Source organism: Desmodus rotundus, chromosome 2, assembly GCF_022682495.2.
Source record: "Desmodus rotundus isolate HL8 chromosome 2, HLdesRot8A.1, whole genome shotgun sequence".
In the NCBI taxonomy this organism is placed as follows: Eukaryota; Metazoa; Chordata; class Mammalia; order Chiroptera; family Phyllostomidae; genus Desmodus; species Desmodus rotundus.
The window spans coordinates 136,749,777-136,821,865 of NC_071388.1; the positions used below are offsets into that span (position 1 = coordinate 136,749,777).

The window sequence follows — 72,089 nt, forward strand, 5'->3', positions numbered from 1 at the left end:
AGAATTCAAAAAAAATGAGAAGAGGCTTAGGAAATTCTGGGACAACTTTAAACACTCTAACATCTGAATCATAGGGGTTCCAGAAGGAGGAGAACAAGGAGTTAAATACTTATTTGAACAAATAATGAAGGAAAACTTCCCCAATCTGGTGAAGGAAATAGACTTCCAGGAAGTCCAGGAAGCCTGGAGAGTCCCAAAGAAATTGGACCCAAGGAGGAACACACCAAGGCACATCATCAAGATTAAACATAAAGAGAGAAACTTAAAAGCAGCAAGAGGAAAGGAGAGAGTTGCCTACAAAGGAGTTCTCATAAGACAATCATCTGATTTCTCAAAAGAAACTTTACATGCAAGAAAGTGCTGGAAAGAATTATTCCAAGTCATGAAAGGCAAGGAACTACATCCAAGATTACTCTATCCAACAAAGCTATCATTTAGAATGGAAGGGCAGAGAAAGTGCTTCCCAGATAAGGTCAAGTTAAAGGACTTCATCATTATCTAGCTGTTATTATATGAAATGTTAAAGGGACTTATCTAATAAATAGAAGATCAAAAACTATGAACATTAAAATGACAATAAACTCACAATTATCAACAACCAAACCTAAAGAAAATGAAAATAAAAATTAAGCAAACAACCAGAACAGGAACAGAAACAGAGAAATGGATATCACATGGAAGGTTTTCACACAGGGAGGGGGAGGGGGAGAATGGCAGGGAAAGGTACCGGGAATAAGAAGCATAATTGATAGGCATAAAATAGACAGAGAGAGGTATAGAATGGTATAGGAAAAAGAGAAGTCAAAGCACTTATATGTACAACCCATAGACATGAACTAGGGGGGTGCTTATAATTGAGGGTTGGGAGGTTCAGGGCAGAAGGGAGATAAAGGGGGAAAACTGTAATAGCATAATCAATAAAATATACTTTAGAAAAAAGAAATAGAGATCACATGGAGGGTTATCATCATGGAGGAGGAGGGGAGAATGGGGGAAAAGGTAGAAGAAATAAAAACATAAATGGTAGGTACAAAATAGACAGGGAGAGGTTAAGAATAGTATAGGGAATGGAGGAGACAAAGAGCTTATATGTACAACCCACAGACACGAACTAAGGTGGCAGGGGGAAGATAATGGAGGGTAGGGAGGTGCAGGGAAGAAGTGGATAAAAGAGAGAAAATAATTGGGACAACTGTAATAGTATAATCAATACAATATACTTAAAAATGTTAAACAAATATAAATTTAAAGTTGGTTAACAAGATTTTTCTCTTTAAACTAGAATCATCCAAAAAAAAAACCCACCAAAAACAAAAAAGCAACAATAACCTAGGAAGAAGTATCCTGGTTAGAAGTCTAAATATAGCTTGGATTTGCAAAAGGAGAGCTTTAGAAGTGGTAATAATACGTCAGTTACTGGCATGCACATTTCAGTCGGGTATTTTCACTTTCACATGCATCCTGACTTCCCGCATATCCAATATGCGCTGCCAACCTGTTGTTTCTACCTCTTTAATTATAAATCTTTGTAATTAAAAATTAATTTTATAATGATTAATTTAAATACATTTATTTTAATCAGTGCTCCAAAAAACAAATTCTTCATACTACTTTTAATAGTGGTATTATAATAATTAGTGCTTATAAATTACACTTTTCCACCTCAATATTTCAAAGAATTTAATATATCTTGCAGTAGTTGCTCTTTCTGTTAAATAGTGTGCTGTTATTCACCCTTGACTTAGCTTCATCATCTAGATAAACTGTATCTCCGGTATATTATTAAATTGTTTTCCTTCCAGAAGAATATCACAGATGACCTGAAAACTGCATAAATTTACTTTTAAAAATAGCGTATTTGGGATTAAGTTCCCTTTGTTCAAGTCTTTTCATTTGTAAAATAGTAATACTAATCCACACATTACCATATTATCAGAGTTTCATGAGGATTAAATAAGAATACATACATAAATATGTATATGTGCTTATGTACTCACATCTTTTCCTATTTTTAACTGATAGCTATACACTTTATTTAACTTTTTCCTTTCAAGAAGCTTCATTAAGACCAACAATTCAGCAATAACATAGGGAAACTTCAATTCAGTTTTCATTTTTCCTTTTATCAAAGAGTAAAACATTAATGTTTTGCCAAGCTACCATAAGTTAGACCTTAATTAAATGGAACCCAGCTAACCAAAATTTGTAAAAAGGAACGTTTATGTCCTTCATTTTTAATGTTATGAGAAAGATACACATTGAGATACAAAATGCCTAGCCTCTTTTATATAGTGCATAATTACCTGAATCATTGTACCTTCTTCATATTTTATGTTGAACATTACAGAAGTTCAATTATATTTAGTATAAGTAGTTATTATGTTAGGAAAATATACATATAATACAATGACAGAGGTCATTCTTAGATAGATTTCCTACCTGAAAATTCAATTAATCACACTTTACTTCTTCCTTCTGTGGTTAATAGCTTGTTTTTTGGTCTTAGACATGTGTTTTTTTAGCTGTTTTAGAAGTGAATTTTTACCACACTAAAATAAGCAAATAGATTTCCTGTGCCTTGAAGTCCCTGTTTGGTCACATTAGTATAAAAACAGTTACAGCCATCTACCACATTCCATTTCCTTGGTAAATTTATGCTTTTCTTACAATCAATAATTATATAAATAGAATTTTTATATTTTTATTCCAACTTTAATTTAAAAGTATTCCCAACTGTATAAAAAATTACTCTTTACCCAGGTTCATCAACTATTAACATTTTAAAACATTTGTTGAAATATTGGAGATAAACTTAAAGGCATGATGATATTTTACTTCTCAAAATTTAAGTATCTATCTCCTAAAAACAATAGTATTATCCTAAAGGAACAAAGTAAAATGTTCACAGGAAGGAAAGTTAACTAATGCATATTAATTTCTAATATATAGTCAATATTCAAATTTTTATAATTTTTCCAATAATGCTATTAATACCTGGGTTTTTTTTCCTTATTCGTTTTAAGTCAAACATCTGAGTTTCATTTTTCTTAACCCAGTTGTCATTTCTTTTATGTTAGAAACTGAAGTCATCAAAAACCAATCAGTCATGGAAGGGATATAGAAGCCACCCAGAAGAGACTTTCCTTCATCAGCCAAATTAGACACAATTTGCTGTTAAACAAGCATTAACAAACGTGAATTATAAGATATTTGTTTAGTAAAGGATTAATGAGTTCTTACTAATATTAAAAACAAAACAGTAAAATGGGTGACTTGAGGTGGAGGGGCTTTTCCCAACAGATTACTAATGTATATAGAGGGAATAATAGAGATAGAAAATCATTACCTTACTATGAATATAAAAATGATTACTTTAAGTGAAAATTGCCAATAGGTGTTAAAATTGTTGGGAAATAACTTGGAGAATAGGACACAGTCTCAGCATATATCCCCACAGATTACATGTTAATACAAAGAGAAAAAAAGAATTAGTAAATGAAAAAAGCTGTGGATTACCTGAGCAAAATGATTAAATTTAGTATCTCCAATAATGGGACATCATAAACTGACATCATACGCCTTCTCATATGAAAGGACATAACATCAATTTAATAGCAGGTTCAAGAAAGAACTGCAACCTATTTTGTATAAGAGCCCAAGAATTGGAACTCTCATCAGAATTGGAACAACTGGCTGATTTACTTTTTATGCTTCTTTTGTTTTGATGGAAGTATATGTTGTCTAATTCACAGTTAAAAAGAACAGCCTAGCTAGACTGCTCAGTAGGTTGGAGTGTCACCCTGTGCACAAAAAGGTTGTGGGTGATATTTCCGGTCACAACACATGCCTAGGTTGCAGGTTCCATCCCTGGTTGGGATGCATACTAGAGGCAATCTCTCTCTCTCTCTCTCTCTCTCTCTCTCTCTCTCTAATTAAATCAATAAACATGTCCTGGGGTGAGAATTTAAAAAGACAGAGAGAGAGAACTAAAATTCCCCTCTAGTTAAATATCTGGATGGAAAAAACAAAACAAAACAAAACAGGATTCAATGGACAATAACCTCACAGGATGATCTGATCATAAATTCATTCCTAACTGAGCAGGTTATGATGGGTAATCATGCTCCAGGGCTATAACTTCTTTAGTGAAAGATTTTAAGCCAGCCTTGTCCATTTTTCTTGTGCTTCTAGGTGAACACACCTTTGAAATACAGGAAGCAATACCTCTTCAAAGAGGTATTAACTCTCCAGAGAGCCCATAATCTTGTTAACTATTTTGTAATCCAATCTCCACCCCACCTTGCTTTCCCCCACCTCCATCTGATCATCCTTACTTTACTTTCTCAATTTCAAATGCAAAAAAGAAGCTGTAAAACTGTTACTTTACTAAGAATTTGAGATCTTGTTCCCTGGCATATGTTCTCAGTCTGTCTTAGATAAACTCTTATAAGAATTCTCTACAGGTTTGGATGTTTCCTACATTTGACCCTCTGACTGAAAGGTTTAGTAAACATTTAGATATTTCCAAATTTGGAGACATTCTTATGAGAGATCAATACAGTTATAACTCAAATTTTCAATTTTACTGGATTGTTATTTTTTCAAATAAGCCTTAAATATATAATAAAGATACCAGGTTATGTTAATTTTGAAATCAGCTTTTTCCTCACATGAAGGTATATTCAAATCAAAGCAATGGATGGGTGACAGAATGCTTACCAATTTGTTTTATCATATGCAGGCCATTTGCATACTAACTTGTATTAAGATACATGAAAATAAATTGGCATTACATACAGATATGTCTCCTTGCTTTTAAAATGTATTAACTAGAGACAACTGTATGGCATAATACATATTTACTGCACATGGTTTCAGAACAGTCAAGACATCTAAATTTCAGCTTCATCTACTTTTTAAAAACCTATTTTGTAGATACTCTTTTTTAATTGGAAAAAAAGTCTTTTTCCCAGGCTTCCTCAATATTTTGGTAATACAGAAGGAATTCGTTTTCATAGTGAAAAGACCACATAACACCATGAAAACCAAGGTTTACGATGGCCTTCAGCAACAGTACTTTGCATGGCGCCTCTATAATTTTATTTGATCCAGAAAAGAAAAAACAGTTTAAGTTATATAACAAACATTCCCTTCAAATTTCCTTTCTTTACAGGCTTGCACATGTATTGTTTTATATATGCCAATGTCAGCTTTTGTGATATAATACTGCCAAAAATACTCTTTGATGAATGCTAATAAATTCAAATGCTTTATATTGCCCTGTAGTTTTTAAGGTTAGGGGTGGGAAAGAACAAAAGCTGAGTCTGAATAAATTATAGCCTACATTTGACATTGAAAACTGGGCCAAATACTCAAGGCTTCAAAAGATGGAATCTGTCCAGTCAGAATACCTCCTTCTCCCCCATCCATATTAATCAATGGGACCGCTTAATATAAAAGTCTTTATAGTGCATACCAGCAAATACGGGATCTCACATTACAACACAATAATCTATAGTTAATGGACATAGAGAGTTTCCCAAAATTCCATGACATGTTGGAATGCATATTATAGCTATGTTACTTACAAATGAAACTTGTAGCACATGATCTTGATTCTAAAATATTCATCTATTCCAGCAATAGAACTCTAACAAGGCTTTGTTCTTGATGAAGAGGGTAGAGTTTTCCACTGTTTACTATCAATTAATTATATATTATTATAAATCATTTTCCAAGTGAAAAAATCTTATACTGTATCACTAGTAATATAGTGAGTACCTATTGTGACTATTCTTGGAGCATTTCATTTCAAAATTGTTTGGCCTTTTTTTCTGATTAATTCAAGTATTCCATTTGAGGATGTTATATATATTGTTATAATATATAACAATATATATTGTAATATATATTGATATATATTATAACTATATATATAGTTAATGATATATATAACAATATATATTGTTATAATATATAACCTATATATTAGTTTTTAAAATCTATAAACCCTTCTGAGAACATGGCGTGGAAAGACTGAAAGTGTGTTGACTTATAAGTCAGTATAAGTTTTCATTCAAAATGGACACATAGGCAAAGGGAGACACTCACTATCCAGACAGGGTGCAGGCAACTGTGATTATCCTGTGAGAAAATGAGCTCTATAGCACCTGAGTTAAAACAACTCTGAGTACAATGGAATCAATCAGAACTCAACTCTGTCAATTGCCAGACCTGAGCCTTCAAAGACTTTTGCTCTATATTTTCTTACATATTATGACATGCACCCAAACTTAAAATGTCAAACATGACAATGACGATCTACAAATTTGACTTCTTTCCTGAATTCCCTATTTTGTCAGTTTACTTCATTCTCCCAACCACTGATTTTTCTGTAGAAAAAAAATCTAGTCTGGCATTGGTATTCCTCCTTGGCCCTGCTGTAAATTACATATCATTTTTTTCACAGCATTTACATATATAATGTTCCTTATATGACAAATATTATAAGCATTTCCTAATGTCATATTTGATATTGTTAGATTTCTAAATTTTCCAACTAACTCTATTTGTATGAATTCTTTTTCTATTTTAGGTACTAACAATGTTTAGTTATATTATTACACGTGATTACATCCCTTTACTTTTTCTTGATTTTTATTGTTGACACTGTTACAGATGTCCCCATCTCTCCTGCTTGGCCCAAGTCTATGCAGTCCCCACTCCGCTTTCCTTCTGGCCAATACCACAGTGTTATCTGTATCTAAGAGTTAAGCATAAATGTCCTTTGGCTAATCTCTTCACCCTGTCTCATCTAGTCCCCCCTCCCCCTCCTTCCTGACAGCTCTGTCTCTTTGTATTTTCACTTTATTCATGATGACTCTGGTTTGACAGCAGTTATTAAAAATATCAAATCCATTAATCATATTTTGTAGTTATATCTATTTAGATGTGGTATTTACTGTCCTGAAGTAACAGAAAAATTCACCTACACTTTCTGCTTAAGTTTAAAATATGTATATTTAACACTTATTTATAGTTCATTTTCAATCCATGTGTAAATATATATATATCACCGTGGGAAACATTCATATATTTGCTATATTGAAATCTGTCCATTAACTTCATTTATTACTCTATTTATTTGACCTTTTTAGTATGTGCATATATATACATATGTGTGTGTGTGTATATATATGTTTAAACTGTATACCTTTATTGATTTTTAAATGGCAAATCTAGATGTTATCGTATAGTGTCATGAATAAATAATATTTAATGTACTTGTATTGCAGTAGTAGAAAACATTCAGAAAGTTTCTAATAGCCACTTTAAATTTGTTCCTTCCAAATTATTGTTTTATTGTTGTTCAAGTACAGTTGTCTCCACTTTCCCCTCCACCCGACCCCACCCTCAATCCTATCCCCTTTGGCTTTGTCCATGTGTCCTTTATACATGTTCCTTGATGACCCTTCCCCTATTTTCCCCTGTTATCCCTCTCCCTTCTCCCCTCTGGTTACTGTGATTTTGTTCTTTATTTCAATGTCTCTGGTTATAGTTGCTTACTTGTTTGTTTGGTTGACTAGGTTCCACATATAGGTGAGATAATATGGTATTTTTTGATCCATTCATTTACTGATGGGCACTTAAGTTGCTTTCAGCAGTTGGCTATTGTAAATTAGCTGCTATGAACATTTGGGTGCATGGATTCTTTTGAATTGGTGTTTCCAGATTCTTAGGATATAATCCCAGCAGTGGAATTGCTAGATCAAAAGGCAGTTCAATTTTTAGTTTTCTGAGGAAGTTCCATACTGTTTTCCACAGTGGCTGCATCAGTCTGCATTCCCACCAACAGGGCACTAGGGTTCCCTTCTCTCCACACGCTCTCCAACACTTGTTGTTTGTTGATTTGTTTGTGGTGGCCATTCTGACTGGTGTGAAGTGGTATCTCATTGTGGTTTTAATTTGCGTCTCTCTGATGGCTAGTGATGCTGAAGCATCCTTTCATATGTTTCTGGACCCTCTGTATGTCCTCCTTGGAGAAGTCTCTGTTCAGGTCCTCTGCCCATTTTTTAATTTGATTGTCTTCTTGGAGTGGAGTCATATGAGTTCTTTGTATATTTTGGAGATCAAACCCTTGTCTGAGGTATTATTTGCAAATATATTTTCCCATACAGTTGGTTCCCTTTTCATTTTGCTGATGTTTTCTTTAGGCATGCACAAACTTTTAATTTTGATGAATCCTATTTGTTTACTCTTTCCTTTATATCCCTTGATCTAAGGGACATATCACTGAAAATATTGCTGCGTAGAATATCTGAAATTTTCCTGCCTATGTTCTCCTCTAGGACATTTATGGTGTCATGACTTTTATTTAAGTCTTTTATCCACTTTGAGTTTATTTTTGTGTATGGTATGAGGTTATTTTTGTGTATGGTAATGGTTGGTCGAGAATGGTGATCGAGTTTCATTTTTTTGCATGTAGCTGTCCAGATCTCCCAACACCGTTTGTCAAAGAGGCTATTTTTACTCCATTGTATGCTTCTGCTGCCTTTGTCAAATATTAATTGACCATAGAGACTTGGGTTTACTTCTGGGCTCTCTGCTCTGTTCCATTGATCTATGTGTCTGTTCTTATGCCTGTACCAGACTCTTTTGATGACCGTGGCCTTATAATATAGTTTGATATCAGGTATAGTGATCCCTCCTACTTTGTTCTTCTTTCTCAGAATTGCTGCAGCTATTTGGGGTCATTTATGGTTGTATATAAATTTTTGAAATCTTTGTTCTATACCTGTGAAATATGCCATTGGTATTGTAATAGGAATTGCATGGAACCTATAAATTGCTTTGGGTAGTATGGGCATTTTGAGGTTATTAATTCTTCTAATCTGTGAACACAGTATAAGCTTCCATTTGTTTGTGTCTTCCTTAATTTCTTTCTTCAGTGCTGTGTAGTTTTCTGAGTACAGGTCTTTTACCTCTTTGGTTAAGTTTATTCCTAGGTACTTTATTTTTCTTGTTGCTACAGCAAATGAGTTTTTTTCCTGATTTCTGTTTCTGATATATCATTTTTGCTGTACAAAATTGCTTTCAATTTCTGAATATTGACTTTGTACCCCTCTGTTTTGTCAAATTCATTTATTAGGCTGAGTAGTTTTATGGTGGAGTGTACAGGGTTTTCTATGTACACTATCATGTTATCTGCAAACAGTGACAGCTTTACTACCTCCTTTCTAATTTGGATGCCTTTTATTTATTTTTCTTGTCTGATAGCAGTATTGGCCAGGACTTCCAATACTATGTTGAATAGAATTCGTGAAAGCAGACATCCTTGTCTTGTTCCTTCAAAGTTATTTTTGTGAATTTCTAGAAATGTATGATCATTAAGCAAATTCTAACATCAGAAAAGAACATGTTGCCTTAACTTCTTTTAATCATGGACCCACCTCCTATACTATATTTATTACTGTTGGCAGTATTACTAAGTAGGATGTTTCCTGGATTACAATATATTTTTAAATGACTTGTTTTAATTTTATTATGAAACTGATTTAAATTGCTAACCTAAATTGCTTATACAATTTTTTATAATTATAAATTGTACTTATTTATTATTTATTGGGTTTATTTTTTCAGTTTTGGTTTTTAGTATTCTTTTTTGGTATATTTTATTGATTATTTTACTATAGTTGTCCCATTTCTTTCCCTCCCCTCTATCCCCTTTTGCCCTGCATCCCCTCCCCTCCAGCATCCTCTACCCCCTTAGTTCATGTCCATGGGTCATACATATAAGTTCTTTGGCTTCTCCATTTCCTATACTATTCTTAACTCACCCCTTCTATTTTGTGCCTACCAATTATGCTCCTTATTCCCCATGCCTTTTCACCCAATTCCCCATCCTCTCTTTCCCTGCTGATAATCCTCCATGTGATCTCCATTTTGGTGATTCTGTTCCTGTTCTAGTTGTTTACTTAGTTTGCTTTTGTTTTTGTCATTGTTTCAGGTTCAGTTGTTGATAGTTGTGAGGTTTTTGTCATTTTATTGTTCATAGTTCTGATCGTCTTCTTTTTCTAAGCCAAGTCCCTTAAACATTTCATATAATAAGGGCTTGGGGATGATGAACTTCTTTAACTTGACTTTATCTGGAAAGCACTTTATCTGCCCATCCATTCTACATGTTAGCTTTGCTGGATAGAATAATCTTTCATGACTTTGAATACTTCTTTCCAGCCCCTTCTTGCCTGTAAGATTTCTTTTGAGATAGTCTTATGGGAACAACTTTGTAGGTAACTGCCTCCTTTTCTCTTTCTGCTTTTAAAATTCTCTCTTTATCTTCAGTCTTGGATAATTCAATTATTTATCTTAGTGTGTTCCTCCTTGGATCCAACTTCTTTGGATCCCTGAATTTCCTGGACTTGCATTTCTAGTTATTTTGCCAGGTTGGGAAAGTTTTCCTTTATTATTTTTTCAAATCAGATTTCAATTTCTTGCTCTTCCTCTTCTATTCTTGCACTGCTATGGTTTGAATGTTAAAATGTCTAAAGTCATCCCAGAGGTTCCTAAGCCTGTCCTCATTTTTTTCTTTTTTAAATGTTTCTTCATTCCGTTCTGGTTGAATGTTTATTTCTCCTTTTGTTTCAAATCTTCGATCTGAGTCCTTGTTTCTTTCCTTTCACTTTTGATTCAATATATATTTTTCTTTATTTCACTTTGTATAGTCTTTACTTCTGGCCCAAATGAAAGAACAGATCAAAACTCCACAAAAAGAACTAAGCAGTGAGGAGACAGCCAACTGATCAGATGCAGAGTTCAAAACACTGGTAATCAGGATGCTCACAGAAATGACTGAGTACAGTCACAAAATAAACTGTATTTATTTTAATGATATTTTTGTTAGTTACTATTGAATAGAAATTCCTTAGATTTTTGTATGTTTATCTTAAGAATATTTAAAATTTCTTATTACTAATAATTTGACTAAATATTCTTAGGTTTTACATATAAACAACCATAGCATTTATCATGTGTTTCTTATGTTGTAATCACTTGCATGAACTGATTTCATTCATTTACTTTTTTATTTAAAAATTATTTTAAGCCCTGGCTGTTGTAGCTCAGTGAATTGAGCACAGGCTGTGAACTAAAGGGTTGCTAGTTTGATTCCCAGTCAGGGCACATACATGGGTTGTGGGCCAGGTCCCCAGGGAGGGCCACTGGAGAGGCAACTACACACTGATGATTCTCTCCCTCTCTTTATTCCTCCCTTTCCCTCTCTCTAAAAAAAAAAATTAATAAAAAATTTTTAAAAATAAAATAAAAATTATTTTATATTATTTTTGGTTTAGTTTGCAGTTTTATTTGAAAGCAATTTATAAATTTGTTTTGCTTTCATAAGCACTATAAATATAATGACATTAAACTTGGTTTTATAGTTGCATATATTTAGGAAAAATTACAATGAAATCACTTAAGTCAAATTTGGGAAAGTTTGCATAATTTTTTACCAAAAGATAAAGTTGGAAGTTTTCATAAAACACTCAAGTTGAAAATATGGATCTGAACTCCTTCATGTTGCCTCTATGGGTCTTTGTGGTCTAGTCCCAGCTAACGAGTCCAACCTCCCTCTCATGTTGCTTCCAAGAGAGAGAAGTGTTCAGAAAATTGTTATGTAATATATAAACTGACTAGACCCTGTTGCCTTCCATTGGGAAAGGGATCTCCATTATTTGTAAAATATGGAATTAGACATTTGTTTACTCTATCTCACTTACAAATATTAAGGCTAGAAAGAAAATGAAAAGATTGCAATTTCAAATCCTCTATTATGCCTTTCACTATTTATACAGGGTGAAGCTCAGCCTACAGCCCATTTGTTTAAGCTCAGTTAAAATGGGTTTCTGTAACAGGCTTCTTCCCTTAAGGGGGAGTTGACATAGCAGTAACAATAGGAATAGGGAGAAATAGACCCAATAACAATCTGGAGGTTGAGGGTTTTATTTTATTTTTTTAAGAACATTTTTAGAATTCTTTCTTTTCTTTTATTATTGTTGTTCAGTTACAGTTGTCCTGCCTGTTTCCCCATTGCTCTTCCTGCCCCATTCCCCCACTACTACAGTCAATCCCCCCAAATTGCCTGTAACCATGAGTTCTCTATTAGTGTTCCTTGGCTTGCCCCTGCCCCTTCTCTCCCTTGTTGTCCCCTTCCCCCCTCTCCTCTGGTCACTGTCAGTTTGTTCTTTATTTCTATATCTCTGGTTCTATTTTGGACATTGAGTTTTTAAACTGTCCAAGGAGCATGACAGACAAGGCCAGTGCAAGGCACTGAGTTGGAACAGAGACCCATAAGACCCAAGGTCATCTAAATGTTGCAGGCACAGTGAGAAGAAAAAACAAGCACTAGTGTGTAGGAGAACAAGGAAGCTTGTTTCTGCCATTTTTCTTTAATTTTCTTTTTTCTGTGCTGGCTAAAAAAATTAGTACACAATTGCATAAAAGTGGTGATAATGGATATCTTTATTTGCTATATCTTATTTTAGAAGAAATCCTTCAAATATTTTCAGTTGAGCATTGTGTTTTTTTGGGGGGGTAGATATCTTTAACGGGTTACTTGGCTAAGAGATTTAATGATAAATAGTCTTCGAATATTATCAAATACATTTTCCTGCTTCTTTGAATTTATCATATGGTGATTATCATAGCTTTATTCTCCTTTAATCTATGTGGTATATTAACATTATAACATTTTTTAATATTAATCCAATCTTTAAGTTCTGTGATAAAACTTGGTCATGATTGATAATCATCTTTTGTTTTTTTTTTTTTACTGTAGGATTTGATTTCTGAATACAAAGACTTTTTGACTTTCATGCACAGCAAGATTGGCCTGTACATTATTTTTCTCATGCTATCATTGACTGGTTTGGAATTTAAGACTATACTGGTTTAATCAAAATGACTGAAGTATTCTACCTTGTTTGTTGCATATAATTGAAGTTATCTGTTCATTGAAATTATGGAATTTGCCTGTACAACCATCTCAAGCAGAGATTTTCTCACAAGGTCTTTAAATGACTACTTCTATTTCTTAACTAGTTGTAAGGACATTGATTTTTTAAAAATATAATTTAGTTTTAGTAAATATTAACTTTCCATGTATTTTCCCATTTTATTGGTGTTCAGAATAAAATAAATTTATTAATAATGTTCTCTACTGGTTTATACTATTTATGTTCCCATATTTTGATATTACTATTATTTCTGTCTTTTTTTCTTTGTTAATCTTGTAATGGTTTGCTTAATTCACTAGATCTTTCACAGTACAAATTTTATCTTTCTTGGCCCTCCATGTGGTCATTTTTTCTATTTTACTTTCTAATGCTACCCTTACTTTATCTTATTTTTCCTTAAATGTTTAAGTTTAACTTTCTGTGTTCTACTTTTTCTCTCTGCTCAAGTAGGACATTATTTCATTTAATTTTCATCCTTATTTATTTTCTAATCAATGTATCTAATACTATAAATTTCAATTTTATATCCCCTTTGCTCAATTACCCAAGATATGATATATATAGCAATTATATAAAAATTTGTGCTAAGCATTAATGTTAAATGTAGTCCTATGTATTTCTTAGGAAATACTTATGATATTATTACATAATATCATAACAGACTTGCTCTCTAATTCATTTTCCAATTGTTCACTGTTAGCATTAAGAAAACAGTTAATTTTTGGTTTTGACTTTATAAACTATTATCAAAATCTTTTAAATTCTTTTTATGATTTTCTTATTTTTGCACGTGAGTTATTTGGAAATATTTATTTATATTACCACATGCATGAAGATTTTTAAATTTAAACTTTCATGACTTCCATCTTAATTGGATTTTATATTCTTTATGTTTGTAGGCATTACTGAAGACTGCTTAGTGGCCATTTTATATAAATATTCTAAACATATTTGAGAAGAATTTGTGCTCATCATCTGTTGCACACATTATTATTTTTGTAATTTCACTTTTCATTTGTTCATTGATAATATAGACAGGTAGGTAAATAGGTATATAGATAAGACACATATCCTAATGCTTAAACATGGAATATGTTTGAATCATATATTTAATTGCTAGATTGAATAAATATACAAACTATCTACATATGTACATATATATACATGTATATACTCATACATTTGTGTTCATTCAATTTAGGTTATTAAATATGTTGTTCAAATATTATCCTACAACTGTGTTCATTATTTTATGTTTTGTTGGGGGGCTCCGCCCACAGAACACCCCCATCCACGGTGGATGAGAATAAGTCTACCAAGACATAATCTGCTTGGGGAAGAAAAGTGGCTGATCTCTCTAAGGTGAAGGGCCAGGAGCCTCTTCCTCAATGGGTTTTTATTGGGTTTAATTTGCATAGGAATACAGGGCATATACGTAATGTTTTCAATCATTGTCAGGCAGTAATGATCAAACAATAGATAACATTCAAAGAACTAGGAGGGCTTATTCTGAGTCAGGGTCAGATGGCTAAACGGCCATAAAACTTTGGGGAACAAACTCATTTCATGCTTGGACCTTTATCATTTAAACTGAGGGTATTAGCAAAGTAGGTTTCATAGGATTTTATTCATTCTTTCTTAGGTCTGATCACTCCAGGGAACTCACACTTTCTAGTACAGGGCCACACCCATCTCTGGCATTGTTTCAGGATTAAATTGGGTAAAGGAAGTAAGGCAGCCAAGAGATTAGGAGACTTCTTGCAGACAGAATCAGGACTCATGCTATGTCAAAGCCAAGGGGTGAGGGTCCATCACCCCCTTTCTCTATAGTCACCCAAGTCCTTCCCTGAGGGCACTTTCGTGACCATGCCTGTCTTTGGTCATCCCTCCCTTGAAGAATCTTACCCATCATTGGTTAATCAGTCATCCACACAGGTCCAAGCAGGGTGAAGTAAAAGGGGACAGAGGCAGTGCCCCTACAGGGAAGATAAGCTTTGTCTCCTTAATGGCTTATGGTCCCAAGGTGTTTTTACTCAGCCTTAGCCACGAGTGGTTACAGTTTCTGAAATCAGGCAGGGCGGTTCCCAAGAATGAATGATAACCTATCAATGATTGAAAGAGGTCTCTTGAACCCTCAAAATATGATTTAAAACTTCATAATTTATCTTTGTAATTAAATCAATTGATTTATATTTTTGATTCTATAAGGATAATATTCAAGTTTAAAATTTGTGTACTTTCTAAATATTTTTTATCACTATGTAGTGACTCTATCCCTTATAATGTTTTTATTTTAAAGTCCATTTTGACTAATATTAATATGGCTACCTCAGGGTTTTTAAAATCGTATTCATGTTATACATTTTAAATAATTTTAACTCATCAATATATACATTCTAAATAGCATGCATCTCGATTTTAATACATTATAATGTGGAAACCACTGTCTCATAAATGGCAAATTTAGTACATTTATGTTTATTGAAATAATTCATATGTTTGATTTTGTTTCTAATATTACTCTTTCAATTCAACACTTCTACATTCCTTTATAATGCGTTATTTTTTTAAATTTTCCCTTTATTGATATTTCCTTGTGTTACTTTTTTTTTTCTTTCCACTTTCTTCTCCCCATGGGCCCACAGGATCCGAGGGTTGTGGTTTCAATGGACAAATTCACATGGACTACTGAGTCCTGTGGAGGAAAAGAGATGGCACGGCCACTCTCCCAAGGGGAGAGTGCCTCAGCCACTCTCTCAAGAGGAGAGCGCCCCGACCCTTGCCTTGACAGGCTTTTATTGCTTTTCTGGGCACATTACATTGAGGATGGTCCTCATTTACTATGTACAAATTCGCTTTTGGCGGTTACAGAAAACAAAGGAGAGGATGTTGCTAATTACATCAAAAAGGAAGGATATTTGCAAATGTAAAGGGAAAACTGGTTGAACTGGTTCCACTCATCCTTGGAAGGTTTAGCATAGATTTTCGGAAGTTACTTTAAAGATATGCAGTAAATGTTTGCTGCCTCAATTCAGGGTGAGGGAGTTTTAGCAAAAAGCAAGTCTCAAAGTGGCCTAGGTACAATGCAGGCCTGGTTCCCCACAGGAGAACCTATCTGTGGGTGTTGGTCCTGTGTGCCAGACCTTGCTCCCCACTGGCTTTTCTGAGTGGGAGCAGGGCCCACGCCATGCAGACAGACCGGTCTCCTATAGAAAGTAACAAACTATTATTTTTAGCCCTAGAATGGTTACCCTTAAAATTTGGCCACATCTTATAAATAAGTTATCCCATTTCTGAGAATATAGTCTAAGAATCCTGAAACACTAATCGGAAAGAATATAAGCACCCCTAGGACCCCTAGGTTCATAACACCAATAATTATAACAGCCAAGGTCTGGAAACAGCTGAAGTGCCCATCAAGTAGATGAGTGGATAAAAAAGCTGTGGTACATTTACGCAATGGAATTCTACACAGCTGTAAAAATAAATAAATAAATAAAAAGAGAAAAGAAAAAAAAAGAAACTCTTACCTTTCCTAGCAGTATGGATAGACCTGGAGAATATTATGCTAAACAAAATAAGCCAGTCAGAGAAAGACAAATACCATATGATCTTACTCATATGTGGAACCTAATGAACAAAATGAACTGTTGAACAAAGTTAAAAGCAGAGGTGTGGAACCATGGAACAGACTGATAGATCTCAGAATGAAAGAGGGTGGGTGAGACTGGAGTGGGTCTTCGTGGAGGTGGGGAAATGGGAGACATCTGTAATAGTGTTACAGAGCAAGGGGGGAGGGGTGGTGGTTCACAATAAATTATTACAGAAAGGATTCCCCCTTTCTGTCTCTGGAGGTTCCTTCCCCCACGCCCACCTGCTAGGTTCGAAATGCCCGCCGCCAGAGGAAAGACGTCTCTCAATGCCAGAGACTGGTGAAAAGGAAAGGAATTGTTTATTTAAAAGTTACACAAACTTAGAATAATGACCTAATGTCTTCAATAAGATACTAAAGTCCTCTAGAACACCCACAGATGCACAGTCCTTCCCTCTCCCGGTGCCCAGTCCGGGGTACCGTGTCTCAGGAAAAGAAGTAGAAGTCCGTGATTCAGGCTCCCGGCACCATCAGCTGTGTGGCTGCTGCAATCTCCAGTTAATCCAAAGCCATGTGGCACCTTCTCATGGCCCAGCAGCAAGAGTCCTTCCTCCCCTTTTCTTCCCGGCAAAGTCTCTCCTGCTGCCTAAGCCGCGTGGCAAGAAGAAGCACTCCAAAACCTCGTGGTCCTCTCTACTCTCCTTCAGAACCGCGTGGTCCTTTTCCCCACTTCAGAACCACATGAACCTCTATCTATCTACTTGCTTCAGAGCCTCGTGGTTCTCCCATTTACTTCAGAGCCGCGTGGTCTACTCCTTTCTCCCCCAAAACCTTGTAGTCCTCCCCACTACTATGGAGCCGCGTGGTCTCTCCTTTACTTCAGAGCCGCATGGTCTCTTCCTTCTATGGCTGCGGGGCCTAGGTTTAAATCCTAGTTCCCATCTTCCTTTGCAGCCCTATTTCTGACTCCTCCTACAGTCAGCTACATCTGCCAGCATCCCCGTATTCTTCCAGCTTTACTGGGCTGCCATAGTAAGTCTGGGCAGGTGTGGCCCCATGGCGTGGAGCCAATCATCTCCAAGCTCTCACGCAGGCCCTGTAACCAGGGGGAGTTGCTTCCCAGACCCATCTTGGGTGGAAGCCACTCCCATCTCCCTGGCTCAAAGCAGGGCCACAGCTACTTAACATATCTATGAAACCAGTTAAAGGTTATAGATATGTTAAATGACTGTGCCAGGGGTTAGCTGCAAAGCTCTTGCTACCCAAAACAGCTCTGAATGGCCCTGTTCCATGTGTCCCATCCCCCTTGGCTCAGGCCTGTGGGGGTGAGGACATCCTATACATATTTTTCTAATATTTCCTGGACACCCCGAGTCCTGGACCCTATTACAAATCCCTTCTTGGGGCCCTCCTCTTGGCTGCACCCTGCTTCAATAGCGTTAAAAATTAAAAAAGCAATATACTTTTATTTCTTAATAACACAATGATATAGCTCAGAGTACCCCCATTCCATGTTGTATGCTGTTTCATACCCAGTATTTGAGTTTTGTCTCTTAAAATATGTAAATATGCTAATACTACATTAGAGGACATTTTTATTATCATTATTAAAAATATTTTCTATTTATATATTTGCTTACCAACTTATTCTCTTCTTGCATCTAATACCGTTCTTTTAAGATTATTTTTATTTTCTTTGAATAAATTCTGTAGAACTTTCTTCAGGGCAAATTTCTTTTTTTTTTTTCTAATTTTATTGCTGTTCATATTCAGTTCTCTGCTTTTTCCCCCCATCCTAGCCTAACTCCCAGCCTTCCCAACCTCCCTCCCATTTCCACCCCCCTCCCCTCGTTATTGTCCATGTGTCCTTTATAATTGTTCCTACAGACCCTTCCCCTGAAATTCCCTCCCCTCTACCCTCTCCCCTCTGGTCCCTGTCAGCCTGTTCTCAATTTCAGTGTCTTTGGTTATATTTCTTGATAGTAACCTCTCTATTTTTATTTTATCTAAAAATTTCTTCATAAACACTTCATATCTTAAAAGATGGAATTACTAGGTAAACAGTTATCATTATTATTATTTGTGGTACTTGAAGTAGTTTTATCTCTCCTTTATTTTTATTGAGAAGTATACTTTAATAATAAGTATTTCTTCTTCTATGTAATTTTCTATTCTAATCTAGTTGCTTTTAAATTATTTTCTGCTTTTAGTTTCTTCAGTTTCGCTACAAAGTCTGTTGTTTCAATTTTTAAAAATTTATCCAGCTTGAAATGAGTCACATTTCTGAAATCTAGAATATGCTGCTCCAATGCTTTGTAATGGTGATGGAGAACCACTCTTTGTTTTTACAACAGCATCTTCTTATATTTGTTATTCTGTAACTATTTGTTTAATAGCTTCAGTCTATTACTGTATTCTATTATGGAATAAGACTGTAAAAATCTCTTTCTAGTAAAGCATTCCAATTTAAATAAACTAATCTGTTACAGAGTAGGAAAAATCATTTATGTCTCATAGGAAAGCTCATTAAATGTAGATGATTTTATTAATTGGCTTATTCTCTAAGTCAACACAATGCTGTTGCATAGGAGTCATTTAGTAAATTTTTACTGAATTTATATGAATACATACAGTTGGAAAAGCAGGAGGAAGGAAGAAAGGAAGGAAGGAGAGGAAAGGAAGACAGGTAAAGAAGGTAGGAAGGCAGGTTGTGGAATAGTATTCAAATGAATAAAAGTCCTTAGTTCATACAATATGATTACCTAGTAAAGTGTTTAATATTGATTTTCAAGTCAATTGCTCAGATAGAAAATGTATAGCTACAAGAGAATAATAACTTCTCTATTGCCCATGTATTAATTCTATCATATAATAATACATATTCCTCTACATAATGGACTGTGTTGGTTGTACATAGGTTAAAATGTTTAATAAATGAAAGTATAAAGAAAGACTCAAAAATTTCTCATTAAAAAGTGCTATGTCCTTTGCCTATTATATTAAATCCACATGGTATGATGTGATGGTGTTAGGAAAAGTAGTAGATGGCCAGGGCTCTATTTTTTTGTTTATCTACTACCTATCAGTGGTCATTATATTCTCCTATTCTCCTTAATTGTTCATCAATAGTCATAGTTCATAAATAATAATTGATGACTTGGCTGATAAAGCAAGGCCCCTGGTTAGGATGTAGCCTATTTAGAGTCACTTCTATTTAGTTTAATAATAAACACATTCTCAATCTAACATTTGATCTTAAAATTCTAGAGATATTCTGGAGACTCTTATATGGTTCACACACATCTGTGATTTACTAGGCTGTCTGTGGCCTGTTTTTTAAGGAATTGACTCCTATAAATTATATACAAGTCTGTAGAGTGAGGCGAATCTTCAAGATATATATATATGTATATATATAATAATGCACACCAATAACATACTTAGTCCATGTCTGTTGAACTTAAAACAGAATTCTATCACTGTCAAAAGTCAACCGAATAATTTTTTGGGGGGTGATATGTGCTTATTCCAATGTTTATAAGATTATTCTACCATGTATCAAGTCAGATTCTATGATTATACGTTGGAATGTGTCCTGATATACTATTAGTTTCTCTGGGTTGACAATTCTGTACACACAGCTGGAATCCACCTTACTTTAAATAGAAACAAATTTTGTCAGTGGATTAAGAAATTTCAGATTTTTAAGTACCCAGATAAAAAAAAGTTGATGAAAGGGAGAGTGAATAAATAAAATTCTGACATTTCATTTTTTTGCTGTCTGTGGTGACTTTGACTGTAAGTTCTTACTCTAAGTTATATGCTTATTGATGACAGATACAATTTGTAGTTCAATAATAAGCAATAATGACTATTCCAATTTTAACTCAGTTCAAGCATAATTTACTAACTTTATTCCATTGAGTCAATTAAGAACCTAGTAAATTAACTTTTAAGATAACATTTTACACTTATACTTCCCAAAAATTTAACCGTAAATTTCTGCTCATTAGTCTTAATATGTTTCAAGATTATTTTAAAAATAGAAATTCTTCTTAAAAAACTAATAATAATGATCATTTATAAACTATTTTCTAGTATTTATTAATTTTATTTGTTTCTTATTTTAGTTCTGTGAGGTGGACTGATATCATCAAATTTTTTTTTTTGCTAAAGTTAGTGATATTTATAAAAGTTCGATAATGTGTCCAAAGTCATACGTCCCTCACAAAGAAAGAGGACTTTAATTCAGGCCTTATGATTCTAAATCCATAGTACCATCTGCAACATGCTCATTATATTTCTCTAATAAACTTCAATTGTTTATATTTCTCTAATAAATTTCAGTATGATTCAACTTTGCATCATACTGTTCATTATAATGTTTGTCTGGGAGAATGCAATCAAAATACATATGTCCCATGGTTAGAAAATCATTATTTAATTTTTTTCAAAAAATACATTTTTTAACAATTTGTAAACCCATGCATTTATAGATAGATCTTTGTTAATTGTGCCTACTATGTTTATTATTACAATAGGGGATTTCATTTTTTATGATTCTATTATCTATTATAAGTGTTTCAATGTTTATAATAGGCATTTATAACATTTAAAAATTCTTTATTTTTCTTTCTCCTTATAAGAAAAACCTGAGTGTTTTCTTCACTGGATTACAAAGACTGGGAAAAAATTGTTCTCCATCCTGTCCCTTTTTTTCCCCCAAGCATTTGGCATGAGAAGCTTTCTGGAGTTTTCTTTCTATGGAAGCACTTTGGATCATAATTTATGAGGTAGGCTGAATCAGATAATAATGTATGCCATTTATACTTTATCATACTCACATAGCTTTATGGGTGTGTACCTTAGAGGCACAGAGGCAAATTTTTATTAACACATGTTTATACATAATTGACCAATTGGGAAGTGGTAAGAAGTAATGGCAGTGATTTACATAGACTAAGAAATGTCTTAGAGCACCTTACCCTGTCTGGAGCCCCCACTGTGACAGATGAGCCAGTGCCTGTGGGGGATGACAGCATGCTATTTATGGCATTTCCTTCTGAGACAATTAAGTAACATATGCCAAGACCATGGGGATTATCTCTGAGCTACACAATATGTAACTCTATCTAAAGAGAAATATAATATTTTACAAATTTGACAAACCATAAGAAAGCTTAAATTGATTCACCCATTTTAATAAATGCAATAACTTTCTTGTGCCTTAATAAGATTTATTTTCTGATAAGGGTATGTTATAAAAGATTAACATATTATATGCATGTATTATTCAGAAAATATGGCATATTTATTTTGTTGGAGTATGATGTTTATAATGAACTCTTACACAGGCTACTTATTTTAACAGCTGCTTTCCCTTCATGTATTCAAACCAAACCAAATGGAAGAGCTGGCTCACTGTAGAAATAAAAGGTAATTTCTTATGGTAGAACTGTGCTATTACTCAGCATGCTACAGTTTGGAAAAGACAGTGGGTTGACTGGGGCTAACAAGGGGTAAGAAAGGGAGGATTTCGATACCACTGTTGTAACTGTCTTGGGTGACGTAGTTGAAGTTGAGCAGTGCTGGGGTTATTGCAAGCATCGATATTGCCCAAGCTCCAGCCTCCAGGCACTTTAGATTTAGCATTCCCATTCTATTATTGAAGTCACTGAGGCCTAGAGAGATTCATCTAAAAATTAAAGTTTCAGGAAGAAGTTAATTATAAATTAGAGAAAATACATTAGAAAATGATAGGAATAGAAGGCCTATTAAGAATAAGAAGACGTGCCTGGCCAGTGTGGCTCAGTTGGTTGGAGCATCGTCCCACAGACCAAAAGTTGTAGGTTGATTCCCAGTCAGGGGACATATCCAGGCTGTGAGTTCCATCCCCGGCTGGGGTGTGGTGCATACAAGAAGGCGACCAATAGATGTTCCTCTTTCACGTCAGTCTCTCTCTGTTCCCTTCCTCTCCCTCTAAAAGCAATGAAAACTTGTCCTCAAGTGATGATGACACAAACAGATAAGTAATGTAACTGAAGAGAAAGAAGAGGTGGATGCTAACAAAAAGGATAGAACCTGTTAAAAGGTGAATAATTTGAAACGATAGTAAGCGTAATAATTTATAGAGCAACTGAGAGAGATAGATGGCGTAACTGTGGAAGGTAGCAGAGATCACAGGTTGTTAAGACTTCGTGGAGGGCCAATTCACAGTGTCTCTGAGGTGGAGAGACCTGAAGAGAGCATGCCATTCACAGAAGTAGTTTTGTGGATGAATAATATAATATTTGGGATGAAATGATTTAAAAATTGCCACTAGATTGTTTAAAGTAGGTCTTGAGTCCAGTTCTGTGGTATCTCTTTGATGGCTATTCGCATTTTTCCATGATATCAGGCTCACTCTGATGGAAAGAACTTTGCCTAGGATCTGTCCTCATATACTCAGTGTGGCTAATGCATCTGTGCTCTTATTTGTTGAATTTTCAAGAATTTCTTTATGCAGAAAGCAAAGGAGATCTCCTGATTGTAATCAATAAAGTACTGGGGGAATGCACATAATGGTTAGGTTTATGCACAAAGCCAAAATTTAATTATTTTGATTAATTGGCCATTTAATAACTGAATATTAAACTATTAGTTAAAATAAAACTCATAGCTTTCAACTCCTATATTGTAATTATTGTAATTCCATTTATTTCATGACACTGTTAAAAATGTTACCTTTGTACAAGCCTTTCTTTATTCCTCTAAATTAGCATATCTTCTTTTCTTGGAAGTTATGTACTTGTTTTGTTTCTAACATGTGTATGCTTGAGCCCAAGAAGTACATCTTACTTATGTTTGCATATTTGCTTCCCTCTTTCTATATGGTATAACAGCAACTTTACCAGCAGTCCTCCAGAATACCCTGCAAACTAGGGAGTGATACATAAACATTAAGAAATGTTTCCAACAAAACCACAAAGAGTGTTCAAGCATCAACCTCCCTTCTAAAATGGCTAACAAATATTGGACACATATGGAAAATTAACAAAGATCCAGAGACATAAAATAAATGGAAAATTTGTACTATTGAGAAAATTATTTAAGTTTGATTTGTTATATGGCCACAATTTAAGTTAAACATTAAAAAATACACAATGGAATATTATGCAGCAGCAAGAAAGAAGGAAATCCTACTTTTTGTGACAGCATGGATGGAACTGGACAGTGTCATGCTAAGTGAAATATGCCAGTTGGTGAAAGACAAATACCATATGATCTCAACTATAAGAAGAATCTAATGAACAAAATAAATTAACAAACAGAACCACAGGCATGAAAACATGGAACAGATTAAAAGTGACCAGGGGGCAGGGGCAAGGGGGATAATGGTGGAAAGAAGGGGAAGGAACTAGACAAAGAACATGTATGAATGACCCACAGGTGTGGACAATAGTGCAGGAATTGACTGTGGGACCGGGAGTGGGATGAGAGGAGGAGGGCAAAGGTGGAAAAATTTGGACAGCTGTAATAGAATAACAATAATAAAATGATTTAATGAAAAAAGCAGAAGCACTAAAAGATATCAAAATCAATGAGTTCAAAAATTGTTCTGAGCAGTGGAAAAAATGTCTCAATAGGTGTATTGCATCAAATGGAGAATACTTTGAAGGTGACTGAAGTTTAATTGTAAGAATCAATACACAATTAAAAAATATGCAATGAGTAGAAAACATGTCTTTTCCTACACTTGGAAGATTTATCAAAATCTGATAAAATAATAAAAAATGCCCCTCTCTTAACTAAGCAATCCCGTTTCTAGGAATGTGTCCTACAGAAATTCTGGTTGCACTGCACAAATATAAAAATATATGGAGATTCACTAAGGTATCAAAAACTGAAAACAACCCAAATGTCAGAAATAATGTAATAGTTTGTTGAATGTGGTATAGTGTCATAATAAAATAATATGCAGCTTTTAAAAGAAATTGAATATATTTTATATTTTTTGAAGTTTTTTCTTTTACTTATTTTTAAACAGAGTGGGAGGGAGTAAGAGAGAGAAACATCAGTGTGTGGTTGCCTCTCACACTCCCCCTGCTGGGGACCTGCCTCGAAGCCCAGGACTGTGCCCTGATTGGGAATCGAACTGGCTGGTGACTTGTTGGTTCACAGGCCGGTGCTCAATCCACTAAGCCACACCAGCCAAGGCAGAAATTGAATATATCTTAATGTACTGATTTAGAAAGATAGTCAAAATTTATTGTAAAGTAAGAACACCAACCAGTACTATATATAAGTATATAAAATATATGTGTATTTTTGTATATGCAAACAAAATATTCTATAGACATATACAAAAAAGTGAAACAATTTTTGTTGAGAAAATATTGATTAAATTTATTTATTTACATTTCGCAAACTTTTTCAAATATATGGTATTGCCCTTATAATCAGAAATGTAAAAAAAATCATAGATTCTGCCTTTTGCATATGTAAAGTCACACATGCATGAAGTTTAAAAAGCTTATATGTAAAGCGGAAAACTTAGATTATAAGACAAAGGGCAAAATGTAGTTCTAATTTTGTTTTTAAAAACAAGGCTTATTTTAAAAGCAAGGTATAATCAAAGTTTAGCAGTATTTATTATTGAAGGGAATTTGTGATTTTTATGCTTTTTGTATTTACATTTTTTAAAAATAATAAAACTATGTTGTTTTGGCCGTGGCCAGGTAGCTCAGTTGGTCAGAGAGTCTTCCTGATATGCCAAGGTTATGGGTCCAATCTCTGGTCAGACCACGTATAAGAAGTAAACAATGAATGCATAATTAATTGGAATAACAAATCAATGTCTGTTTGTCTTTCTCCCTTCCAAATCAATAAATAAAAACTTTAAAAACAACTATGTTGTTTACAGAGTTGGAAAAACACATCATAACATATCAATTTACAAATGACTCAACTATTAATATACATGTTGTATACCAGCATCTACTTTCCATCCTCCCATAGCTTTCTGTCCCCAGATTTCTTAAAGTAATTGGCAATATATTTTTAAAAATTAGCTGTCTTGGTAAATAATATGCCAAGTGTTTTGATGAGTTATTACATATAGAAATAAAAGGTGTTGTATAAAAAGCAGAGAGAAAAACCACAGTTCTCAATATAGTGTATGCAAGAAAGCTACCGAGAATGAGGGAATATTTCCAGAAAGACTAAACATGTGAAATCAACAAATATGCAGAAAAAATGATGGACTCTGAAGTAGAAAAACTGCTTTAAATTGTTTTCAAAAAAGCAGTTCTTCCTCTCCAATCCTAATTTCAATATCAAAAAAGGAGCAGCAGGCCACAGAGACATTTCACCCTAAGATCTCTGTGAACAAAAAGTGTTTGCTGTCGAGGTGGTCACCTATGTGAGTGAGAGAATAGTTAGGTCACTAGAGATTCCGTAATAGGTTTAAAGGAAAACAATTAAAGAAAAGAAAGCTTTATGAAGGACAGATACTTTACATTCACCAACATCAAAACAAGACATCATTTGAGAGTCTCAGGGAGTCTAAACTCTTGGCAAGCTCTGTATCTAAACACCTTAAAGCAAAGCCTATATAGGTCTAGCTGCCCTCTCCATTCTTGCAGGGAGCTTGTAGGCACGCATCCCATTTATGGGTCAGTCTATTTTACAAATATTTTATTAAACTGCCAAGGAAACTGAACCTGACTTCCCATAATAACCAACTGAGTCTATCATTCATGAATATGAATATTACAGAAACAAATCTCTCAAAAGAAAAGGGCCGAAATGAGCATGTGGAATAGCATCAGGAAATACACACATTAGTTTAAAACAAAATAATAAATAACATCAAAAATATTTGAGAAAATTTGAAAAACTCATAATTTTAAAATATTTTCATATAATATCTATTTTAATTTATTCACAATATATACAAAATATTTACCTAAAGTAAACTCAATATAAATATCAGATAATGAATGCTAACAAACATAATTTTATATTACTGGTATGTTCAAGAAACTTGGAAGATACACTCTCAGCAATTTTATAAAGACATGATTCTCATTTTTTTATGGGGAAATGGAGGAGTAAGAAAGCAAACATTGAAGGCGATGGCAAAGTGAATACAGATGAGGTCAGAATATAAATGTTTACATATATACATGTATCAATAACTCACACACGTAACTATAACTATGTACCAGCCTGTTCTCAGCACATTTTAAATACTGAATTATTTTATTCTTATGTCAATCTTAGAACTCATAATTTAAAAATAATTTTCCATATAATACCTATTTTAATTTGTTCACAATGTACATAAGTTAAAAACAAAATAATAAATGACATCATAAATATTGAAGACATTTTTTAAAATAGGAGCAGGCTACAATAAAAAGGAAAAATTCTGAAAGCTAAGAACTAGAAAATAAAAATCCCTATGTTCTTTGCAGCATTATTTACAATAGCCAAGACATAGAAACAAACTTTGTGTCCTTAAATGGGGAGTGGACAGAAGAGATATGCCACAGACATCCAGTGGAGTACTGTTCACCTGTAAAATGGTGAAATATTGGCATTTGTGATAGGTGGATCTTGAAAGTGTTATGCTAAGTGAAATAAGTCAGATGGAAATTATAATAACCATATTATTTCTGTCATGGTAGAATATAAAACAAAAACCAATAAATTAATAAACAAAACAAACAACAACAACAAAAAGGCCTCATAGATACAGACAACAGAATAGCAGTTACCAGAAGGGAAGGTGGTTGAGGGGAGGAAAAAGAGGGTCTAATATATGGTACTGAAAAGAACCTAGACTGTGAGTGGTGAATATACAATTGAGTACACAGTTGTATTATAATGGTGTACACCTGAAATGTGTGTGTTGTTAAAACAATGTACTCCACTAAATTTAATACCAATAAAATAAAAATTATAATAAAATCTAATAATAAAACAGACTTACTTGACAAGATAAATTTTTTTATTGAAAACGTTATTTAATGCCAAGCAGGCTGAATATATCTGAAATTTCTCAAATTACTGAAAGCTTTCTAAGATAGGGGAACATATGAATAAGGTTTTTTAGTTTTCCTCTTAAGGTTTAGTTTCCTCTTTAGTTTTCCTTTAAGGTTTCCTCTTTTTAGAATAAGGAATTATAGTTTTTATGAAGTATAGGAGGAACAACAATATCTTGAAACAAAACCTTATAAAGCAACGATTAAACCTAAAACCCCAAGTTTAATTAAAGTAAATTAAAATAGAAGGGCAAAATAACAGCATGCACTTCGAGAATTCCGTGAGTATCTTCTTCCAAATTTATCTCTGAAATAATTATTTAGAATGCACTGCAGAGAAGTTGAAAAAGTACATACAGGCAAGAGGAACCTGTGAAGTTCAAGAAACATAGTCCAGAGAGGTAAGAAAAGTACTGAATGATTTCAACACTTAAAACAAAAAGTACATTGAACTATTGTCTCTGCCACAGACTAAGCAAATACATTGCTACAAATAATACTTTAATAACCTCACTATATAAAGAGTTTATTAAAAACAACAAGAACCCATTGGATGCATTTTAATTATTTAATGTATCAATTTACTTGATAAGAAACACACATGGCTGTAAAAAATAAAGATATGTTAAAATTCAGTAATAACTTGGATATACAAACAAAAAACAACATAATTTCATATTATTCATGATATTCTGGAAGAAAATTATATGTATTTGATAATATTCAATGTAGGGAAAAAGGCACTCAATATGGTTAGAGTGAATTTAGTTAAGATTCTTCAAAATATATACCAATATTTACAATACATATATTTTTCAACCTTGGAGCTATACTTTAGGTATCCACCAAGGTAAATATAAATGCCTGCACAATGATATTAATTTCTGCATTGATTTCAATATACAAGTATTGGATGCCACCTTAGCTTCTAACAAGTTAAATTAATGATATTTCATTAATACAATAGAATAAATCCATATAAATTAAAGTTAGATCTGTCTGTACTTAAATGAAAACATCTTTAAAAAGATCATTAACTGAATAAAAGCAATTCAAAACTGAATATCTACTTTATGATGTAAAGAATATGTAAAAGAATAGACATAGCTATAGTTTTAAATGTTCTTAGATAATATGAACTAGGAATTCAGATTAGCTTCTTGCAATAGGAAATATAAATGACATTCGCTAAAGAAAGATAGAGGCTTATTACTTTGTCACAGAGAAAGAAATACAGAACAAAACCATTCGGCATTAGAACATTAGCAGGAGAGTAGAGCCTTTTTTAGTTTGTTTTTGGGTTTGTTTTTTTTTTCTCTTTCCTTCTTCTGGTTAGGTGTGGCCCTTAACATGGTGTTCACAGGACAGGTTGGAGTCATCCCTGGCCCACAGCCTCAAGTACCTTGAACAGACTTCTGGAAAGAAAGGAAAGGGGCGAAGGGATTATGTCTCTAGGTCACTTGAAGAAGTTTCCCAAAACCTAACATCATGACTTCTGCTTATATTTCATTAACCAGAGGACGTCATACCTCAGTTCGCAAAGAAGTTGGGGGAAAATTTAATTCTTTATCTTGAGAGGTTGAATAATAGAGAAATCTCAGTCTCTCTATACATAGCATATAAGAAAGTAAGCCAAAAATAAAGGACTGGGCAGTTACCACCACCAATAAACATCCGTTGCAGCAGATAAGATATTGGATTATTAGGGCTAGAGGTCAGGAGGAGGATGGAGTGTCAAGACATAAAGAAAAAATACTTTTGCCCTGGCTGGCATAGCTCAGTGGATTGAGCATAGGCCTGCAAATCAGAGGGTCGCCAGTTCAATTCCCAGTCCAGGGCACATGCCTAGGTTGCAGGCCAGGTCCCCAGTGGGGTGGGAGGGGCACATGAGAGGCAACCACACTTCGATGTTTCTATCCTTCTCTTTCTCCTTCCCTTCCCCTCTCTTTAAAAATAAGTAAAGTCTTTTTTTTTTTTAAAGGCTCAACTTAAAAAAAAACTTTAAATTTTATTCTGTATTTTTGTTGTTGAAAAACTTTGCGACAAAAATAGCTTTTTGTATTGCTTGCATAGCACAAAAATAAATAAGTACTTATATTGTAGAAATTTTGAAGTTTTTAGAAAAATACAGAGATAATTAAAATCATAAAATTCCATTGCATTTGACAAAATATAGTATGTGTAATTATATATTTTTTAAGATTTTATTTATTTTATTTTTAGACAAGGGAGACAGAGAGAGAGGGAAAGAAACATGAATATGTGGTTGCCTCTCATGCACCCCCCTACTGGGGACCTGGCCTGCAACCCAGGCATGTGCCCTGACTGGGACTTGAAGCAGCTACACTTTGGTTGGCAGGCCGGCACTCAATCCACTAAGCCACACCATCCAGGGCCTAATTTTAACAGTATGTACACACAATCACACACATAATGTACCTATTGAATCTTATTCATATTAAATACAGAAATGGCCTCAGCTTTTGAAAAGAAATAAGCTATTTGACATATTTCATGGCAGATAGTATCTACCACCAGGTAATTTTTCCTAACTTAAAAGAAAGAAAAATAACTATTTTCAATGAGTTTTAAAGATATAAAAATGTATTATTCAAGTTCTTTGAAATAAAAAGTCTTTATGATACAAGAGATCCTGCGAGAAGGCTGGGCAGAGGTAGGGCTGAGAGAGGGCGGGGCCCCAAGGCAGCGAGGGAAAGGCTGGGTTCCCTGGAATGAAGGGTAGCAGGAAGCGCCTGAAGCTAGTGCAGCAGTGTCAGTTGCTCTGGCAACTGAGCTAGTGCAATCTGTGATGACAGATTTCTCTACCCTCAGGCGGAGATGTGGTAGGAGGTGGCCTTTGCCAGGAGTCTGCAGGCGGATGGCAGGGTGATTGACAGAGGGGAAAAGCCCTCCTACTCCCTCCCAGGACCTGGTGGCACCGGGAGGTAATCTAGCCAGGAAAAAGGATGGGATTGGCTGGGGAATCTGAACCCCTCCAAAGTGCGTGGAAATTTGGGCCAGGAGATTTAAACAGTGGGAGGACAGAGACTCGGCCCTTCTCTTCCTCTGGGATCCACAGGGGCACACGTACCTGAGCACTGGCAGTACCTGGGTGGGTGCCGGGTGCCGGGTGCCGGGTACCAGTTGCCATGGTTGGATCTCCTGCCCGACTGTCGTCAGTGGTTGGCAGTGGCCCCAGGCCCCCAGAGTGGGAAGCTGGCCTGGTGATAGCAGTGCTGGCCTCACATGCACAGACTCCAGGGAGAAACCCTGAAGCCAGAGAGGTATCAACGTAGCATCCTCAGGCTACCAATAAGGGCTGAGCAGGATTTCTGGACACTGTTTCTGGTTCTGGAAGCACCTGGGTATTGTTTGTGTCAAATTAATAAAGACCTTTTTCCTTCCCCACCAACCTTTGTTTTATGCTCGTGTTGGGCAGTGGGCAGCCCAGCCTCATTTTTGTTCGGTATCAGTTATGTCACTCTGAGCAGTTTTGCTGTGGAGGGAGGGTTAGGTACTCCTTGGTTTGGTAATTCCATATATAATGCCTCAACTAATTAATTAAGTACTTTTAGTTAATAATTTAATAATTTGTGACAATAAAAATTTTAAAAGCTATATCTCATGTTTTCAAAATGAAGGCCACACGTTTTTCAAGTGTGTTACAGTTTAGTTTTATAATATCACTTTAATGTATATGTAAAAGAAAATTAACTTAGATTGTCATAAATGTCTGTGGTTACCTCAGTGTAAATTGTTAATTTTCTTGTTAATCCCAGCACTGGGATTTTCTTTTCTTTTCTCTTTTTGCCACCTTGGTCTTTAACCTCTGGGGCCAGTATAAATGTATGAGGGTGTGATGGATGATTAAAGCACAGCAGAGTGTAACAAACTCACTGCACCTGTTCTTTTCTCCCCTCCTGCCCTAGTTCTCTTAATACATTTATTTCTAAATGTTTCTCTATCTCCTAAGCTTGTCCTCTAGACTTCTCAAGAATTTGTTAAAAAGAGAGATATGAAAGTGATAAAATAGACTGGAGAGATTTCCATTGATCATCCCACCCATCCTCAACATCACCCCAGGCCTTAATAAGTAACAAATGGAATGCAAGAGCTTAGTGCAAGAATTGTCTTTCTATTATTAACCTAACAAGTGAGGATATTATTTAAAAAAAAAACAGAAAAGAAAAAAAAATGCCCTGACTGGTATGGCTCAGAGGATTGGACATTTGTCCTGCAAGCCAAAGGGTTGCCAGTACAATTCCCAGTCAGGGCACATGCCTGGGTTGCACACCAGGTCCCTGGTTGGAAGTGCGCAAGACGCAGCCAATCGATGATTCTCTCACACATCATTCTTTCTCTCTCTCTCTTTCTCCCTCCCTTCGCCTCTCTCTAAAAATAAATAAATAAAATTAAAAGAAAAAGAAGTGAAGATAAACTTAAAGCCAAGAAAATTTGGAAAAACCACATTATTAACCATGAGTAGAAGGATGATCTCTCTAGAATATGCTTAATAAGGCATACGTATAAATAATAACTGTATGATTAGTTCTCAGAAGGGTAGAACAGACTAAGAAGTTGATATATTAATGAATTTTAAATTTAATTACACATTTAAAATTTTTTTTCAGGTAGGAAGAGTGTGTTTATGTTTCTAGGTTTATGAACTGTTTACACAGGAAATACATGGGAATCTGACATTTCTTCTGTGATTATATTTTAAAATAGCCTTAGAAATGCAATAGACGTGGAAAATACTGCCTATTTTCATACCTTATCAAACTTTTTATTTGTATAGAATTCTCCTAAATTCACAACAAATATTTTCCTGCAATAACTGCATTTATTTAGGAAAAATAGAAATAGTTAAAAAAAAAAAAAGAAGAAGAACAGCCTTGGCCTCTGATTCCTGACTGTAACTATTGTTTTCATTCTAGATTTTAATCATGGGATTGTCATGTTCCCTGGGATAAAACGTTCCTGCAAGGGCATTTGAAGGTGATTTATTTGGGCAATGTTAACTGCTTTAAGAATTGAAAGCAACTTCTTTGCAACACGTTTGCCACCTGAACACAGGTGTCATGAAAACCACACGAAATCAAACCCAAACCGGGAAAGACTCACATCAACATCATCGTCATTGGACATGTAGATTCTGGCAAGTTGACCACTACTGGCCATGTCATCTACAATTGTGGTAGGGTCAACAAAGAACCATCAAAAACTTCGAGGAGGAAGCTGCTGAGATGGAGAAGGGCTCCTTCAAGCAATGCCTGGGTGTTGGATAAACTGAAAGCTGAATGTGAGCTTGGTATCACCATTGATATCTCCCTGTGAAAATTCGAGACCAGCAAGTATTATGTGACCATCATTGATACAGCAGGACACAGAAACTATCAAAAACATGATTCCAGACTCCTCTCAGGCTGACTGTGCTGTCCTGATTGTTGCTGCTGGTGTTGCTGAATTTGAAGCAGGGATCTCCAAGAATGGGCAGACCCATGAACATGCCCTTCTGGCTGTCACACTGGGTGGGAAACAACTGATTGTTGATGTTAACAAAATAGAGTCCACTGAGCTATACCCTACAGCCAGAAGAGATATCAAGAAATTGTTAAAGAACTCAGAACTTATATTAAGAAAATTGGCTACAACCCTGACACAGTAGCATTTGGGCCAATTTCTGGTTGGAATGGCAACATGCTGGAGCCAGGTGCTAATATACCTTGGTTCAAGGGATGGAAAGATGGCCATGCCAGTGGAACCATGCTTCTTGAAGCTCTGGATTGCCTCCTACCACCAACTTGTCCAATTGACAAGCCCCTGTGTCTACCCCTGCAGGTTGTCTACAAAATTGGTGGTATTGGTACTGTCCCTGTGGGCCAAGTAGAGACTGGTGTTTTCAAACCCAGCATGCTGGTAAACTTTGCTCCAGTTAATGTTACAACTGAAGAAAAGTCTGTTGAAATGTACCATGAAGTATTGATTAAAGCTTTTCTTGGGGACAAAGCGGGCTTCAGTGTCAAGAATGTGTCTGTCAAAGATGTTTGCCATGGCAATGTGGCTGGGACAGCAAAAATGACCTACTAATGGGAGCAGCTGGCTTCACAGGTCAGGTGATTGTCCTGATCCATCCAAGCCAAAGCATTGCTGCATATGCACCTGTGCTGCATTGTCACACAGCTCCTGCTGCTTGCAGGTTTGCTGAGCTGAAAGAGAAGATTGTCGCTGTAGGGAAAAGCTGAAAGATGGCCTAAAGTTTGTGAAATCTGGTGATGCTACAATTGTCAGTTTGGTTCCTGGAAAGCCTAAGTATGTTGAGAGCTTCTCTGACTATTTTCCTCTGGGTTGTTTTGCTGTTTGTGACATGACACAGACAGTTGTTTTGAGTGTCATCAAAGCAGTGGACAAGAAGGCAGCTAGAGCTGACAAAGTCACCAAATCTGCCCAGAAAGCTCAGCAAGCCAAATGAATAAAATCCCCAATACCTGCCACCTAGTCTTAATCAGTGGCAGAAGAACAGTCTCAGAACTGGTTATCTCAATCAGCCATTTAAGTATAATATTAAAGAGTGGTTAATGATTACAATGCATTTTAAAACTTTCAGACGGAAGGGGGGAAGTTTTTTGGAGCATTTACATTTGTGTGTATGTGTGTGACAGTTTGTAAGTTATTAGTTCTTAGAATCAGTACTTTTTAACGGAAACAACTTGACCAAAAATCCATCACAGAATTTTGAGACTCATTAAACAAAGTTTAATGAGAGAAAAAGAATCAAAAGCATAACATCTGTGATAAAAAAAATAGAATACAGATTTTAACAATTTGTTGATGAATTATGTTTTTACCAGTGCCCAATATTTTTAAGAGGAATCTGAGGGATTAAAAAAGTATGATTTTATATTTTATTATTATGTCCTTCATGATTTAAAAAATATGCTCAATAATTATTCAGAAAAACATTACCAAAAATGAATTCATTTTTTCTTTTACACTTGAATAGTGTCATCAATATCTACTATAAATATTCAGTTAATGCTTTTAATCTCATAGGTGAGAAAATGACACACTTTGCCAGTACTATATTTTTAACATGATTTCAGTAACATCAATATTATTATAATTAATAATTACATCATGCTGTAGAAGGAAAGTACGGAGAAGGTTGGTATTAACATGCACAGCACACCATTGTGATATCAATACTCATTTTACTGTTCAGATTTTTTTAACCTAATAGCTGTCAAAAATACCCATTATAGGCTAGTCTATAATTTGTGGAAGTCAAGTAATACATTTTTTCTGAAGGTATAATGGATGCTCCACGGAGCAATTATTTTAGAAAGACAACTTCATCTCAGCTGTCTTGTGCCAGCAGAACTATTTAAGAGCCCAAGATGCATAATTCAACATGGAAGGGCTGTCAGAGTTGAGAATACCTTTAAATTATAAAAACTTAGCTCCGCAAGTCAGTTATAATTATAATGGAAATGTAGTTTTCTGTCATTTTGTATGGCAAACATCTCTCAAGAAGCAATTTCGCGTGTTAAAATATTTTGGCAAAGTGACTTTTGATTCCAAAGGGATACAGATTATCTGGTTGTTATACCTGAATATTTTTTCTGACAAATTGAGTTTAACAGCCTGTACTGCTTAAGATGGCAAACATAAGAGTACAATTAAAATCCCATTGGAAAATCTCAGGGAGACCATAGGCTACAGTAACTCACCAAGACAGGTCTGGTTATGCACAAAAATATATTATTATAATAGCAAAATATGACAGGCAGTTCTTCATCTGACATCCAGTTATTTTACATTGCAAATATCTGAATATAAATGCAGTTTCCATTTTAGATGGTCTCTTTTCCTAGCAAGTATTTTCATAATTAAAAATTGAAGTGAGGAAGTAATTGTTCAATACCTTCCTGGATTCTGAGGTTTATTGCCTTTGACTACTCACCCAAAACTTTCTACTCTCCAGGTGGGAGATTTGTCTTGCTGTTGTCCTACAAAGCTTTAACTATCAAGGGAAATTAAGAAAATAATAATTTTGTTCTTTTAGAACATAAGTTACCAAATAAGAGCACAGTAACATCTATTACATATTTCAAGTCTTCCTGTAAATTCCAATAGATGGAATGTTTAAATAAACCCAGATTCCACAGTTGTATTCCATCAATTTTCAGAAACAGGAATTATACCGAACATTCAATTTTGCAAGTTACCATTAAAAATACTTCTTGAGAACCCTGGCTAGGAAGCATAGTTGGTTAGAATGTCATCCTGGCATAACAAGGTTGCAGGTTCGATCTCTAGTCAGGGCACATACAAGAAGCAGCCAATGAATACATAAATAAATGGAACAACAAATCAATGTCGCTCTCTCCCTTCCTCTCTTTCTCTAAAAAATAAAAAGAGAGAAAGAAGGAGCTTATACCCTTTGCAACAGCATGGATGGATCTGGAGAGCATTATGCTAAGTGAAATAAGCCAGGCAGTGAGGGACAAATACCATATGATCTCACCTTTAACTGGAACATCATCAACAAAAGAAAAAAATATATAACCAGAGACATTGAAATTAAGAACAATCTAACAATATCCAGATGGGAGGGGGCAAGGGACAGTGGGGAGAAGGGTTTTCAGGAACTACTATAAAGGACACATAGACAAAAACAAGGAGGAGGGTGGAAGCAAGGGGGGGAGGTGGGTTTGGCTGGGGTGGGGAGAAAATGCAGACAACTGTAACTGAACAACAATAAAGTAAAAAAAAATACTTCTTGAGGACAATGAGTTATATTTGTTACCTTTATTTGAACATTTTTCTCATATTGGGCATAATAATAAACTGTTATTCTTTATTCCAATTGGTTTGGATAAATTTTAGATGATTTATTACATATCAGTATATATAATATTTTGTACTTTAAAATAAATTAATTTAATTGTGTATTACTCAAAATATTTAGTCACCCAATTAGAAAATCAGGTCAGAACTATTACCAATTAAAGTAGATTGAGGAAAATAGGTAACAACTTGAACTTGATTATATTTTCAATTCAGCAAATGTTTGTTGAATGAATACTATGTCTGAAGTGTTTTTCTAACTACTGGGAATATAGCAATAAAAAACAAAGATAAAAATTCTTTTTTTTATTTGGTTCACTCATCTAAAAGAAAAATAGAAAACCCAGTTGGTGCTCTGACTGGCTTGGCTCTGTTGGCTCTGAGCATCATCCTGCAAAGCAAAAGTTCGATTTCAGGTCTGGGCACATGTCTGGGTTGCAGGCTAGGTACCCGGTTGGGGATCTAGGAGAAGCAATCAACCAATCGATGTTTCTCTCACAGGTCAGTGTCTTTCTCCCTTTCTTCCCTTACCTCTAAAAATAAATAAATTAAATTAAAAAATAAAGTATAAGAGTCAATGGATTTAGAAAAAAGAAGATCCAGTTGGCTAAACAAAAGTTCCAGGGATAATATATTTAATTTAGATTATTTTATTATAAGTCTTCAATAATTTCTACAAACAAAGATATAATTCAATAAAACCAGAGTCTTACTATGTTTCTCTATTTTAAAAGTTAAAAAATAATAATTACCTTAATATATATGAAATAACTGAAAGTAAATACAAAAGCATTTGAAATAAAAGGGGTGAAAGAAATGAAGAAAGCTGTATTTTGTACTTATTTTATGCTCATTGCTTTAAATTTTATTATATCCTTTAATATAAACAGTTACATTGAGGAGTGTAATTTTCATTCTTTAGTTTAAAACTGAGAATTACAGTGCTAAGTGATGTGCTCAGCAGTTTGTAAGGTTAAAAAATAATTAATCCAGGTGTTTCTAATTCCTCAACTTCTACCAAATTATTTTTTAGGAAATTTTTACAGATCAAAAAACATGAAATGATATTTAGAGATGCATTTATTTCACGTCCTTGCCTCTGAAAAGAATCTGTCATTCCTACGGAAGACAAGTTCTCCAAGAGAATATTTTATAAACATTTCAATATTATTTTTACACACACCTGGAGCATGCCCGTTTCTCTTTTGTGTCGATTTTTTGTCTTAAACCCACATACACATACACACAAATGTCTTTACAAAAACCATCAAGGATTAAAGTTAATTTTGGAATGCCAAACTTTTTCCCTAAAGATAATATATACTTGCAATTAGTAACTGATTTTTTTCTAAAATACCATATGGATAAAAGTATTAATCCTGCCTTCTTTTTGCTCATTATTGTAATATAGTCTTATAGATATTGCAGTGCTCTGATTTCTTTATCATCACTAGAATTAAATGTATTTTGCTGAAGAATTGAGTGTAGTTGTGGTATTACATTATTGTATAGCAGAGGCAATCATTATCTAGAAAATAAGGAATAATGCATTACAGTAATGCACTACACGTATGATTACTTCTTAATTCAGTATAATGCTTAAATTAATTCCAAGCAACTTCCTAATTTTATTTCAGTAAAACCAAATCACAAGTCACAGGGAAGTAGAATATAAAACTTAACCAACGTTTTATTTGATTCATTTTGTCTGAATCATGAACTGTTACAATGCATGAAGTTTCTGAAAACGTTAATTGCTTTAGAAGGAAATTTAATAATTTGTCTTTGATGATCACTGTGAACAAACAAATGGAATTCAGAACTGACATGGTAATATGCAAAGTTCTACTTGTATGCTAGTGGAGTGGGAGAAAATTAAAGAGTAGGGAGAAAGAAAGGAGTGATAGTGAATAAAATAGAGAGCAATATAGAAGGAACTACATAAAAAAGAAGTAGCACGTTAAGGCAATTTTAGAGGGGGTAGATATGAGGCAAAAAGAGGAGACAATATATGTGTGTTCAGCAAATTGGAAAACTAAATAGGCAAAGCTTTCAGTTTAACATTTAGATTTACCTTTCTTGTATTCTTCTCTAATATAACAGTTCAAATGGAGACAAAATTAATGCTATAAATACAGCCTTTTAATACAATGTTACGTTTTGCAGAATATTACATTAGGTCTTTCTAATGAGTCAACAAAATTTCTACATTGCCCTCTAATACTCTAAAATTAAGAAATTTAATAATAATTAATAATAAATATATGCATTTTAATAGAGGAAGAGTTAGTTGTACAACTTTTATGAAGCTAGCTTTTGTACTCTGCTCATACTGGGAGGCGGAGTGTTTGTGGTATGGGATCCTGTCAACAGTACTCCTCCTTCAGAAGACCCGGAGACATTTGGGAGTTGACTCGTATTCTCATCAACCAAAGGGACAATGTGTCAAGCTTTTCATCTAGACATAGGATCTTGCTTAATAGTGCTAATATAACTTCCTCTCTCTTTCTCCTTTGTGCATCTCTTACTCTGCCTTTCTCTTTCTCTTTCTTTAAACCCTCTCTCTTTCTTTCTCTGCCTTCAAGATCACTAACATAAAGTCCAACTATTAGTTTAATGGAATTAGGTATCCTTATTTACTATTCTGTTTCTGAAGCTATTAAGTGTAGAAGTGACTTTTTTATCTTATTTTACTTGTGCAGTTTGTTTTGATGTTATAACTCGATGATTAAATTAACATTAAGCACATTTTACTACAGTTCATTTAGTGTTATGAATGCCATAAAATTTGGCATATATGGATGTCAAATTTTAAAATAGCAAATGATAGAAATAATAAAGGTATATTATTGATCAGAGAGTGATATCTAAATCACAGAAAATTTCAAGATCCTAAAATGGTAGAAACTACCTGAGTAGTACTTTCTTTTAGATGATCCATGGAGTATCATAAAGTGACACACCCAGTGATCTTATCTTTGTACTCTACCTACTGTTTTTGTATAAGTAATCTAGGCACTCTCAAAGCTTATTTCTTCACAAGAATACTTTTGAATTTTTTGAAACTCAAGAATAATACATATACAAGCAGAGAATTTTGAAAACACACAGAAGCACAAAGTATCTCCAAGTCACTTAATACCCCGTTAACATCCCCAATGTAACATTCGGTTTTCTAATTGAGTTTTCTGTGCATATACAATGTATGGATATGGTTCTGTCTGTCTGTCTATCTATCTGTCTATCATCTATCTAATTTCTTACATAACAGGTTTTTAAAAAAAACTTGAATTCTGCAGTGCATAGGAAAAGTCATGAAAATAACTCTTGTTCAAAATCAATATTTGAATAAATAGTAAGAGACAGAAATAGCATTTTATTTTTGAGTGGCAAGCATTTATAGGAATTAATTCCCAAACCAAATTCAAAGTATAGGCAACAATATTTAGGATAAAATGGGGGTAGGAAAGACAGCATAGATTGTATAGAAGAGAGAAGATGGCAACAGATATAAACATTGGATATTTAATTTACTACTTATCGGTGTTTGATTTAAAAATAGCATTCTGTAAGTGAGGTGGTTGTGGCAAATGTTCTTTGTTGTATTTTACTTTCTTTATATCCCAGAATTTTCCCAGGCTAAGTATGATGTTCAGAACTTTCTCTCCTCACAGATTTCATTTTTTTCTTTTTGCTTCTCCCCATATGTATTTACTTCATAGAGCCACATAACTTTTTAACATAAACTGTAATAAAAACTACAAATATCTAACTCTTGATATTGCCTGAGGACTGGTAAAACGGTTATGTGATCTGAGTTGAGGGAGCAGACCCATCTAAAGAGAACTCTATGCCTGTCTATGGTTCTAAAATCAGTAGTTTTAACCTAAATTGCATTTTATGAGACTGTGTTAGAGCCAGATTCCATCATAGCCAGGTCCACCCTTTCCCTTTCTTCCCATTTTCAGGGAGCTTTTATGATCTAAAAAATGTCTTGGTCCAATATTTGTGAATTCTATTAATGGAAGCATTCTTGCACTTACGTCAAGTTATACAGCATATAAATGGAGGATAAAAGGATTACCAGATTATAAATCAAAGGAGAGTTTCTGGCAATATAAATCTCAGCTATCAGACTCTTATGTTAATGGAATTGCAGAATTCCATTGGCCAGTAAGAATTTAAATTCTATGTTAGAGACCTCACTAATTTTTCACAGTACTTCCCTCAGTAAAACACTAAAAAATAAAGTGGTAGGTTTGCAAGAAATTTTGTTTCAGGTCTTGGAAGTGTTTTTTAAAAATACTGCCAAAAATATTATTGGCAGTTGAAAATGTATTATAACACACATATTATACAATTCTAAGCTTGTCTTGGAACTTATTTAGCACTTAATCACTTAAATAAAGTAGCCAAATGTGTTAAATGCAACTAGATAATATGTTTAACATTGAGATAAATGATGTGATTTGACCAGTGGATTGGAATCCAATAAGACAGTGTCTGATTCTGTCAAATGATAGAATTACATATGTTTAAAGTAATCAGTGAATTCAGTTAAATAACTATGATAAAATTTGTGTTGTGATTATGCCTCTTTTATACACATATAAGTGCAAAGTTAACTAGTTGTGGAAATTACATGTGATGCAGTCACTGGCCTGCAGTGTCCGCAGCGTTATGGCTGAGACGAGACAAATTCACACGGACTACCCTACTGAGTCCTGTGGAGGAAAAGGGGCGGCAGGGCCACTCTCTCAAGGGGAGAGCGCCTGATACTTGCCTTGACAGGCTTTGATTGCTTTTCTGGGCACATTACATTGATGATGGTCCTCATTTACTATGCACAGGTTCCCTTTGGGTGGTTACCTTTTATAGATAACAAAGGAGATGATGTTGCTAATTACATCAAAAAGGAAGGATATTTGCAAATATAAAGGGAAAACTGGTTGAACTGGTTACACTCATCCTTGGAAGGTTTAGCATAGATTTTAGGAAGTTACTTCAAAGATAAGCAGCCTAGGTACAGTGAAGGCCTGATTCCCCACGGGAGAGCCTATCTGTGAGCATGGGTCCTGTGTGCCAGACCTCACTTTCCACTGGCCTTTCCAAGTGGGAGCTGGGCCCACGTCACATAGAATGGTCTCCTATAACATGTTTTAAGCAATTGTGTTTAGTAATTAACTTTATCTTTAAATATATGTCTAATACTGATGTACATGGAAATATTAACATGGTTCATTAAAAGTCGTCTGGTTATTTTAAATTTTTGTTTGCGGAAACTCCATACTGGTTTCCACAGTATTGCATCAGTCTTCATCCCCACCAACAGTGCACTAGGGTTCTCTTTTCTCCACAACCTCACCAGCACTTGTTGATTGATGACTTATAAATGATAGCCATTTTGGCATTGTGGTTTCAGTTTGCATCTCTCTGACAACTAGTGATGTTGAACATTCTTGCATATATATCTATGGGCACTCTGTATGTCTTCCTAGGAGAAGTATCTGTTCAGGTCCTTTGCTCATTTTTAATTGGATTGTTTGCCTTTCTGGTGTTGAGTTGTATGAGTTCTTTATATATTTTGGAGATTAAACCCTTGTCCAATGTATCTTTTGATCCAGTGATTCCACTGCTAGGAATATACTCTAAGAATCCCAGAACACCAATTCAAAAGTGTTTATGAACCACTGTGTTCATAGCTGTGCTATTTACAATAGCCAAGATTTGGCAAAAGCCTAAGTGCCCGGCAGTAGATGAGTGAATTAAAAAACTGTGGTGCAGGTGGGAGGCAAGAGTGGTGGAAACTGCTGGCCTGAGCTGGGCCTGAGGGGCAGAGCTACCATTTCTGACAGCGAGAAGCTCAACCTGGTCTCTACCATCGGTCACCTGCTGGAAGTGCAGGGCTCAGGCCTGGAAAGAATGTACAGCTGACAGAGAATGAGATCCATGGTCTGTGCTTCAAATCCTGGGAGATTTTCCTGAGCCAGCCCATTCTTCTGGAGCTGGAGGCGCCCCGCAGGATCTGTAGTGATATCCATGGCCAGTACTATGACCTTCTGTGGCTGTTCCAATACCTCGGGCTTCCCTCCACAGACCAACTACCTCTTCCTGGGGGGCTATGTAGACCAAGGCAAGGAGTCACTGGAGACCATTTGCCTGCTGCTGGACTATAAGATCAAGTACCCGGAAAACTTCTTCCTGCTCCGTGGAAACCACGAGTATGCCAGCATCAACTGCATCTACGGCTTCTATGATGAGTACAAGAGACGCTACAGCATGACACCGTGGAAAACCTCCACCAATTGCTTCAACTTCCTGCCTATAGCTGCCTTCGTAGATGGGAAGATCTGCTGCCACGGAGGCCTGTCCCCGGGACCTGCAGTCCCTGGAGCAGATATGGCTATCAGGTGGCCCACGGCTGCTCCTGATCAGGGGCTGTTATGCGACCTGCTGTGGTCTGACCCTGACAAGGACTGACAGGGCTGGGGTGAGAATGACTGGTATCTCCTTTACCTTCGGGGCTGAGGTGGTGGCCAAGTTCCTGCACAAGCACAAGGTGGACCTCATCTGCCCAGAATACCAGGTGTAGAAGATGGCCATCAGCTCTTTATCAAACAGCAGCTGGGGACACTCTTCCCAGCTCCCAACTACTGTGGCGAGTAGGTGCTGTGACGAGTGTGGACCAGATGCTCATGTGCTCCTTCCAGATCCTCAAGCCTGCTGACAAGACAAGGAGAAATATAGGCTGTTTAGCAACCTAAACCCTGGTGGCCAGTACATCACCTCAAACTATAATTTCACCAAAGCCAAGAAATAGCATCCATGTGCCTTCCCTCTGCCCCAGATGGTGAATTGCACAGAAACCATGCAGCCATGGGGGGTCATGATGGCTTCCTCGCCCTGTTCACCACAGGGAACATGACGTATTCTATTTTTTTAAAAATAACTCAACAGCAGCATCCAGTCTCCTAGGGCTCCCTCTGCCTGTGCCTTACTGGCTACAAGCAGGATCCTGGGGCTAAGGCTATAGCCCAGGGCAAATCAGGGCCAGAATGTGGGTTCCAGCCTTGGCTGTCCTGAAGGCTGGAAGCCACATCCAGGGAAACACAGTGGTCTCTTGAATAAAGATCAAAGCTGGAAAAAAATAGAAATAAAATTTAAAAAAACTGTGGTATATTTACACAATGGAATACTACAAAGTGGAAAAAGAAGGAATTCTGCCTTTTGGGATAGCATGAATGGAACTGGAGACTATTATGCTAAATGAAGTCAGTCAGTGAAAGACAAATACCATGTGATCTCACTTATAAGAGGAATCTAATGAACAAAATAAACTAACGAGAAAAAAAGAACCAGAGGAGTACACTTATGGAATAGACTGACAGCTGTGAGAGGGCTGGGGGGAGAGGGGACTGATTGAAAGAAGGTGAAGGGATCAGTCAAAGAACATACCTGAAGGCCCCATGGACATGGACAATGGTGTGGGGATGGAAGTGGGGGGCGGGGGTGGGCTGGGTGGAGGGTAGTGAAGGGGGAAAATGGGACAATTATAAGAGCATAAACAATAAAACATTTTAAAAAGTCATAAGGAATGACTTTTTAGGTGATGAAAACATTCTCTTTGTGTGGTGACTTTTGAACTTTTTTTCTTCATATAGTCTGGTATATTCAAATATACTGAAAGTTAGTTCCTCCATGAGACTATAATTTTTAGCATCGAGAGTGGACACAGAAGTGTGCTAGGCATGGGGTGGTGAAGAATAATAAGGTATCAGGTCTGCCAATGAAAATGAGGGCCTTATTATTAAGGTAACCTTCAATATACATTGGGAAATTATTCTTTCCATATAAGCAGTGATGACCAGAAACAATGTCTCTTCTACTCAATATTTTTTACCCGAATTTCCTCTAGGTTAAGGCACATGAGAGACTGCTGTTAATCTACCCAAGCTAACTCCACAATATCTTTAAATTTTATGGTCTTAATATATTTCTGCCTTTATTTTTCTTTTGATCCTTGATGTTAGACAGAATTGAGAGGTACTATCTTATATATATATGACTGAAATGTACCATATAGCCTAGGTCTTTAGTGGTTAAGAACAATGTCACCGTGGTCCACAATGCATTAGAGAAAACAGATCTCATAAATAAAATCTTTGCTGATTCCTTGATTCACATAACCCTTAAATTGTTTTAAAACTGTTTAAAATTATACTTTAAATTTGGACAGAAAGCATTAATCACTTTAGGTCCCATGATGAGTGGTGGATATAAAATACTCTGAAAGAAGAGTCTACCCCTGACTGCATGTTCTTCTGCATTACCCCAATTTCCAAAGAACCATTCCTTCCAAAGTGAATGTTTCAAAACAGTTTCCATAGTTTCAACATTTACAATGAATTCAGAATTACAGACACATTTTAGCAGACTTTAAAGGGGACTTTTTAAAAGTATATTTTATTAATTATGCTATTACAGTTGTCCCAATTTTTCTCCCCTCTCTCCCCCTCCGTTCTGCACTTCCTCACCCTCTAGCATTCCTCCTCCCCCTTAGTTCATGTCCATGGGTCACACATGTAAGTTCTTTGGCTTCTCTATTTCCTGTACTATTCTTAACCTTCCCCTGTCTATTTTCTACCTACCATTTATTCCCTGTACCTTTTCCCCTATGCCCCCCACCTGCTCCCTTCTGATAATGCTCCATGTGGTCTCCATTTCTGTGATTCTGCTCCTGTTCTAGTTGTTGCTTAGTTTTTGGTTTTGTTTTCAGGTTCAGTTGTTGATAGTTGTGAGTTTGTTGTCATTTTACTGCTCATAGTTTTTTTATCTTCTTTTCCTTAGATGAGTCCCTTTAACGTGTCATATAATAAAGGTTTGGTGGTGATATAAAGGGGAATTTTGATATGGACTTTCGAGAACAGACATTGGAGATGGCAAAAGGCATTATAAATTAAGGAACACACACACACACACAATGGCAGGGAGGTAGGTGCCAAATTATGGAAAATTTGAATATCTGAAGGGGCCATTATGTGGAACACAAAGAGACATGTTGCAATTTAAGAGCATTTTCTTAAAAACTATATAAAATGAGGAACTGAGGAATTCAACTCAGAAAGAACAGTTGGGCAGTTATTTCAAAAAATGATGTAAAATGTTATAGAGCCTGACAGTAGAAGTGAGAATGAAAAGGGGTTAGATCCAGAATGTATTCGAAAGAGAAACCGAGAGTGTTGTTTTCATTGTAGCTCTATGCTGTTATTTATTTGTTGAGGTGGGAATGCACCTGGCATAGAATTTGATTGCGGGCAATATAACGATGGTACTGCTTATTAAATGTGTAGCTTTGGACAAATTATTTAATCTTTCTGAACATTCAGTTTCATTATGAGAAATGTGAAGCCAATAATAAATTCCTAGTTCATAGACTTTTGGAACTTACAAACATTCCATAAAGAGTGGCTTTTAGATATCAGTTTTTATTTTCCTTCTATAGACAGGGAAGTGGTAGTAAGAATAATCATTACTGTTTTTAAACTTATAACGGACATTTTAACATTATCATCTTTTCACATTTTCACATATATCACTTTAACTAAATGGAAAACATACACCTATAATCTGCAAAGCATTGGAGAACACACATCATATATAATGGTGTCATTTGGGCTCAAAGTTGGTGGTTCTCAGCCTTGGATACACGTTAAATTCACCAGAAACTGTTACAAATAGAACACCTAAATTAAAAGCCAAAACAATTGATTAAAAATATTGTGAATGGAGTATAGATCCTGTACTGCAGGATCCTGTGTGATTCTAGGGCAGCTTAAATTTATCACCACTGCCCTAAATGTTCCAGGTCAGCACTTTTCAAAATTTAATGTGAGTAAAAGTCACCTGCAGAATTTGTTGAAATGCAGATTCTATGCCGGGCTAGAGTTGGGGATTCTGTATTTTTAAAAAGATCCTGGTGAATGTGTTATAACTGATAGGGGAGTATAGTTGGAATAGTAGGGATTCACAGGGACTGCTGTAGACAAGGAAATTTTCCTGAAGCTTGGGTCAAAAATTGGCTGTATTTCTTTTCATGGTGTTAAGTTGTATGAGTTATTTACATACTTTGGATAATAACCCCTTATTGGGTAAATCATTGGAGAATATCTTCTCCTGTTCAGTAGGTTGTCCGTTCATGTCGTTGATGATTTCTTTTGCTGTGCAAAATATTTTCAGTTTGATGTAGTCCTATTTGTTTATTTTTTTCTTTTGTTGCTCTTCCCAAGGAAACTCATACAACATAATATTTCTAAGAGCAATGTCAAAGACTTAAAAATAGTGAGAGAACCTAAATAAATGTTTCTCTAAAGAGGGCACACAGATGGCCAATAGATGTGTAAAAAGATGCTCAATGTCACCTATTTGTGCTGGAGTTATAAACACTTGCTCTTTAAATAAATATCAGGACACAAGTTGGTTTGAGATATGAGATTGGGGTATGATAAGCCTTTAGCAAATGATACTAAGATATGATAGGTTTTTTAAAATGGAATTTTGGAGATATTATTTGTACATCATAAATTTTACTATTGAAAGTGTGCAATTGAATGTTTTTAGCACATTTAGAGTTGTTCAAATAGCATCTAATCTTATTCAGCACAATTTATCATCTCAAAACACAACTGCACCCACTCCAGACCTAAGGAACCACTAATCTGCTAGCTATCTCATAGACTTGTTACTTTCTATTTATATAGATTTGCACATTTCATATAAATAGTATAGTATAATATAATATATGATCTCTTGACTGGCTTAGCACAATGTTTCGAGGTTTATCCATGTGGAAAATGTATGAGTGCTTCATTTGTTTATATTCTGAATATTATGCTACTGTATGAATATGCCACATTAATTGTATCCATCCCTTGGTCAATGAACATTTGGGTTCTTCACACATTTGGGCTATAGTGGATAATAGTGCTAGAAACATTCATGTACATTTTTTCTTATGAACATATTTCTCTCGGTACCTAGGAGTGGAAGTGCTGGCTTATGTAATCACTCCATGTCCAACGTTTTGAGGAACTGACAAATTGTTTTCCAAATTGGTTGCACTGCTTTACATTCTCATCAGCAATATATGAGAATTTTTAATATTTTTAATTCTCTGCCAACACTTGTTATTATCTGCCTTTTTGATCCTAGGCATCCCAGTGGGTGTGAAGTGATATGCCATTGAGGTTTTAATGTGCATTTTCCTAATGACTGCTGATACTGAGCATCTTCTCCTGTGATTATTGGATGTTCTTATAACTTCTTTGGACAAATATCCACTCAAAGTACGTTGCCCGTTTTTGAATTGGGTTATTATCTTTTGATAATTAAGTTGTAAGTGTTCTGGATACAAGTCTCTAATCAAATATATAATTTGTATGTGTGTTCTCCCTATGGATTGTCTTTTTACTTCCTTGATGGTATACTTCGAAGCACAAAGGATTTTTAAATTAGGGAAGTACAACTTGTCAGCTTTCTCTTTAATTACTTGTGCTTTTGATACCACATCTAAGAAATCGTTGTCTAATGTAAGGTCACAAAGATTTACTCCTGCTTCTCTTTAAGACTTTTACGGTCTTAGCTCTTACATTTAGATCTATGTTTCATTTTGAATTAATTTTTACAAATGGTAGAAACTAAGAAGAAAGCTGATTTTATTATCATGTTTGGATTTATAACATGCAAAAATGCCAGTGACATTACAATAAAATATAATTTTATTACTTTACTCAGAAGCAAGTCTTGACACAACTTAGTACCTTAGAGATTCTGTTCTTATATTTCCAACTTGTGTACATGGACACGGGAATGTGAAGTGACTCGGAATAAGACAAGATTACCCCAGATTATTTGATTTGGTAGATGTGTCACAGGACCTAGACATTTAAAAATTCATAAGAGCCCTATACAAATAATATGGCACCCCCCAAATCCACTTTGAGAAACACCAATTAAAGTAAGTTAATTTCAGCAAATGGTGAGAGTTTTAAGATACTTTATGTAATATTTTTTGAAAAACATGATAAACCCAAGGGAACTGTAGACCTCCTAGTCCTGAAGACTGAGAATGGTCTTACTGTATGCCATATATATATATATTACATTACCAGAACTATGCAAAGTGTACCCCTGTCCCTCTAAATCTTACTCTCAGTAGCTTTCCAGCAAGAATGTATCCACTGTCACTTCCTCTACCATAACTGTCCACAGAAGATTCTGGCTCAAGATAACAGTGAAAACAATTTTAGGTAGAAATAGTCCCGGAGGGCTGCAGAACATGAACATATTTTCATGAAAATTTTCTTTCACTCAATCCAACTCTGTCATGTTTTAGATTTTTTTTATCATTTCCCACTATCCTGACATCTTTTTTAATAACGGGTCTTATCCAGGACAACATGCTGGGAAGAGTTGTCTTGACAATGGCCATTAAACCAAAATCTGTTTGCTGCAGATTTCATGCAAAGGAAGCTTACCATTTCTAATTGCTTTGAGAGACGGGTATGAAGTGGAAAGGAAACCCCTGAAAGCCCCCTCTCAGGCCAGACTGGGGACATCATATATAGAAAACTGAGGGAGAAACTTTCATTTATTCAAGAATGTACAACATATGTAAGGACAGAAGCTGGGCTAAGGGTTGAGCAAGTGTGATGATGTAGTGTATTTTGCTAATCATAGGACAACACAATTGTTAAAATCTTCCTTCACTGTGGACAGTTTCGTGAAGAAATTGAGTATAATCTTGTTTCTGAAATTCCTCCATTATTTTTAACAAAAGTGAAAAGAGATGAAGCTGAAAACTTTTTCCCTGTTTAACAGTAACTATTTTAAATATATATAATTATTTTGAATGTGAAAAAAAGCAGAGTACAGAAAATTGTCACCAAACTATAAGCTATACTTTCTTGCAACTCACAAGGAAGGCCGTATAATATCAAATGTTAGAACCCTGAAAATAAAGGTAAAAGGGAAACCAGTATCTGTGGATACTTCTCAGCATCATAAATTTAAGGAAGCATTTTTGAAAATCCACTGGTAGGGGTTTTAGGAAAATATATGACAGCTTAGATGGTACTTGGAAGAGAAAATAAATGAAAAAATATCCCCAGGAAACAGAGCAAAACAAATATAAAATAGTGACTCAAGGGATATATGAACTATTGCCTCCTGATTTTCTTCACAATAATACTTTTTCTGGCTGATTATTGTAAGAAATAAACACCAATGAGACAATATGGCAGAAGGTGATTCTGCTAGGTTGGTAAAAATGTAAGGAATTTTTGTCTCTGAAAGGTTAGCTGAGAGTTTATAAATATAGTTTCCTGACGGATTAAAAATAAATGAGCTTCAGAGTAAGATATGTCAAGGTATGTTTTATACTTTCTTGATCTATGAACAATCAGGTACTTAATGTTTAGCTAGCCACGTGCTCTTTATTGGGGAAGAAGAGGAAAATCAAGTCTTTAATTCTGCTTTATTAAAAAAATTGGAAAGTCCTTTGAGTGCTGTAATATGTACAAAATATTTTCAACAAAGGGATTTTGGTAGGAGCTTATAGATGTGTGCCATACATCAGAATATCCTATTTGAAATAATGAGGATGCCTTGAGAAGACATGACCTTAAGCAATTCAGGAATTGGGGAAGGTGGTATGGAAGATATTAAATCACGCTTCCTTCTGCCATTGCCAATTATATATTCAATTTTCAAGTCAATGTTTAATATATCACCAGAGCAATGCATTATAATGTTGGGATGGCTGGCACAGTCATAGTAACATCACTTCGATATCATCTTAGAGTCTGGCAAAGAGCCACAATGAGCGTGAAAGTTTAGCCATCCTCTGAAACATTTCTTGAAGTTTTTTTTTTTTTTAATAAATGATTAATCTGAAGCCAAACTAAAGAAACAACTCATTTGAAGAAGCGGAGGTCATTTTCCAACTGTTACTTCATAGTGTACATTGGCATCATGCCAGGAAGACAGAAGGAAAAGCCCTGTATAAATGTTGTGATAAATTATTAATTTTTCATTGCCAGGCTAAAGATTTAGGAGGATGGCATTTTCTAACTAGGCCATGGGCTTATTGAGGTTAAAACTTTTTCTGTGCCCAATATTGCAATGTGAATGAGCTTTTGCTCTAGCTTATCGTAACTGCATTGCACAATCAATATTTAAATCCTGAAAGATCAGCAATAATGGATGCAAACTGAACAGATCAATATTTAGCCTTTTGTGGACTATAACTTTTATCTTAGCTCCAATTACTCCATGGCACAGGGGTTGATTTGAATGTCTCGGGTGATTGGAATCTCACTAATTTTAATTTACAAATCTGAAGAATACATGGTGAGATACATGCAGAGAGAGGCGTTGCTAAAAATTATTCTAAGAATATGCTTAAAAAGGGATGACATCTTTTCAAGATCATTTAGTAATAATAAATTTTAATTGTGACATATACTTTTTCATTCATAGGGGACCAGATGATTTTAAAATTCATGTAAAGAGATTTCCTTATAATGTCCTTGGCAAAACTGCATGACCACCTGAGAGACATCTGGCCAGTGTGTCTTCTTAGGATAAAAGCTCATTACAAATCTGGTTAAATATTAGCATTAAAATATTGTTTAATGTATTCAGGTATCACAGTATAAATAATTAATTTTGATAATTTGTCTCTGAAGTCCCAAAAAGAGTTTTAAGGAAATTAATATTCTAGAAAGAAACACATTTTCTATAGAAATAGCAATTTCAATTTATCACTCTTGAGACAATAAATGTGAACTCTGTTCCCAAAAGCGCAACCCTCTCTAATGATAACCAAAAATAAACAAAGAAAAAAACCCTTGTACCTTTAGCAACTCAGTAAATTATAATCTTTACTATGAAAAAGTATATAATTGTAATTTTTGGTAGGACTTGTATTTTTAAATTGTATATGTGTGTGCTGCCTCAGAATTGAAAGGGAGGAAGTAAGCCTTCCAGTTGAAGCAACATGGGACACTGCATTTTATTCTCACTTACAACTTGCCAAACATAAAAAGCAACTGAGGAATCCAAAAAGTAAATAAGAACAGAAAATGTGACAAGGGCATTACAACCTGAAAAACAACCAACATGGTGGCGTTGTGTCTGATGTTTTTGTTTCTTTTCTATCTCCACGTTGTGAGACAAATTAAGCTGTTGATGGACACCATCACCAAAAATCTTTACTAATCCCTCTTTCTGGACAGGATGCCAGGGAAAAAGCAACCTGTGAGCTCAAGGGAGAAGGGATAATTACTTATTTTATCTTTTATAAAATCCTTATCCCTGCTCCAGAGCCAGCCCCACTGCAGAGCCACAATACCAAGTGCAGAAGTCACACGTGTACCTATGGGCCCGAGGAAAACACCCATCACTCGGTACAGAGAAGAGGGGTCCTGTTATGCAAATGGTATAGGATAAATCCCAATATTTTCTCCAGCTCTTCTTTCCACACTTTGCCTCAAGGACAAGGCCAGATGTATGTGAGTGCACAGTAGCTTGGGAGGCTAAAACGCTGAGAGAATGGCATCTTTCATCTGGAGAATCCAAAACAAAAACGGAGTGTAGGAGAAATCCTACAGAGGAGTGAACTGGAAAACCTCTTTTGGTGTATGAACCAGAACATGTCCCGAGCTTCCTCCATGTGTTCATGTGCAGAACAGACCCGCAAAGCACAGCCAGGGGTTTGAAAAGTGAACGAGCATGTAAATGTCCTGGTTCCCAGCTCATCCTCTGAGTTGCTTAGGGGAGAGTTGGACTAAAAAATATAGTAAACACTTTGAAAATTGAACTTGCATTCGGCTCACCGCCTGGAGAAGGCAATCTGACTTGCACTCTACACAGGAGTTGATTGCCTGCTAACAGAAACAAACGTCAACCTTGTCCACCAGATTCTAAGAAAAACCAATTTCTCCAACACAGTTTTCAAATGTCCAGGATACAATCCAAATTACCCACAATATCAGGACCTAGAACAGTCTGACCAAGGATCAGGAAAATCTGATTAATTACTAAGTAAAATGAAAACCAACACATGATACAGATATTGGAATTATCACACAAAAACTTTAAATAAGTTATTACAATCATGCTTTATGAAGTAAGCAGAAACACTCTTGAATAGAACAGGGAGTTTGACTTTCTAAACAGAGGAATAGAAACCAAAAAACAGAAGCAAATAGAAATTTTAGAATAGAAGAAAAATATCTGAAATAATAATCAAACAATGCAGTACTAGCATAAGGGCAGACATATAGATCAATAAAATAGAATTGAGAGCCAGAAATGAGTCTTACTATTTATGGTTGATTTTGACAAGCATAACAAGACACTTTAGAGAGAAAGAATAGTCTTGTCAAAAATTGTGTTGGTAAAACTCTACATCCACATGCAGAGTATGAAGTTGAACTCCTTAAACCATACACAAAAATTAACTTAAAGTAGAACATAGATTTAAATTCAAGACCTGAAAATATAGTGCGTACATATATAAATATCGTAAACCTTTGTGTCCTTGGGTTAAGCACAGTCCCCTTGGGGGTTAGGCTTTCAATGCACGAACTTGGGAGAGCACAAACTAAAACCACTCCTAAGCTCTATCCCTTCCATACATTGTCTTTTCTCATAAGTTCAGGGGAAAAATGCCTGTTAAAAAGTGGGTTAAAATAATTACTGCTTCACAAATGGAACTACAAAATCAACAACAAAGTTTTTAATTTGGGTAAGTCATTTAAAAAGCCGCGGAAAGAAATGCGAGTGACCTGACTGTATTTAAGTGCTCGTCTTTCTAACAAGCTGACACAAATGTTCAATGAAGAATGAACGTCCGTTGGTGTGGTGCTAAGGTGACAGGTAGGTTCTTCCCCTTTCTGATCCTACCTCATTATATGAATTTTGTGAACGTGTACAAAATCTAAATCACATGTTCAGATATACTTGGCATTCTTTGGGAATCTTTGTAAGGTTATCTCCCTAAGCCCCGCAGAAAATATTATTTTTTCCTAATCTGAAATATCTCATAATATATACAGTCAGTCAAAATTTCTCCAAATCTTTAAGGCACATATATTAGCTTTTTATTCCAGGTGTTTTGACAAATACATATCATTATAGGTGTATTGAATATACAGCTACCCTTAATTAAGTAAAAAATACTAATCACTATAACAAATTGGCTAACCAATAGTGAGATTAGAAATAAAGTTTCTGACAACCAAAGATAATGTATTCAATCATTCAAAATAAAATATATCTGCTTTCATCTTCTGTTAAGTCAAATTGAGTATGATTTATTTTAATTGTTCATTTATCTGTATCCCTTCGTTCCAATATAATTTGGCCTTCAAACTCATTAGACATTTGTTATATTTTAATTTCACAGAAGAGTTCAGAATGTATTATAATCTTAACCAAAGTTGGGGAGAGAATAAATTACAAAGAAAACTTCAGAATTGATTCTTACGAGAGAAGTTCTGACCTGTGTTATTCACTATCCTAAATTTTTAGTATAATCCAATCTTGATAAAAAGCTATATCAGTTTCACATTTTTAGGAATGAGCTATACTAAAATCAAACAAATGTTCATGGGAAACTCTAATGTTTGTTTTCTTCCACCAAATAAAGTCATTAAGATTTTGTCAGTAACCACTTTTTCATCTTTGGGTTTACATTCCATCTTTAATTGATTTCAACAAGCTTCTTTATGTTCCAATTAATAGGGCATTGATATGTGGAAAAGAAGTTCAGTAACTGCCAGCTTTTTAAATAAAAAAGATGATGCTTTTTAAAGTGATAAATTAAAAATCATCAATAAATAATTTTGGATTTTCATTACTTTATGGAATGTTATACTAAAGGATTATGTTTGAATAATTTACCACCAACAAAAATGCTGTAAAATATATTCTCAAATAATAATAATTTATTTAATGCCAATTAGATAAACAGAATGCTTTGGCTGTAATCATTTACACATCTTTTATCATTAATCCTTATTTTCCAATATTTCAGTAATTTTACTATTGACCGTACATTCTAATATTTGCCAAAACAGCATACCTCTTTCTATCCAATGAGAGAAGAATTTGCTTCATTTATGTATTTTATTGGATTTCATTAATCATAATTCTTTCATTAATCCAAATTCAACATTATTTTTTAACTTTCCTGCATTCTTTTTGTAGCCATTTGGAATTTCTCAAGCCACTCAATAACCAAACATATCATTTATCTTTGAAAAATCAATATTCAATTTTTCTTAAACTATTAATTCAGTTTATTAAAATAAGAGAGATATGGACTATAAACTTGAGCTTTATGACTAAAAATTGGGTTGGCCAAAAAGTTCATTTAGTTTTTTCCATAAATTATAATTTTTTTCATGTTCACCAATAACTTTATTGATTTGAGTTTTTTGAGTATGTTGGCTATCTTCCACATGGTATAATGTTGATTGTTCTCAATCAATGCTTCAATTTGATCACTAACAAATTCTACTCACCTATCCAACCATGGAGCATTGTCCAGCGAGAAATCTCCAGTATGAAATTTTGCAAAACTACTTTTGACACATTCTATCAGTCAGAGCACCTTCTCCATATACTGCACAAATCATTTTTTGTTGCATTTCAGTTGTGTTGCTAGCTTTCTTGAAATAATACAGCATAATATGCTAAAAATGTTGTATCATTTTCTTCCATCTTCAATATTAAAATGGCTACCCCAAAATTCACCAACTTTGATATTTTTTAAATACATACTGATATGACAGCTGTCTCAATAAAATCTAACAAAATTATTTTGACTCAAGTTAAAGACAACTAAGCACTACTAGAGGCACCTTACAGAAAAAAACAAATGAACTTTTTGGCCATCCTAATAATATAACTGTTGTCTTTCTATGGTTTCTAAAACCAAGTGGTATTCACCCAGAGGACTTAGTCCATTCTGTTTCCTCCTTCCTCAACATATCTAAACCTTATATCACCACATTTTATCTTGGGCTTACTTCATAAGTTCCCAGTACAGTGCAGACAGTAGGCATATACAAGGAAGACGAAAACAGAAGAAATCTCCAATTACCTTTATGTCCGAGGCAAAAGGAAGTTGTAAAGTATGTTTCTCTCATAATGTTCAACTCCTGTATTGTGTCCCCAGTGCTCAAGCTTACTGATGGACATCACTTACCTTCTCTTACTCACTAAGGGTTTCCATGGGAGTAAGTCACATTAGGTTTCAGGAAAGACCCTCTTGCCCATGCTCTCCTAGAGCTCTCCGGTTGAAGCATATCATGAGTCTCTCTGTTAATTATTCCCTTTAGAGTTTAAGTTAGATTTTTCTTTGAAACTTGAGAATGTTTCATTCCACAAATCGCAATTGTCATTAAATAGAAAAAAATAGGAACAAGAAAAACAAGTGTTGAGATTTTCTTGAATATGTCTAAGACTCTGGTTTGTAATATGCTTGTCAGTTTCTTTTAATTTTCTGGACCTTACTAACTTGAAATCCATATTCCAGTGAGAATATTAGCAGCCTGAGGAAACGTTGACTGTGGTAATTGAAGAGCTGCTGCCCCTTTGTGTAAGAGTATCATGTTACTAATGATCACCCTGATTATCAGTATAATTGGCCTATATAGTTATTGCCTAATATATTAAAAAGTCAGAATTCTATACTCCCCTCTCCTTTAATTGTTGGAGAGAAAAGTACTATAAGCTCAAGTTTCAACCCCTCAAGTTTGGTAACTGTTATGTGTTATTTTGAGCCTGAGCTACAGTTTATATTATGTTATACAGTATCTTCAAGGATGTAAGAGGTTTGAGGGATTGCTGGGATGTGTTCCTGGAAACTCTGACACTTTCTCTTTGGCTCTCTTTCTGAAACAAAATCCTTTATCACATTTTCCCAAATTAATTATAAAAGTTAAAAATTAAATCTTACTTTTGTCTCCCGCATTAATCCTAAGTAGATCAGTTATTTTGTCTATATTAATGGGAGCATAGCACTAGTGAGATTTAATTTCAAACTTTTGTAATTATAGCTAAAATTAAATTTTACCATGAATGAATCGTCCATGTCTTAGATGAAAGCGCAGTAGGAGGATTAGCAAGTGGACCTTCAGGATGACTTATGTTACCTTTGGTAATTAATTAAAATCAATGCGTAGAGGCCTATATTTGGAAATTCAAGGAGTTTCCAAGCAGGGATTTTTCAAATTCCCTTACAAGTTTGATTCAAGGGGTGTGGGAGTGGCAGTACTTTGAGGAAACTCCAGAAAAGCATAAGTCATGTGGTGAACCTACAGTACTTTTTTCTCTGTTTACTGAATTCAGTAGGATTAGGTGCTCTTCCCGGAGGACTGCCAAAATCTCGTGAAGTTGAAAAATATGGTTTATTTCCCTAAAGGCTAAATACTTGAGAAGCCAGTATAGGAAGTGAGCAGATTGGATAACTTATCCTTAAAATTGAATCATACAGAGAAGTATGAGAAAATGCGGAAGGAAACCTGTTAACCCTGAAGAATAAAAGTGGAAACAAATGCAATAACAAACTTTCTGGTTTAAATCTTAAAACGTGAGTGTTTTAATTCTAATGTCAGAGTAGAGAACGGTACAACGTAGTTATAGTGCAGACACATCCAAGCAAAACATAGTATTGCTTAAAAAGCATTACCCAGACAAAGCTCTTGAAATATTTGAAGGGAAAAGTCTTATAAATTCCTGTAGTAGTGATTAGGTCAAGCAAACCTTAACAAATCCAGTGACTAAGCAACTAAGGGGTTTTCCTAGATTTAAATTTTTTTTTTTTTATTTTTAATGAAAGGTATACCAGAGCACCATGCATTCTGTAAGGGTCCAGCTAGGCATCGTTTCCCTGGTGCTCGCAGCCCTACCTTTGCAAATGCGGGATTGTACTAAAAATGGCAGCCTCTCCTTTTTACAGCCAGCCCTGTGTTTGTACGAGTGTTGTCCTGGCAGTGACAATCACTGTAGTCTGGACTTAGTATTCTACTTCCCTTCATGTTGACATGTGTCCAGTCTTGTTGTATACCCTCATCCTGATTGTATATTATGAAAAACACTTTTGGCTAATGAGGAATTCAATGCTTTTTTAGTAAATTAATACACTATGAATGGCAAAAATATGTTAGATTTTAACTTTGCCTATAATCTCATTGCAATTGTAACTGTGTGGGGAAGAGAGAGGGTAGACCTTTATTTTGTTCATTCTATTCTAGTGCATATTTACTGTAGATTTGATGGATTTCTTTCCTTCTACTCTCCCCTCAATATTTTCTTATAATCTTTAGTTCTAATCATTTGACTTTTTAAGGTGGTCTGATGCACACTCTCCTACCAGCTATACAAGCTTGAATTTAACTTGAAAAAGAGATAAAGTGCTTCTACTTGTAAACCTACTTCTAAACCTAGTCATTTGTTACTGTGTTAGTGTGGCCATATTAGGAAGCTTGTCCTGCACTCTCTGGCCTGATTTTGTGTCCATGGTCACAATGCCCTGCTTTTTCCCTTGGTCCTCTCTACCGTTAATGACCATGGTCACCTCCGTCTTCAAAGAAGTCTTCTAAGTCCACCCCAGAACACTGCAGTCTCCTCCACTCTGCATTCGTAGCATTTTAGACCCTGGCTTTTCAAATGGAAACTTATCTTGAATTGCTCTACGATCTCCCTTGTGTTGTTGAAATGATACCTAATGTTGGTATTTTACTAAGTTTTCCGTGCATGTTTAGTTCGTCTGTGTCATTAGAGTGATGTGCACAGTACGTATTTCTGTGTCCTGCCCATCCTGTCCCTTCCTACCCCAGGTGAACTAGGACAGTATCTTCAATGAATAGTTGCTCTGTTGCTTGTCAATTCTAAGTAGGGAAGATCAAATTTAACTCCTACTAATTACAGTTAGACATTTTAAAAATAATTTTGGATCAGAACTAACAGCTATAAAACCAAAGAGAGTTGAGGGAATAAACGTTGAAAATAAAATTCTGTTGGGGAGCAGTAGCTGAGTTGGTGCCCGCTGCTGTTTTGTCTGAGTGGATGATGACTCAGTGACCTGTCATTCAGTAAAAACAGGTTTATTCATTTTGTCCTAGAACATAGTAATAACATAATAGCTTCAATAACATTTTTTTCAACGAGAAGCAACATGTTAAAAGCCAAATTCACAATGGAGAGACCCTGCCCTCCATAACTATCATCATCTAAAATATGGTCTAAACCATCAAAGTTACCACTAGTAGGCCACTAATAATTGACATTTCATAATCACAAATTTCCCTTGACAGAACAGCATGTCAAGCATCTGTTACCACTGCACTTTATTGCTTCTGCATAGTTATATTAACCTCCATATTGACCTAATATCTGTCTTCTGCTTTCAGATACAACACAAGGTGGAACTCTGAACTCCATCCTGATATTCATGAGGCCCACCACCCTGTTACCCAGCAGCCTGTGTCCTGAGAACCTATGTCATCAGCTATTTGAATCTTGTGTTAGATTTTATGCTGCATAGCTAGAATTTCACTCAAAAGCCATTGAACACATTAGAAAGATTACTTTGCCCCTTTTGACTCTAGCAAAAGCAATAAACTTGAATGCTATAAAAAGGCTATGAATTGCCGTCCCCTGAGCTTCACAGATGGAAATAACAAATGAGCAGACTGGCTGTTTTGATGGTGTCCATCCCTGGAAGTCCATAGGCTCTCAATTTCTCCATCCGCACAGTTTTACTTGGAGCGCACGCCTTCCTTTTCAGGGATGAGAGCGTTGACTATGTGCTTGTCTTCGACTCCACCCGCCCTCGGTTATACTAACCAGTAAAATGCACAGCCCCACCTGCTTCTCCTTTGAGTCTTTTCTCTACCCTTTCCAGAGGTTTCTAGATGCTCTTATCTTGTGATTGATTCCACTGTGAAGCTCTCCCATTTATTTTTCAAACTTTAACTCTTTTGCTCTTGTCAGTAGAAAGGGAAATGATAACTATATTTTAAAAATTGAGCTATGAAATTTCCTTTATTTTAGGTATCTGAATAAAATTCTTGAGTGGGTTTTTATTTTTATCATTTTATTAATCATGAGGACACTTTTTTCTTAATTTTGCCCAGAAATGCACTTAATAAATGATATCTTTCTGCGCTAATGCTTTTCTTCCTTCTTTTATCCTATTTAGTATTTCCTGTCTGCCATAAAAAAAAAAATCACTATCTCTGTTTTTCCCTTACTTCTCAGTTATTCAGGTTAGATAATAAATGTAAACTGAGCTTATGCCTTTATACCTGAGAGTCTCCCTTCTACATGTTTCCCAGGTTGCTTTATCCTTTATAAGATTCAGATGTGCACGTCCCCAAAGTTTGGGAGGAGGGGGGTTGGGCCTCCTGACAAAATGTGTGATGAGCAGATCTTCAAGGTTAAATGCAGTTGTCTAGACAATGCTTCCCTAAGACCTACCACAGCTTTGGGATGAGATTAGGAATGAAATGAGGCAGGAAAATATCATAAACCTCCAAGTTCAGACTAGACAAACAGGGTCTGGTACAAATAATGCCCCCTTTTTATTGTAAAATATTTTATTACAAAATCATAAGCATGTAAACCTATAACGTAACAATATCACGCTCAAGCACATCATATGACATTTTAGGTGAAATGTTCAAATTAAAACCATAAATTATTGCACCCATATTATTACCCTACCAACCACACTTAAGCAGGCCTTCCTTCTGTGGGACCCTGTATTTGGCAACCATTACTACACTACTTCCAACACCAAGAATGAGCACTTTTGTTTAGAAAACCACTGGGAGGCAGCATCTTCTACTCTGTGAAAGGAAGGTAACACCAAATATAGGACATTTTCTGAGTTAAATCCAACAAGATGAGAAGAATGGGGATGGACTGTATCTAAAGGGAAGAATGAGTCTTCCTCTGTGAAATAATGTAATGACTTTTTCTAATTATGGGAACTGCGGGGAGATGTGGTAAATGTCTAATAATGGAAGAATTTGCTAAATTTTATGGACTTTTGGGGGGAAAAGAAGACGAAAAGTTAAATAGTAATAAGAACTAACTTAAAAGCACTTTTATTAGTACAGTTTATGAAACAAGATATCACCCGATACCACTAGAGAGGCATGGTGAATTGGGGTGAGTTTGGCATAAAAAATTAAAATTACTCTTTTTTTTTTATACACTCGTATGTGACAGGGACTAGAGACCATCAAAAAAAAAAACAAAAAAAAAAAACTAAACGTGCTATGAAGGCTTCACCACAACTTTAGGAAGTGGATGTTGTCTCATTGTAAAGAGGAGGCAAATTAAATATGGGGGTGTTAGGTCATCTGTTTGAGGTCACAGAGCCAGGGAGGTGTCAGAGCGAAAGGCCTACCCTGTCACCGTGCTACCCGCCGGCCTAGTGCACCCACATCTTGCGGTGATGCAGAGCAGTCTGAAGACTGCTGTTAGTTTGTTTTTACTTTAACGAGGGGATAAACTATTTTAAATGGCTTTTGGATTAAAATTGTGTAGATGAAACAGTGTGCTTACTTTAGTGCTGGCATGGAAATAGATCTTTTATTTCCTCTATACAGTCTTATACATGTTAAAAGAAAGGACAATATTTTCCCACGCGCTGTGTTATTAGGTGCACTGTCTTTGGAGACCACTATAATTTCTTTATGTTTTCTCCAGAGAAGACATAATTATATAGGAAATTTTTGGTTTGAGCCATCCACACACAGTTGAAACAGTAATAGTTTCCACCTGTGTAAACTAGATGACAAACAACTACGATTATTGGAAGCCAGGTACTTCCCAGGTGAAAATCACTGGAAAAGTAAGATTCTGCCATGTCTTGATAAAATCTGTCTTTCAAAATAACAAATGCAATAGCCTTTGAAGAGAATTATGTCAGGAAGATGGAATCCAATACACAGCCTGAGATCCTGAACCATGAGTGCATCGAGTCAGCTGACAAACACACTGGAAGTTGAGGACAACTTATTTTCCTTGCTGTGCTAAGGCGATTGCAAAGATGCATATCAATTGTGTGGCTTTAGCTGAGGTTTCATTCTTTGAATGGTGTCCCAGTTTCTCTCTAAATGAACAAATAGTAGGGTAAAAGAAAACATGGGTTGTCCTAAAGGGCCTGGGGGCACACACAGCTTTCAGTGATGGATTTAAATGGCCGTGAATTTACATTGACCTCACAATGTCCCTGTTTATCCTGAAGTGCACATACCATTTTCCCCCTTCAGTGCCTTGATTAATGACTCTTCCCTTCTTTTCTGTAGTTTCTCTTTTCTTAACTTCCCTGTTGATAAGTATGTTTCAGTTTGAAAGCAGCATCACCATCGAGCTGGGGGTCACTTCCTGTTGGTCTTAGTTACTTGAAATTGCCAGCCCCGTGGGTTTAGCTTTTACAGCTCTAGAAATATTTCATCTTGGTGATGTAGTCCCCGTGACTGGGCCACATTGTCTATTATTTTAGATTGAGTGGCCTGTGTTTCCCTCTTTTGTATGGCACTTCAGTAACATTGTATGACTGCTGACCCTAAAGAAAATGAGATGCGCCTCCCACGAGACAAGAGCTGAGCACCAAAACGGCTACAGAATGTTTAAATGGAAGTCAGTGCACTCACTCTGGACTGTAAATCTACACTTTCTAAGTTCCCAGACTTAATTTCCCTGACAGGCTCCCTGTGCCAGTTTCACTTGCATGGTGCCCTAAAAACAGCATGGCCTTTAGGTTCTGGTCCCCTTGATGCATCTGGGGGCACAGACCTAATTGTATTACAGTTACTCTAAGAAATTAACACTCGAGACCCTAGACAGGCCAGATTGCTCTTGGTTGCAGCTGTTTTCCTCACGCATAGCAGAAGAACCACATCCCTCAGGTAAAACTTGATGTTTCTGGTATTTTTCATAATCTGATAAAGGGAAAATGAACTGCGAGGTCTTGTTCATTGTATTATCAAATACAGCTTTTGAAGTAACTTAAGAATAACAAAGGCAGCCTGTATTTGTCTGTGGAGTCTCTTCTCTCTGTGTCTCTCCCCCACCCTTCTCTGTGGAACAAGCTGTAAGAAAACAAATCTCAACTGCAATTTGTAACACTTTTTCCCATGATGCAGTCTATCATTATTTGGATGACTAAAAGCCTTAATTATTTACTTTTGGGAGTCCCTGAAACCTATGTCATCGCAAATACTGAAGAATTTTCTGGGAAAGGTTTGAAACACTTCCAGTTAAACTCTTGACTTAATATCTCAAGAAGGAAAAAAAATAATGTTTCTACCACATATTTTATTAAACCCTTTAGGTCCTTTTACAAGAGAGGAAATACCAATTAACGTATAATTTAGCAGAACAAAATATTATCCCATTTCAACTAGTACCCACTTCCTTGAAGTTTATTCAAGCATTAATAACCATTTAATGCAATTTAGCTACACTGAGGTATCCATTACATTAATATAATATATCCATCAGGAAATTAGAGTTTTGTTTCCATGAATTTTGTATTACAAGAAGGTCTTTATAATTTTATTCTGCATTTATGATGCCTAATTTCAACTCTTCAGTCTGTTACAGTGTGAGATGATCAAAATGTTCCTAATGCTAAAAGATTACAATTACTTTATTGAACCACAAATCACAAATAATTTATATATATACGTATACATTTTGTAAGCGTATTTGAGGATTTAAACCACTAGATGTCTCGGGATCATCTAATCTCAGGAATCTAACCATGTGACTGTGTCTTTGAGAATCAATCATCAATGATGATCCTTTTAAAGTATGCATTTTGAGATAGCAATATTTTCATGGTCTAGAGGTCTATACAGTGTTTTCAAGGATAACTTATATTGTGTGTGTGGACAATTGTATCAGTAGATGTATTCTTGCCTGATTTAACCCAAGAAGTAGCTGATCATGGAACTTGAGCTATGTTTCGGAATGCAAGGAAAATGTAACCACATGATAGTGTCTGTTGGAATAAAAGATACTTGTATTTAGGGGACCTAATAGGCCTTCCATTAGACATTAGACACACTTTATATTACAGTAATTACCTAGAAAGGAAAAAATTCCTTAATAAAAGCAACTTGGCTCCTTAGAGTCAGGACCAGAGCACAGAGCTCTTGGTGTCTGAGTTAAATCTTTTCCTTAAACCTAGTTAGTGCTCAACTAGATAGGTAACAAACCGCAATGAGGGCAATGAAAGACACAAGCAAGGCAGTCCTGACCTTGGACTGCCTTTGCTCCATGTCAGGAGGATCGAGGGGCTATTACTTCAGACTCCCTGAACTCCTTATGGCCTCTCTCCATATCACAACAGCATAGGAACAAATTACACTCTCAAGGAATCAACCTATTTCTGTGCACAAAGGTTTGGGAACCCATGTGGGTCATAATTTTCATCACAAATAAAATTGGAAGGATTTTATCTGAGGGTTTATCTTTATCTGAGGATTTTTACTCTTTTGCCTAATTATTATAATCTAGTATTCACCTGTTCTTTGATTACATACTATTAGATTAAACGATGTGTGCAAAGAGAAGGTTTTCAAAGTAATAGTCTGGAAGGAAAAATAAAAGGGCGAGAAGCTTCTGAAATCTTGTTAAGTGAATTTTGAGGTTATAATTTGGTTGATTCAAGAAAATTTTCTATTATTGGGGAGATCATAAGTGTGTTTACGTGGGGAAAGTTAATATAATGCCAGGCAAATAACCTACGGGTTTCAGTAAGGTAGACCAATCATGGGACATATCCTGTCCCTTATCTGCTCTAACGTTGAGACGTTATCTAAAAAACAGAATAATTTTCTAAGCTCTCCTGCCTACATTTCCTAATTGATTCAGCTTACGCAGTTACTCATGAATGCTGTTCTGAATGCCAGAAGGCACATGAGTGTAAAAAAGATAAATGCATTTTTTCCCAGCGATTTTTTACCTAAGTCCACATGAATAAGTGTTATATGTCCTAGGCTATCTGTTCCTACTCCATCTTTGTTATCTATATGCATTATAATGAAATAAAGTGAGATCATAAGCATATGTTGTTTGATTCAACAGTTAGGATCAAGTCCTTAAGGAGTAATGCCTCGGTGAAAATAGATCAATAGTATTCAATGAGTAGGGCTTTCTTACTACATCACAAGTTAGTAAGGGCAGAAGAGAATGAAGGGAGGCAGCCAAGTATTTACTTCACAGAGAAATTGATCCTAGAAAGGACTTTTCATAGCAGATGAGTCTGATATGTTTGTGCCATGCTTTCCCTGCTGTTTCCCATTGCCTTTCCTTGCTCTTCTTCTCTGTGTCCCTATCTAGCTTCAGGTATATAAACACAGAACTTCTTTCCTTATTTCTTTTTGTTTAATCCATGTCTATCAACCTAAGGGCAAACTTTTATATTCATTCATTCCATAAACATTTATTAGGCACCTACTATGTGTCAAACCTTGTGCTATGTATTTATCTTCTGACCCTTGCACCTCTTCTTGCTCTCTCTATCTGCCTCCTGATTTCCCTCCATCCTGGGGGAGTGTGCAAGAATACTAATCCTGGATCTGTACTGTCCAAACTTCTCGTCTAGAATTCCAGGCCTTCAGATGCTGTGCACAACCCAGAAAACCCAACTCAAAAATTATTTCTCATACTTTATCATTTTCCCAGTAGTACAGAAGTTAATTCTTAGTGAAGATAAAAAAATGTTATTTATTCATTGAAAATAAGGTGTGAATGATATTTAAAAATTCTTAGCAAAGATATTTGCATTGTTTTCAGTTTTTTTAATTGTTGTTGAAGTACAGTTGTCTTCACTTCCCTCCCACCCCCCCCACCTCACTCATCCCCACCTCCCAGCCTTGAACCTACCCCTTTTGACTATGTCCATGTGTCCTCTATACATGTTCCTTGATGGCCCATCCCCTATTTTCCCTCATTATCCCTTTCCCCCCACCCCTCTGGTTACTGTCCGTTTGTTCTTTATTTCAAGGTCTTTGGTTATATTTTGCTTGCTTATTCATTTTGCTGATTAGGTTCCACTCATAAGTGAGATCACATGGTATTTGTCTTTCACTGCCTGGCTTATTTCACTTAGCATAATGCTCTCCAGTTCCATCCATGCTGTCACACAGGGTAAGAGCTCCTTCTTTCTTTCTGCTGTGTAGTATTCCATTGTGTAAATGTACCTTAGTTTTTTGATTCACTCATGTACTGATGGGCACTTAGGTTGCTTCCAGCAGTTGGCTTTTGTAAAGTGTGCTGCTATGACATTTGGGTGCATAGGTTTTTTTGGATTGGTGTTTCAGGGTTCTTAGGATATAATCCCAGCAGTGGAATTGATGGATCAAAAGGCAGTTCCATTTTTAGTTTTCTGAGGAAATTCCATAGTGTTTTCCACAGTGGCTGCACCAGTCTGCCTTCCCACCATCAGTGCACTAGGGTTCCCTTTTCTCCACAACCTCACACTTGTTGTTTGTTGATTTGTTTATGATGGGCATTCTGCCCGCTGTGAAGTGGTATCTCACTGTGATTTTAATTTACATCTCTCTGATGGCTAGTGATGCTGAGCATCCTTTCATATGTCTCTGGGCTCTCTGTATGTCCTTGGAGGAGATATTTGCATTTAAAAATAAAATAGTAATTGTCTCAAGTCATTTTAAATGAATCATTAGTTGGTTAATTATCACAAGATTGCAGAGGGAATCTCCCATTCACTTACCTGTCAAATCCTTTCCTACCCTTTTGAATACGGCTACTGTTTAAAGGTCAATCCTGACCTATTAAGGCCATTTTGACTGGCAACACACAGAACTGACAAAGTGATTCCTAACCTATTTGATTATTTCACTATGGGATGATATGGTCTTAAATTTGATTGGAAAAAAATGAAAATAAATGAAGAAACAGAAAATAGATGTAAAAATATTGATGATATGGTGGAAAAAGTGTCATGTGAAAGGAATGTTTTGGGGATGTAGTGAACAGCCTGTGTGACCACATGCCTATGAAAAAAAGAATAATAAACCCCAGTAATGAGTATTATTGACATATAGTTTATTAGAACACACTTATATGTATTTAATATTTCTTATTTCAATTTCAGAATGCTAACACTTCTGAGTTAAATCATTATTATTCACCAAAAAATATTATTATTAATTTTGTATTCACCAATACAAAAAAGGTAATAATGGAACAACACTTGAATCTATATTTGTCCAAATCAGTGAGGGATCAGTTGATTTACCAATAGTGTTATGGATGATCAAATTGTCTTTAACAAATATAAAATAGATTTACCAGTAAAATATTTAACTTTTTAAAATATAAATGCATGCATTTCCAGGTTCAACAGGCAGCAATATTTAGAGATTTCATATCTAATTTGACCATGCCTATTGACCATTTCCAATGAAATTAATGTGGAGACTCCCTTCCTCTATGACCTAAAATGTAAAAGTTGAAGTTTAAATTGTGTGAATTTAAGCTTATCCAAATTAAACAACCCAAATTATCCCCAGAAAAAAACAAAAAGCAGTGGTACTATATCCCTTTAGGTATTAAACTTTGCTTTTTACCCTAATAAATACTGCCTTCCAAAATCATTAACCCAATGCCTAAGTGATTTCTACGCAATACCATTTATTCTCTGATTGTTTACAATATACCCAGAACTGTGGATGATACAATCAACAAATCACTCATGGCATGTGATAGAGTTAGTACAATCTCCAGTTTCCAGGGTCAAAGATGGCAGTCCAAAGTCCAATAGCTTACTCTGCGTAGTCAGTGCCACACAACTCAGAAGCTTGCAGTGCATTTGGGATTGTACAGCCTGTGATGTTACATCAAACCACACAACCTTGGACAGTTTGATATATCTGGCTCTGGGAAGTTAGTTCCTGTCTTTATCCTAATTCAAATATCTTTCGTCTTCCGTGTAAATCATGACTACAGACACAGCAAGTTTTTCTCTATGAAATTATGAATGCGAAACATTGAAGGTAGAATGGTTTTCTCCCTTGAAATCGTTTCAAATGCAGGTGATCAGGATTTATGCTTTCTTTAATGTATGAAAACAGGTAGGTGAGAGAAGCTTCATAATTTGTCCATGAGTCAGAACTTACTTTTAAATCATATTTATTAATAATAAAGAACTTAGGTGAGGATATCTGATAAAACAAATTGTCACATCTCACAATTGCCAGGCATATAATCCTTTCATAAAACATTTTAGCTTGAAAATGATCATTTACAACAAAAGCAATTGCTCTCATAATGTAATTGTAACAAGTATATTAAATTGAAAAGTAATCTCAGAAATGCAGAGATGCTCTCCATTCATACTCTACTCCTCCTTCAGGTGAATAGAAATTTGTTCTGTAAGATTCAGCAGCTTTTCCTAATTTCCTGTAATACTTAGACTTTCACCACTTGTTAAGTGAATCACCTGGTTGTGCCCTCAGCACATATAAATTGTTATTGTTCTCCACTTCTGCCTTCTTGTTTCAATTAGATTATAGGAGCCTGGGGAGCAGGCTGTGTCTCATCCATGTTAATCCTGTGTTGCCCACAGTCTCTTTAGTGTTGAGTAAAAGACACTAGATAGTTAGCTAATAAATCTTAAGATTTCTAGCCATAGTAAAACTTCTGGGAATATGGACTCTCTTGTGCACTTTTAGTGAGAATATAAACTGATATTTCTGGAGGGCAATTTTTCATTATGTATCAAGATATAAACTGTCCAAGATTGTTAACACAGGGAACCCTAGCTGGAGTACTTTTTTGGGGGTCTTTTTCTGTGCATCATTTTTCCCATACCACTACCACTTAATTTTTCATTTCACCATTTTTTTCAGTTGCCTAAATTCTACTATTTCTTATATCTCAGCTTAAATTCAATATCCTTTAGGAAGCTCCTCCTAATCTTAAAAATGAGAAGTAGCCTTATTTTGGATTCCCAGAACTCCCAATACAGGGTGAGGAAAAGTAGGTTTATAGTTGTTCATATGGAAAATAATGCAATAATTAATAAATAATAATCCAGCAATAAACTGTGTTTCATGTACTAACAAATATAAACCTACCTTTGCCCCATCCTGTATATCTCACCCCAACATTTATTTATAAAAGTGGTGTATTCTTATGCCCAACAGTGTCTGCCAAGTTGTGTCTCCTTAGTAAGTGTCCAATAAATTAATGAATAAATGAGTTAATTAATTAATAAATGGATGTGTTTGGACCCATAATATACAATAACTGTAATCATTTAAAAATTACAACATGAGCCCCGGCTGCTGTGGCTCAATAGATTGAGCATCAGACTGCAAAGCAAAGGGTTGCTGGTTCAATTCCCAGTCAGCGCACGTGCCTGGGTTGCAGGACAGGTCCCCAACAGGGGCTTGCGAGAGGCAATCATACATTGATGTTTCTCTCCCTCTCTTTCTCCCTCCCTTCCCCTCTTTCTAAAAATAAATAAATAACATCTTTAAAAAATAAAAATTACAACATGAAAATTGATCAGTCACTGTAAACTGAGTTGTTTTTATCATAGTAAGCTGTCCTTATTGCACTAAAGGTTTATTAAAACACAAAAGAGAAGAGAACCTAATTTGGTGCTCTCTTGCTACAATTTCTTCATCAAAGAATGATCCATATGCTTACTATAAGCATCCTCTCAGAAAGCTCCACAAACAGAAAATCTGGGCTCTCCATTAGGGAGAATCATAGAACTGAGAATGAACTATGCTATGATCTCAAATTCCTCATGTCCATATTCTACTACAGTATTAACTAGCTTAGCTTTGTTACTCAAAAACACTGTGCAGTGGCATGACTATGGAGAGAATTCTCTTGGATCACTCTAGGAAAAAAACAAACACTTTCTTTCTACCACTTTTTTGCCCTACTAAGAATTCTTTAATCATCTCATAAATATGTAGTAAAGATAAAAAATCTTAAGAAATCAGCTTTATGACAGAAAGTTTATTTTGTCCACTCAACTTGCTCTTTATTTGTTGCACATATTGAAAACAATCAACTTAATTATTTCTGTTTTCCCTTAAAAAAGAATCTAAGATTCCACATTGCAATATGTTAGTATATAACTCCAACACGATACAGTTACACATATATAACATGGAGTTGTATATATACAACATGTATAGTTATATAAATGCATATATAAATTTTTCAAGCAACAAATTGTACTCATCTGATCATTAACCAATTAATATAATGAATTAGATCTATCCAAATTCTTTTTTTAAAAGATTTTATTTATTTATTTTTAGAGAGCGGAGAAGGGAAGGAGAAAAAGAGGGAGAGAAACATCAATCTGTGGTTGCCTCTCATGTGCCCCCAACTGGGGATCTGGCTCACAACCCAGGCATGTGCCCTGTGGGAAACGGACCAGCGACCCTTTGGTTCACAGTCAGGCACTGAATCCACTGAGCCACACCAGCCAGGGCAGACTCTTAATTAGTGTTTGTTTGTTACAATACCTAAGTATACGAGTGGGAAAACTATGATACAGAGATGATACTTTTGTCTTCCATGAGGACTGAACATGAGTACCTGACAAAGATGACACTGCAAACTACCTTTCTCACTCCCAGTCCAGGGCTCCCAGCCCCTTCCAATTACCTCCCACTATAACCAGTGTGTTACTTAAAGTGTTGTTAATGACATTGTAGACCCTAAACTGTAAATGTCAACCCAGTAATTACTTATCCCTGAACTCATTCTCATAAAAGCTCACATGTTGAAAAATAACATTTTACAGTTTTTATTACATCTATTTGCCAGAAATGACACACAGCAGTAACCAATGCACGCACACTCACATGCACACACATTACTAAACCAAGTTCCTGTCTAAAAGAAAGAAAACTAAAATAAATAAATAAATGAATTATTTGGCATAAATATGTCCCATGGCTCTTATGCTATCCTTCCTCCCCGCCCCCACTGTGAGATTAATCGTGTGACAAATGACATGAGATGGCCTTATGAAATTTCATCTGGAGCAATTTTTACTGCTAATGGAAATTATAAATAATATGTGCCTTTCGTCAACCGCATTCTTCAGTAATCTAATTGTATCAAGCTAATGAGACCTGGGTTAGGAAATGTTCTGAGGTTCCCATGCCCCAGGTCAGAGAATGCTCAAAACATCTCCGAGCAGATGTGCTCAGTCTCATGAGAATGGCAGCTGGAGCACTTGGTCACTCCACAGAACCCTGGCTGTGCAGAGGCCTGTGCACTTGACCTTCTGCTGGAGGTAAAGAGCGTTCCTTTCGGTTTGCTGCAAAACTGAGGAGGGAGGGCGGCCAGACAGAGATAAAATTCCCCTTCTCGTCCCCTGTTCCCCAACCTTTTCTTTTAACTGTTTAGAAGATTCTCCTTATTTTCTTCCCGGGGGAAATGGCTGCAAATGTTGCCTTTACAGAACTAGCACATGTTGGCATCTGCATGTGTTGAAAGGGGCCGGAGGGCCAGGGAAGACTTGCATGAGCATGAAAACACCCCTTTTCTCCATTTCTCTAAATCAATATTGTTTACTCTACATTTACAAAGGTTGATGCAACATCACTCCAGGCTGTTATAGACTTAAACTGCTTCAAAGATGATTTTATATTATGGTTGAATGAGAGGCGTTTAAATAAAAAATTCCAACATATTCCAAAAGGAGCATATGCTGTGAACCCCCAACCTTGAGGTTAGGAAGTGTGGGCAGCAGAGCTAAGATATAATTACCTACATCCTCTGAATGATGTCATGTAAGGGCAAGACGACCGTTGGAGTTGATTCTGATATACTTGGTCAATCTCCAAAATCCAACAGATTTTTTTCCCCATCACTCATAAGTTTTAAAATTTTCTCTATTTCAGTGCAGCTAGGAAATATTTTTCTTGCTCTCATTTTTTCTTGGCTTTTAAACCAAAGTACAACAAACTCCACCCCCCTATCTTTTCCCAACTCCATTTACCTGTGAGTACACACACCCACACGTCTGTGCATCCTTTCTTCCTCTGAGTCAAGGGATCACTGGTTCCACAGCATCACACAGCAAACAAGTGTTCCTTAAGGAAGCCTCCCGTTGCTGTTGTTGTTTTGCTGTTGATGATTTGCTTTGTTTTGCTTTTAGAATGTTGCAAATGTTCCAGGAATGAGGAGGCTCACTGATTTCCTGGGGATGTGTTCATTCTCGCAATGAGCATTTCCCCCTCTCTTCCCATTTTTAACCTAAATTCTTTTCTCTCAGTCTTTTGTGCAGTGCCTTTGCATCCTGCCAAAGGATTCTTCCTTTCCTGAGGCATTTACATCTCTCACATACTTGCTGACTGTTATCATGCTCCTCTTAGCAATCACTTAGCCAAAATATACATTACTCTGTACTCTTTTAATCTTTCCATATAAATCAAGTCCTTGGTCCCCTGATCATTTTGTTGTTCTTCTATGAAGTCACTCCAATTTGGCTTTGTGTTCTGAGGTGAC

At 35.5% G+C, this 72,089-nt stretch overlaps 2 pseudogenes; both read left to right on the top strand.

The window, feature by feature from the left end:
• The first annotated feature begins 33,033 nt into the window (after nucleotides 1-33,033).
• LOC112313078 (elongation factor 1-alpha 1 pseudogene) lies at nucleotides 33,034-34,101 on the top strand (annotated as a pseudogene).
• A 4,106-nt stretch (nucleotides 34,102-38,207) lies between these two features.
• Nucleotides 38,208-43,299, top strand: LOC112313079 (serine/threonine-protein phosphatase PP1-alpha catalytic subunit pseudogene; annotated as a pseudogene).
• The last annotated feature ends 28,790 nt before the right edge of the window (nucleotides 43,300-72,089 follow it).